Source organism: Perca fluviatilis, chromosome 5, assembly GCF_010015445.1.
Source record: "Perca fluviatilis chromosome 5, GENO_Pfluv_1.0, whole genome shotgun sequence".
NCBI lineage: Eukaryota > Metazoa > Chordata > Actinopteri > Perciformes > Percidae > Perca > Perca fluviatilis.
Window position 1 is genome coordinate 7,673,331 of NC_053116.1, and position 72,089 is coordinate 7,745,419.

At 42.3% G+C, this 72,089-nt stretch overlaps 2 protein-coding genes across 3 annotated transcripts in view; one reads left to right on the forward strand and one right to left on the reverse strand.

Annotated features, from left to right (window-relative positions):
- Positions 1–1,131: 1,131 nt before the first annotated feature.
- LOC120558669 (monocarboxylate transporter 1-like) lies at positions 1,132–33,930 on the reverse strand. Its single transcript, XM_039799778.1, has 5 exons — positions 33,762–33,930; positions 15,073–15,393; positions 3,976–4,119; positions 2,256–3,071; positions 1,132–1,470 (listed from the first exon to the last, which is right to left on the reverse strand). Exons 2-5 carry the CDS (start codon positions 15,287–15,289, stop codon positions 1,181–1,183), a joined length of 1,467 nt encoding a protein of 488 aa, XP_039655712.1. The 5' UTR covers positions 15,290–15,393; positions 33,762–33,930; the 3' UTR covers positions 1,132–1,180.
- Positions 33,931–57,484: 23,554 nt separating this feature from the next.
- The window catches only part of lima1a (LIM domain and actin binding 1a), a 34,137-nt gene continuing 19,532 nt past the window's right edge, over positions 57,485–72,089 (forward strand). The window contains exons 1-4 of one of the 2 annotated variants that reach the window (XM_039800369.1): positions 57,485–57,732; positions 59,798–59,985; positions 62,129–62,174; positions 70,323–70,766. In XM_039800369.1, coding sequence (XP_039656303.1) covers positions 59,861–59,985; positions 62,129–62,174; positions 70,323–70,766 — 615 coding nt within the window. In that variant the 5' untranslated portion in view covers positions 57,485–57,732; positions 59,798–59,860. Of the gene's footprint in view, positions 57,733–59,476; positions 59,570–59,797; positions 59,986–62,128; positions 62,175–70,322; positions 70,767–72,089 lie in introns of those variants that run through there. The other variant, XM_039800370.1, reaches the window with a different exon arrangement.

Consider the following 72,089-nt stretch of genomic DNA (forward strand, 5'->3'; position numbering starts at 1 on the left):
CTTGTTGATAGAACCGTAATCTACAATGTGTTATTTGCTTTAAAAAAAATAAAAAATAACAACGTATCGGGTACTGCAACTCCTCTCGTCCTATTTTGGCACCACATACACACCCAGGAACACACTCCCAGCCTCTTTTTCTCCTCAAAAAAACAGGGTGTGGTGTCCTTTAATACCGTGAGTGCTGGTTACACAGCATGTGGGGTGTGCAACTGTGTGAACATTTTGTTCAAATGGGTCTATCAATACAACAACGCAGGATGAGCTGCTCATGTTGGGAGGGTGTATGGCACGAAATTACACACACAGTGCACACAACACATTTATGTACAAGCACGCTATAAACTCACAAACACAAAGCATTGTGACCCTCTGGACCCCTCAAAAGATTCCTACATTAGTTTTCAACTTCCTTACTTGCCTATATAGCTTTGTATTTTTTTAAACCATTTGTGTGCCTTATATCCTCCACTAAGGGTTACAAAATGGTACTGCTCCCTGTGGTGGTGAACCCAAATAAAAAATTGTGCATGAATCTACATAGAAACCTGGAAATGCCACACTCTGAACTAATGTGAACAAATAGATTTACTGCATCTTGAGTAATCTGAATGGGGTCCTTTCAATTCACGTCCAGCCCTTGAGTGAATGCAATGCAAGTATGTGAGGAGAGGGGAGAATGTACAGTATTCTTCCAAGTACTGCAACAAAAATATCTACCGTTTGACTCGGAGTCTCAGTTTTGACTAAAACCAGAGTCAAGGTTCGTGTGTTTTCGCGCGGGGGTGTGGTTCTGAAATTTTGACGGCAGCTCGAGACCCTGAGAGTAAAGTCCTTCTGTCCGTTGTGCGTCTCCCTGGTGTTTGGATGAGATATTATAGAAGTGGTGTTTTTGCTCCGGGGGAGGACTTGAGTTCACCAAAGGCACGACAAATACCAACAACCAGAGGTCTCGACGCGGTGAAAAGCTGCGGTGACGAGCATTACCAACAGCTAAGCTTCACGTCACAGCTGCTGGTCTCAGTTTTTTTTTTTATGACAAAAGGACATTTCTATGGCTTCGGGCGTTGTGTACGAAGGTTTTATCGCTCTATAAAAACGACGGCGTGTGGCCGCTGCGACTCTCGTGTGGGTTTCTGTGAAGGGGGTGTGCGCCACGCTTTTTTTTTTTTGACGTTTTCTACACCGTGTCCTCGTCCATCTTGGCGACGTCGTCCAGCGTGACGGCGGCCTTCGCGTCGTTCTCCTCCTTCCCCGCGTCGGATTTCGACGGCGAGGGAGGCGCCAACATGGCGGCGCGCTCTTCCTTGGCCTCCTCCTTTTCCATCTTCTCCTCGGCTTTCTTCTCTCGCGCCAGCAGGCGGTAGTTGATGCCCATTCCTACGAAGAGCATCACGCCCGCGACCATGAGGATGATGCCAGAGGAGATGTAGGTGTAGTCATAGTTGCCGTAGTAGTTATAGAAACTACCTGGGGAGGGGGACAGAAGACAGAGAGACCAATCAGATTTGTTGACCATTTCGACCATTGTCTTTATAGGACAGTCTGATGAACATAAAACTAGGAATGCACCTTTCGGACTTTTACTCTCCTGATTGTCAATACCCTTTTCCCCAAATTTGAAACCTGTTCAATTCTCTCGCTGTACAAAACTCACCATTCCTCTGCAAGTACACATGAGGCTGCAACAAAGCGTTCATTTCATCAGCTAATCGGCTGATTTTTCTCAATGAAATGTCAAGAAGTAGGCTCTCTTTTGTATGAACATCCAAAATAAAACCAAGAGACAAGTTGACAACAGAGAACATTTGATATTTTTGCTTTAAAAAAAAAAAAGACAAGAAAAAAAAAGTTGTAATGTAATTATCAAAAATAGTAAGATGGATCAATAACTTAGCAGCTCTAACTGTTCACCTAACTTCTTAGAGATATTTTGCTGATATAAATCCACTCTGTGTCATTTTAGTGTTTTTTCCCCCCACCTTTATTTATTCAGCGGGAGTATACCGATGCTGACTAATGCTCGTTTTTTTCCAGAACGCCCTGATGAGTTACACATTCACACCATTACAGTGAGCAGTTTGGGGGGGGGGGAGGCTCAGTGGTGGTGCTGCTTTTTCACTTTCCTCAACGACTGACTGGATTGAACCGACAGACCTTCCGGTCACAAGGTTGCTTCTCTAACTTTAAGAGCGACCTTTCACCCCTCCCCCCAAAAAACAACCCCTTCACGCGATGCATGCTGGATGTCTCACCTGTTAGCGGTGGGCCCAACAGCACCGGCCCACACTCCACTATGGTGACCAGACCCACGGCCGAGGAGAACCTCTGAGCCCCCACCAGGTCCATCAGCGTCTCAAACAAGACCGCACTCAGCCAGCCAAAAGCGAAACCAAAGAAGATGGCGTACACCACGAATCCAGTGTAGTCCACGGACATCGGCGCCAGCACGTGACACAGTCCGTTGTAGAGCACGGCAGTGGCGAAGAAGTACTGAATCCTGGGCCGGACCCATCTGGTGTTGGCCAGCATGCCCATGGAGGGCCGGGCAACCATGTCAACGAACGCCAGCACCGAGAGCAGGAACGCGGCCTTCTCTTTGCTGATGTCCTTACTCTTGGCATAATTGGAGAGGAAGACGAGCGGCGCAAAGAGGCCGAAGAACATGACGACGTTGCCCATCAGGTAGAGCAGGAAGCCGCGGTGTTTGAAGAGCGTCAGGTCGATGAAGGAGTTGATGGTCTGCAGGACGGTCCTCTTGGGCTGCGGCTGCACCGGATCCACCGCCTTGACCTCCCCCGCCTCCGAGTCGGGCTTGGCCGGCTGCGGCTTGGGTCCGATGGGGCGCATGAGGGAGCCGGCCACGCAGCAGTTGAACAGAAGTCCGCCCAGGATGAGGAAGCTGCCTCGCCAGCCAAACTGATCGTACATCCATGAGTTGAGAGGGGCCAGGGTGGACAGAAACACGGGGCTGCCCGCCATAGCGATGCCGTTGGCGATGGGCCGCCGCTTGTAGAAGTATTTACCGATCATAGTGAGGGCTGGATTCAAGTTGAATGCCAGTCCCAAACCTGGAGGAGAGAGAGGGAGGGAGGGAGGGTGGGAGAGGAAACCGAAAAGAAGGGGTACATTTTGGGGATTAATAAAGGAATTCTTCTGGTGAAGGAAAACCGGTGAAAATATTTGGTGAATAATAGTTTATACAGAATGCGATCAAATTTGCTGATTTCACAAAGTCTGCCACAATAGGATTTCAATTAAATTGACCTGCGATCAATATAATATGCCCATTTAACATCAGTTCCATTCCTATCAACTCACCAAAAACACCTAAAATAGGATTTCAAAATGTTCTTACTAAGCATTTCAATAAAATAAAATAAAAACTCCCACAATGAAATGCGGTAGTATCGACATCGTTCTTAACAGCCAAACCGACAGAAACCAAGGAGCGCTGTAATGTCAATAATCTTTATATTTCTACATAATTCAGATTTTGTCACTGCGACCTTAGGTGTAGTTATTTAAGCATTATCTGGCGATGCCGCTAAAGACGAAGTCAGCATCTCCAACGGCAAGGAGGCGGCTCTCAGAAGGGATGTTGAAAATAACAGCTCAAGTGTGTCCGAAAAGATACACACTACTGTTTAGTTACACAAAAGTATCTATACATGTTGAGTACGTAGGGCAAAATAATAAAAATAATTAATTAGGTGCATCTTAAAGACAATCGGTATCAATATTTTCACTTTGCATCAATGATATTAGATCATTGATCATTGAATTGCTATATCAATGTATCATTACCCTCCGAGTGAATAAAGATCTCTTTTTTGCAGGAGAAGACTTGTATGGACTCTGTGTTTAAATGGACAAGCAAAATGGTTTTAAATCCACATGTGGCCCAAACACAAGAGCTCACAGTAAGTTAACCAGTCATTTGACAATTCCCTCTACTCTGGGTAAATGACTGACCTCCCACTACACCAATGAAGAAGTACAGCTGCTCCACGGTGTTGCAGAAGGAGGCCGCGATGAGTCCCGACCCCGACAGACAGCCGCCGAGTAAGATGATTGGCCGACTGCCAAATTTGTTCACAAGGATGCTGCTGATTGGACCTGGAGAGAAAGAACTGATGTCATATAAAGCACAGATACATAATACTGAAATCAGATGAAAGCAGTGTTGTAGTGTTGAATCTTAACAAGGATTAATCACCAACTAGTTGTAACATTTGAAGACATCCCCTTGGGCTTTAAGAGACTGTAAATGTCATTTGATTGGCCAAACAATTTATCTGCAGGTTAATGAATAAAGAAAACAAATGTTTCTTGCAGCCCGATGCACATGTACAGGTTATATGCAGATAAAAATAGTGACAGAGACATTGTAGTGCGAGACAGATATTACGTCGGCTCACCATTTCAACTTTTCACCGACAGGTGGTGCTATGGTGGCAAAAATGAAAGAGGGACAATGACTGATTGTGTAACAGCGCTGGTTGCATGAATGTTTCATGGAAGAAGAAGGGAGAGAAGGAAGAATAAAAAGGGGGAGGTAGAGGGAGCCAGGCAGTGCAAGGACACACAGAGTGAAAGTTAATGGAGAGGATTTAAAATGTAAGGAAAGAGAGAGGAGGAGCGAAGAAGAAAAAGAGGAGGAAAGAAGAGAGAAGAAGAGCCAGGAAGACTTTTAGACTTTTGATGTTCTTTAATGGAACATCTCCCGTGAAAACACCAGTACAGGGGATAACTGGACCAAACAGTTACACATTTTAACCACCTCATCCAGCCGTCTAGACTCACACCTTCACTCGCATGTTAAGAGAGAAGAAGAGCAAAGAAGAGAACAAGAGGAAAGCAGAAGAGAAGAGAGAAGAAAAGAGACGAGAAGAGAAAATAAGGAGAGGAGAAAAGAATTAGAGGATAAGAAAAAAGGAGAACAGGAGAGAAGAAAAAAAAAAAAAAAAAGAGATGGGAAGAAGAAAGGGGAGTGGAGGCGTTCCACTATGAATGGGACTCCCATGCCTATAGAGCAACACTGGATGCTGGACGTGAATACAACAGCAGCTCTGTGTGCAGCTACACTGCATGACGACAGGGCTGAACTACAACCACTGCATTTTGGGAAATCCTCTCAATTGACTTTTATTTTTGCAAAGAGTTGATAAGATGATAAGAATTTTGAACTGAGATCTCATCCAAGATCGGGGGTACAGTTAGCCTGGCTCCTTCCAAAAAGGACAAAAATAGGAAAACAAATTAACACAAATTCCATACCAACATGCCATTTAGTAGGCTAAAACAATATGTGAGATGTTTTAGTATTTACGAAACCTTAAGAAACAAATAGTACGTGAATTGCATACTATTTCCGGTAAAATAGGACAGTATGCAATCACTGGACTCAGAAAGCAAGGAGCTCTGTAATATCAATAACTTTCATTTACTGTACATTTCTACATATTTTTAATTGTGATTTTGTCACTGCGACCGTAGGCGTAGTTATTTAAGCATTATCTGGCGATGCTGCTAAAGCCGAGGTCAGCGAGGGTTACCATGGTTACGAGTCTCCAACGGCAAGGACGAGGCCCTCAGGAAGGGACGTTGAAAATAACAGCTCAAGTGTGTCTGAAAAGATACACACTACTGTTTATTTACACAAAAGTATGTATACATGTTGAGTACGTAGTGTGGACTATGTGATTTCGGACGCAACCTATATGCTGTTTGTTTGTGTCAGAGATACTCCGATGAATTGATTATTAAAAATAGTTGGCGATTCATTAAATGGATTAAATCGATCAATCTATGCGGCTCTAAAATAAAAGTTAAAAAATGAAAAGTTGAAAAGAAATGATCTCTGAAGATCCACTCTCTTTCTAGAATCACTACTGCTGTGGTGTCAGCTGGCATCCATTTCCTCAGAGCCAACCCACCCAAACACACACACACACACACACACACACACACACACACACACACACACACACACACACACACACACACACACACACACACACACACACACACACACACACACACACACACACACACACACACACACACACCTTTGCCCCTGAAACTCGGCAGCTGACAATGTGCTCGGCGGCAGCTCTGGATGCACGGGCATTCACTCACTCATGCGCTCGCTAAATCCCTCCCCAGTTTCTGGGTCGTGTCCGTCAGTGAGGGTCTGACTAGCTCGCACAAAGGCCGTCTTGGCGGGTTGCCGTGTTCGGGAGTGGTGGGTTTCCGTGTTGCAGACAGGGAGGAGATAAAAAATAAAAAAAAGAGGCAAGCACAGAGGCACACACACACACACTCTACCAGAACACCCATGGGACACCCAGGACTAGAGCATGAATTGGAGCTTGTTGGAAGCTCCGCGGGTGAACAAAAGTGAACCTGTACAAGGACAGGGATGAATCTGCAGCCACTCAACGCTCACACACACAAACTAAATCGGTAGTGACAGTCTTTGTTGCCGTCTGGCAAAACACAAAGAGGGCAGTGAGTAGTGTTCTCAGAGATATTATATAAACAATTTGTTCTCCCCCGCCTCCCTCCATCATTTGCTCTCGTTCTCTATGTGAAAAGAAAAGAACACCGAGTGAAGAAAAGAAAGACTTGTCCTCAGCTACACTCTGACACAGCATCCACAGGTGAGGAAGAAAACGCGTGTCCACACTGAACCCAGCGGTGACGACATAGTCCTAAATCTAATTTAGGGATAGACCGATTATATGGATTGAGGAGACTTCACAGATACTGACTCAGAGGTCTTCAGACTAGATACAGCCTTATTCAGATCTATAAACCTACACGCTCGAGGGGGAGAGACAGTCATATATACACAGATCATGCAAAGACCACCTTTCTCTCTGAACAATAAGTTAAAAAGGTCCCATGGCATGAAAATTTCACTTTATGGAGGTTTTTTAACATTAATATGCGTTCCCCCAGCCTGCCTATGGTCCCCCATGGCTAGAAATGGTGATAGGTGTAAACCGAGCCCTGGGTATCCTGCTCTGCCTTTGAGAAAATGAAAGCTCAGATGGGCCGATCTGGAATCTTCTCCTTATGAGGTCATAAGGAGCAAGGTTACCTCCCCTTTCTCTGCTTTGCCCGCCGAGAGAATTTGGCCCACCCATGAGCGCGAGACGACATGGCTTTCAAACGAGCAAAGTGCCCCCCCTCTCCTCCTCAATAGCTACAGACACAGAAATGGCACATCCTAAGGAAAGCTCATTGTGGGACTGGCTCTAGTGGCTGTAATTCTGCACCAAGGCTGAATTTCTGGAAAAGAGACTTCAGATACAGTATTAGGGGACCACTAAGGTCTATATAAAAGAGACTTCAGATACAGTATTAGGGGACCACTAAGGCCTATATAAAAGAGACTTCAGATACAGTATTAGGGGACCACTAAGGCCTATATAAAAGAGACTTCAGATACAGTATTAGGGGACCACTAAGGTCTATATAAAAGAGACTTCAGATACAGTATTAGGGGGCCACTAAGGTCTATATAAAAGCATCCAAAGAGCAGCATGCCATGGGACCTTTAACGGACCCCTTTATACTGTTTGGACTCACATCTGGAGAACCACATGTCAATCACATAATCCTAACACTTGGGGTCCCCCAGTTAGGTGGTCTCTGCTGTCGGGTAGGCCCCCTCCAAAAAGGTCACAGGTGAAGATTACATAAGTTGTTATTCAGCTCTTCTTCACACAAAACATAGTAATTACACTTTGAGAACATTAGTTCTCATGGCCTCCTGATCCTGTCATGGTGTCATACCCAGATGTTTCCTCTAACTCTCACCACACAGGGCCCCCCCATCAACAGTCAGGCACGTGGGGTTTACACACACACATAATAACCCTATGTAATATATTGTATAAGATGTGTCTGAAAGCATGCAGACTTAATATTCAACCTATCAATTCCTAAATCTTAGTTTTGACTTAAAAAATTTCATTTTCACTGTTAACACATATCGGTTCCAAATATCGGCCTTGAAAAAAAAACATTATCGCTCGATCTCTAGTCTATTTTTTTAGCTTTTGCTTCTTACTGTGCAAAGGGTTGTTGATTTTATCCTATATGACAATGTACTTGTCTTTCATTTAGCCAGCCATTCGTTACAGAGCAAATGTCAGTCCGACCACAAACACAACAGAATAGAAGAGAAGAGGGACAGGAGAAACAGCTGACTGGAGCCGCCCCAACAGTTAAATGTCTCACGTTACACACAGCACACATCATCCCTCCATCCGGACAGAAGCATGCTTAATCCCTTTCTTTCAGAGTTGGATAAGACCATGGATACCATTGTCACGCGAAGCTGGAGCCAGAAGATGGTTAGCTTAGCATAAAGACTGAAAACAGGGGGAAACAGCTAGCCCGTTCTATCCGAAGGTTAAAAAAGAAGAAGAAAAAAATAAAAAATAAAAGGATGGATTGGAGGATAAAACCATCGAAATACAAATGTGTTCACAAGTAAGCTTTAGTGTTGCTGGTAGTTGTATTTTTTTTCTTTTTAAATCTTTGGACAGAGATAGGCTAACCGTTTCCCCCCCGTTTCCAGTATTTATGCTAAGCTAAGCTGTAACTGGTTCCAGTCTAATATTCACCATACAGACATCAGAAAGCAAATGAGGGCATTTCCTAAAATGTCAAAACTATTCATTCTTCTCTACTTTGGCCCGGATGTTCTCTGGATGTGTGAATGCTACACTTGGCTTTTGTCTAAGTACACTCAGTGGCCACTTCATTAGGAACACCTGCACAACGTAATGCAATCCAATACAACAGCTCGGCTACAAATTCTACCTTTACAAAAGTTTATAAATGTTACGTTTGTGTTGACATCGTCTTAAATGTGTAAAATTAGGTGTGGTGTTGTTCTGGACTACATTATATTAGGTGGCAGTGTTGCCACAGTTACTTTGAAAAAGTAACTTAGTTACTTTACAGATTACTTGAGTTTAAAAGTAACAAAGTTAGATTACAAGTTACTTTATTAGTAACATTCAGCAACTGCCGACAACACCCCCACAGCCTCAACATAAAAATGACAACCGGTTTACTGTGAGGCAGCTCGGCATTGCCAGTAGTCGGGATCTGGTTTATTACGGCACGGAAGAGAGCGAGTCAACCGTGTTTAAGGGCAGCATTTCCCTACAACATACTGCCCGACCAACTTCTTCAACTCTCCCCCACTTACTGGTTTTGCACCGAAGTCCAGCTTTTGCTGTTTGGGGGACCTCCTGCTCTCTGCTTCGCACCACCTGCTGGGACTTGCTCTGTAAGTTTGACTGCAGTGCTGCGACTCCAAATGTTTCTTCAAATTTGACGTAGTGTTTTTGTAGCTAGATAGCACTTTGTCGGCACCAGCACAGAGTGAACAACCAACCTTAATACTGCCGTCTTTAGCTGACACAAACTCTAAATAGTGACTGGATTTCCAGCTAGAAAACGCGCATCTCTCTCCTCCCTCCATTGTTGTTTACGTTTGTGTCGCTGCGTGGTACACGTGACCTGTCCTCATGCTGAAAACGTGACCTGTCCTCATGCTGAAAACGTGACCTGTCCTCATGCTGAAAACGTGACCTGTCCTCATGCTGAAAACGTGACCGGTCCTCATGCTGAAAACGTGACCGGTCCTCATGCTGAAAACGTGACCGGTCCTCATGCTGAAAACGTGACCGGTCCTCATGCTGAAAACGTGACCTGTCCTCATGTTGACGTGACCTGTCCTCATGCTGAAGACGTGACCTGTCCTCATGCTGAAGACGTGACCTGTCCTCATGCTGAAGACGTGACCTGTCCTCATGCTGAAGACGTGACCTGTCCTCATGCTGAAGACGTGACCTGTCCTCATGCTGAAAACGTGACCTGTCCTCATGCTGAAAACGTGACTTGTCACATACGTGACTGCACTCCCCGAGACGCAAGAAGTAAGCTAAAATATATATTTTTACTAAGGAAGATGATAAAAATAGTAACGCACAGTGACTTGGTTAAGTAACTTTAATCTGATTACTGGTTTGGAAATAGTAACGCGTTAGATTACTCGTTACTGGCATCACCGTTGAGGGGTTTAAAGTGCCCATATTATGAAAAAAATCACTTTTTCTGGTATTTGGGGTGTTATTTTGTGTCTCTGGTGCTTCCACACACATACAAACTTTGAAAAAAATCCATCCATGCTGTTTTGAGTGAGATACGGTTTTTGAATGTGTCCTGCTTTCAGTCTCCTGGTGAGCTGTTCAAAATCGGCTCGGACTGTGACATCACAATCCGAAATGAGCTGGCTAACTGCAACAGTTAGCTCGTAGCGTTAGCATTAGCATGCTAACACTAATGCTAACACTAGCATGGTACCTCGTTCTCAATAGCAAAGCACTGCTACAACACACACAAGTTCACCATAATCTACAAAAGAACTACTTACATGCGTGCCCTCATTTAGAAGTCTCCCAGCTAATCCTGCCTTGTAACTGACCAAAGTTGGAGAAACAACAAAGTCTTTTACTTCTATGGAGCTAGCTAGCTGACATGATCTACATCTGAGCTACTGAGCATGTGCGAGTGCAATCAAAGATAGTACAGAAGAAGAAGAAGAAGAAAAGAGGTCTCACTCTGTAGCTAAAACAGAAACCAGGTGAAAAGAGGATCTACAGCAGTGAGAGAGAGCTGTGCAGTACAACAAAAATATGGTGTTTTTTGAAAATTAAACCATGTAAACCTATTCTGGTACAACCTTAAAATACAATTATGAACCTGAAAATGAGTATAATATGGGCGCTTTAATGTTTTGTCCTTATTTTTATACACAAAGAGGAGATAATATTAGGAAGACCTCTCAATACAATGCCGTCTAGTACAACACCATAGTTGTGCTTAATTGCATTAGATTGTACAGGTGTACATTAAAGTGGCTCCTGAGTGTTTCCTATGTGTCTGTTGTACTCCTGGGAAGCCAACTTTGACAATCATTTCACGTGTTTTCATTCATTTGCTGAAAATCTGCTTAAATCTAAACTCCCCCTCCCATGCCTAATCATATCAATATCCTGTAATCCCTAGCGCTTATTGCATTAAAACGAGCGGATGTGCACCCATGCACAAATTCACACACGCAAACACACACACACGCTGACGCTCTCCTTCAGGCTATCCTCTTCATTTGTTCTGTTCTTTTCCATACTGCTTATTAAATCCCCAGTTCTGCTGAATGTGATTTTTTATTTTATATATATTTTTTAAATATATTTGGTCATTTCAGCTACAATAGAGTCAAAAGACACAGAGTAGGGCTCGTCAGCGGTCCACGTTTGTGGTTTTAGGATCTCCTTTTTGTTGTTTGCCAGCGTTAAAAATGTTTTTTTTAAAAGAAAGCGCACAAGTTCAGGGAAATCTCCAACTGTTGGCGTTTTTCCATTACATGGTACCGGCTCGATTCGACTCAAAAAAAGTCCCTGGTACCGGCTAACAGGTACTTTTTTTAGTATCGCCTCCGTTGAGGTTCCAAGCGAGCTGAGGCGATACCAAAAGGTGACGTGAAAACCTGCAGACTGATTGGTCGGCGAGAATCGTCACTAATCACTGCGTCATCATTGCTAGCGACAGACGGGGGTGTCCTGAAAAAACCCGCCATTTTTAAATAGTTTAGCCAGCGGCGTTTTTTTTGCTGCCGCCAGCTTCTTTTGAAACTAAATTTGTCTTCTGGCTGTGGCAACGGCCCCATGCCGAGAGTCAAAAACAACACACCTTCGACGTTCTGTGTGTGTGTGTCGCACTAGGTCACGGCAGTTTCCTGCGGCGTCGCTATGACGACCAGCCACGCTCGCCTCAGGCATGAGGCGGTACGAAATCTGCAATGGAAAATGGACGGGGCACCGCGACCGAGCCGAGTAGAGCTGGGTAGGCGCCATATATGACCATTTAGACAAAGAGGTCCACTTTCTAGATTAACTGCTGGACCACCTGTCAATTTTTTTTCCAGAGTTAGCTCAAAGCATTTATATTTTATATGTTTTGTATCTTTTCATTTCGTTTCATTTCTTTGACCATAAAACTATTTCATGGCATTGTGGTTTGTACGCATCTGTGAAGCACCTTGTGAACTCTGGCTTTGAAAAGGGGTTTACAAAAACTATCAAATAAGTCACCCATTGCGATTACATAAGCCAGTGTTCTTTCCTTCCAAATGGAATAATTAGTCCTTTCGACAGTTCCCACAAAAATATTTACATTAGGCCTGAATACAACAATAACAAACAGCTTCCTGTTAATAAGCCATCACAATTTGTGTATATATAAAAAAAATACTCCTCCTAGAATTTTTTTTAAAAGAGACTAAAGTCAGTCAGGCTCTTGGCATCATTACTAGGCTTTTGTACTGAAGCAACAGTTTGATCACTTTCAAGGAGCCTTGAGTTATTCTTCCCAAACTACCGCAGTACATACTGCTAATTCAGATATTTCCCCTGAGTAACACACTCCAGTTAAAAAAGGCGGTTAGGGTCACTGTGATTGTACATGGCAAAAAGAAATAATTTGCAGATATTAAAAACTCTTCAAAAGACAATGAAATCTTACTGGAGTGAGCTAGTTTATTGTGAAGTGGAATGTCATAGTTGAGCTCTTAATGTGATTATTAGTTAAATAAAATATAATCACAAATAGCCCTCAATTGGCAGTTCCCACTGTCGGGAGTTGGTCTACTTTGGTTAAACACAAAGAACACAGATACAACTGAAGTCATGTTACCGAGCGCTATACAGCGTTTCCTCTATGTTGATTTTGTAGTGGCGGCCCACCATGGCAAAAATTTCTACCGCCATGGTATCAGAAATGGGGCCGTACACAAATTGCCTTTTAAATTCTCCTGCCGACATAATGCACCCCCCACATTGCAATTTAACAACCAGTACAACTATTCAGAGGTTATTGGGCCCGTCCAGTTTAACTCCACATACTGTTGTGTTGATGTAGTTTATTGTCAAAACGTTTGCTTTCTTCCGAGTCGACTATTAAACCAACCGCTCCACCAAAAACGTCACCGCGGGGGGTCCGTTCTAAGTGTAGGTTGTTCGGACAGACCTGCCCCCACTGCTACAAAAAAAAAAAAGAAGAAAATCCTAAAAAGGAAAAACACTGGCTATAACCTATAATAAGACATGAACTGCACTCCAAAACGTGCAAAATGGTAAAGTCAAAGTACATGTAGCTGAAATTTGAAATAAGTACAGTACTTGAGTAAACATTCCACCACTGAAATGAATAAATAGACTGAAAACCACATATGTGTGTATCCTGTTTACAGTGTGGTTTGTTAAAAGAGGTGACTATGTATCGGCAGCTGAACATGATGCAACTCTTTTGCTTTGTTGCAGTTGGTTTCCTGCCTTAAGAAGGGGAGACCGAATCAGACTCTCAGATCCTCCTCTTCCTTTGCGCTGAGCATTTTTAACTGGTTCACACAGTTAGTCAGCTGTCAGGCAGCCCCAATAAATTAACACGCATGTCTTTTTCGTTGGAGTGTGTACGTGCACTTCCTCATGTCTAACCAGTGGCGACATCAGGACGTCATTAACTGGTGAGCTGGCTGAATTTTGAAACAGGGGAGGAGAATTTGAAAGAATTGGAAAACTACTTCAACATCTGGCTCTTTTTGTGCAATTTCACTCCTCCCCTCTGTGTCACCTCAGCAGTTTCCTCTCCTGAATGCCGAATTCTACTGTTGTACAGTTTAGAAAGTTCCCTCCTCCTCCTCCCCCCCCCACACTGCACACCCTACATGTAAGACACCATCATCAAAGAGTGCATTTGAACTGAATGAGGAGGGAACTTGCTTTGTGTCTTGAGACAGAAAGAGAGACATCTGATATGAAACTGGATCTGAGTATTGAGAGCCTTAAGAGCCTCAGTAGGGGGGCCTGGAGCTCTCTAGGGACACCTCTTTGGTCCTGACTGAGCGCTGTGGAGAGGTCTCGCAATGCGAGACTATCTTTGTTTGCCATCACTCCAGAGTATCCATTTCTCACATTGTCTCAGGCTCTCCCTTCAGCAGTAAGTGTAACTCAAGTTACTGAATAAGAGGTGAGAGAGTGAGTGAGTGAGTGAGTGAGTGAGTGACTTTATCACCTTATGTTTAAATTGGTGTTCAGGTTGTGCCAGTTATTGTTAAATTTCCTTTTATTTATGTTGTCTGCTTTGACAACATAAGCAATGTCTTGTCATGCCAATAAAGCTCTTTAAATTAAGAGAGAGAGAGAGAGAGAGAGAGAGAGAGAGAGAGAGAGAGAGAGAGAGAGAGAGAGAGAGAGAGTTTGTGTTGCTCCAGTGAAGGGTAAACAATAAAAATGCAGCGCCTCAGCCTGCAGAGTGTGTAATCCGGTGTATCAAATTCCCTTCTTTTGTTGTTATGTATAATACATTCTCTTTTTTTTTTTTTTTAAATTGTAAACTGCAGCTGCTTCAAAGCTGTACGGTCTGGCGATGCTATGTCCCATCTACTGGCAGTGCTTTAGATTTGATTTGAAAGAAGACATTCCTCGGCGTCGATGACCTCGGGGTTTCAGGACACGCACACCCATTCATTAGGAGAAAACATGCCACCGTGTGTGCCGTCTATTATTCGCCACATTGGAAATGGAGCAGAAAAACTCGACACTGTGCCAGTCAGGGTTTTTGGAGCACATCCAATGGGCACAACACCACACCTATATGAATCAATGAACAAGTTATGGGTGGTGATTCAGGCTAGTGTGGATGTACGGCTGATTTAAGACTTGAAAAGGAACAACCCATGTCTGCTGTGTGTAACGTTAGACTATTTTCGACGAATGAGGGTTCAGACAACTTATTTGAAATATAAATATTTCCATGCGCGTCTAAATCGCAAGGGTTTTTTGAACTGTACGAACAATAAAACATGTCCCCTATCAAATTAGGCAAATCTGTTTCGTTGTGTGTTAAATACCAATAAAAAGAACTTAAAAAAAAAAAAAAGTTGTTTTCTCTAATATGGAACACTTTCAAGTGCACACTCACCTCCAGCATACATGACAGCCAGCATGATGGAGGAGATCCAGGACACCTGACTGGGCGTGGCATCGAAGATGACCTCGATCTCTTTGAAGAACACCGTGATGGATTTGGGGAAGGCGTAGGAGAAGCCGATGGAGATGAAGGCCCCCACTACAACCGCCCAGCCCCAGCCACCTTCAGGAGGAGTGTACCCCACGGGCCCACCCACTGCTGGAGGCATGTCTGCTCACAAGGAGAAGAAGAAGAAGAAGACGAGTAGAGGACAGCTGGGCCCAGAGGAGAAGAAAAGGCCGTACCAGGTGCACTGAGGTCAGGACTTCAAACCTGTGGGAGAAACAGAGCAGAGAGCTGGTAAAATAAAAACATACTCCATTTTCTGCTCCTTCTGCAAGATTAAATATGTAGGAAAAGAGAAACACACACACCCACACACAGAAATATGAGGAGAAATGAAAGAAAATATGTTGGGAGTTTGATAGTTTCTTGAACTGCAACACCAAGTGCTGTTATGGTGAGAAAGAGCATCTGTGGCGGGGCCGCATGCCAACATGCCAGCAGTAGACAAACGGTAGGCATATTTAGAAGATTAGCCCATGACAACTTGGTTTTCATGGTCTACTGCCCCGCCCCCCCCCTCCCCAAAGTGGAAAAAGCCCATCACAATTTCCTATACTCCAAAGTTACATCATCAAATGTCCTGCTTTGTCAAACAAGCAACAAATCCTCCACATTTAGAAGCTGGAACTAGAGAATGGTTGGTCATTTTCTTGAAAATTACAATGAATCAGTTGTTCAAACAGTGGCCGATTCATTTTCTGTAGATCGACTAATCGTCAGTAGACCACTAAGGCTCTAACCATTTCCCTTCTAAAATAAAAAAGGTGCAATTCTGGAAGTGCCCAAGGTAACAAAATACCTGCTAGCGTCGACTGACCAAGGGGGGGGGCCTGATGAGGCAGTTCTTTCGTTGTAGAGATAAATAAAAAATAAGGAATTTAGCAAATAAGATCATGCTACTCTGAAGAAATAGTCTTGGATTTTGATTTGAGCAGTGCATTCTATGGCAGAACTCACCAAAAATGATTATTAGAGCGCAAACGGCATGTAAAAAAAAGCCCATGATGACTAATAACTACTAACCGAAGACTGTCAGCTGAACCTCATCTCACAGCCTGCAGTTCCAACCAGCTGGTAACCAAACTGTTGTATGTGTGCTGAACTAACTGCAGCATTTGATTAAGCACTTTGGTGATATGCATACACAATTGCCAAAACCAGCTGGATATCCCTGGGCTTCTTCAATGTACGTGTCCATCTAAATGTTCTCTCCTCTCCCCCCCCCCCATTTTAGGGAGCACATAACCAAGCTATTTATGGTCGGCACTCACATCAACTCTGCTAACTGTTTGGGCTGCTAACGGTTTCTGGCCGTTTACCTCAAATGGACTCTAGGATACAACTCCACAAGCCCCATAAAAGACTTCCTACCAAATATGTATAGTGATCCTGTATTTGAAAGAAAAAAGCAGAGCAATGCTGCCATTGTAGGGGAAGATATAAAAAGGAAAAATAAAAACGGCGTTGATTACATAACTGTACAACCCAAAGTACCGAGAGGGGATTCACTGCCCTTGGAATAACTAATGAACAGCCAGGCGTCTTGCTCTTCTACATGTTATATGGTCTGGATCATGCTGTAAACAACCATGCTCAGCCAATCATTACACAGCCAGCCTGTTCTAGTACAGTAACTGGTTAACTCAGCTCTGGGTGCATCCAGACAGCTGATGCTCATCACATGAACTTATACTTGACTTTCTGCTCCCTATTTTATGTCTGTTTCCTCACCACAAAGAAAGTTTGCAACTAATTACAAGGACTGACATGTATGCTACATATGTGAATGTTTGCATGAAGCAAATATACATAGCATATACAACAGTTTAAACTTGACTTTAGCGCCTCTAACTGTTGAGTAAATTTGTCTCCAGGTAGAGAAAACTGGTCAATAGGGGTGTAAGAAAAAAAAAAAGAAGAAAAAAAAAAACGATAGACTTGAGTATCACAATATTTTATTTCACAATACTATCGATTTTCAAATTTTTAATTTTTTTTAAACGTTAAAAAATATTCATGTAAGACAGTGGTTCACGTTTATGTTGTGTTTAAACCCCCTACCGCTAGATGGCTATGCTGAGACGCACCACTAGTGTCCTTGCCCAACAGTGCCTAGCAGTGTCCATTTACATATAATGGACCAACAGATCCTGTGTCTCTGGACGGAGACCAGTGAAGGATATTAGAAGCACTTTTCCAGTGAGCGCTGAGCGTTACTGAGCAGCCTCCAACTGAGCTTGACGACGTAGATGTGACGTGAGCAACGTGTCTGAAAGTTGGAAGACTTCTGGTAGCTGTGCCAAGAGAAATCTCAATCATTCCCAATCTTACAGAGACGGAGAGCGTAGGTATATGTAAGGAGATAACATGGGCACAGGCTAATTATTGATCACTAACATGCTAGTTAACATTAGTAATGAAACTTAAACAGTTAATGTGAGTCAAAACTGCCTGCGAGCTTCTCCTGTACAGTAATTTCTCTACTATGCGACAGTAAGTCGCGTGGTTATGACCCAATCGTTAGCCTATTTTTACAAAAGCGTCTGCTACGGAGCCATAACGTGAGGTACAAGGTAATGGAGCCTTTTATACATTGTCGTGTTTCTTTAGAAATAAACAATGGACAAATAGAGTCTTTAAACGCTTCAGATGTAAAGTTATTCGCTGTCAAAGTGACGTCAAAATTGAATGAATCCAAATGCTAACGGGAGGGGATGGCTTGTTAGCATCAAAATGGCGCCATAGGAGCTACGCGTTCCGAGGAGAAGCTTACCCCCTTGGCATATAAAAATTTGATTTTCTGTGTACTAAATTGTTTACCTAAAGTAAACTTCTTTGACTTTTATGAAAATCATGTCTTTTTTTAAATATTAGTTTTTCTAAGATTTATACTTTAAAAAAAATCCCAATATATCGCACAGTATCGGAATATATTGCAATATATTTAATCGTGACCCGTGTATAGAGATACGCATCGTATCGCCAGAGTCTTGCCAATACACAACCCTACTGGTCAAACACAGTCAGTGTGTTTAGGCTAGGTTCGGTTTTTGAAAACGGAAATAATGCGCCGGCGCTGCGAGTCGTAGTCGTTGCTATGACACCATGCAACAAAAAACAGCAATGCCCGAATCAGCGGGCCATCGGCAGCACGGAGCCGGCAGTCCATCGGTTTTACTCCCCGCCGTGGAAGCAGCGGACATCGCCGATGGCTAAACTGAACGTCCATGTCAACGTTGCGTCTTGGCAAAAAAGTGGAGGGGCCCGAGCTGCCCCCGCTGGGACCGCTGGCTAACGTTACCGTTAGTTAGCGCGCTAATTCCACCCGACACTGGTTAACGCTCCTTAAATAATTAGGCGAACAAGTTGTTGGGCGGGAACACTGTGCATTCCTACGCTGTGACAAGAATGTGTAAATGAAACTAATTGAGAGGCCGATCGGTGTAAGGTTGATATAGGTCAACCAGAACAGAAAGCCAGTTTGTGCGTTGGCAGAGCGCCACCGTCATTCTTCCCCGTTCATGTATACGGGGACAACCGGCATAACCAGGTTGTTTACTAACCGGTGAGTTTCTTTCAGCCTGCACATGGCCTGTATGGTTCAGTTCCCAGGACTCTGGCAACAGCTCCTGTTTAAAACCGTAGGCAGCCGATTACAACAAAAAGGATCCGACTGTGTGCTACCTGCCCGGCACCAAATGACGGAAGGTTAGGAATTCAGAACTGGAGTAGACCATGGGAAATTCATTGAGAGACACGCTTGTTGATTCCACTTACACACCCAAACACACCAAAGAACCTGCATGTTGGTTTGGGTAAGTGTGTGAGTTACCACATATGTGATTGAACTCCACTTCAAGACTGCAGGAGCTGAAGAGGAAGACTGTTTAAGTAGAGATACAGGCCTGTTGATCGGCACTCCGTGGACTGCCAACATGTGGCGCACTTCGTCTTATGAGCTTAGCAGATGGGTTACATTACTACACACAAACAGATCTGTGCCACGATTCCTGAAAAGGAAGCCACCGTATATTGGCCAACACCATCCAGTTTTTACTTGCATTAAATCATTTAACCTAATGACAGTATATAGCTAGAGGCAAACTCTTCTGGACACACACTAATCCAAAAACACAGTACCTGACAGAAACGATCTGACGAGAAAACGCAAAAGTGGCATTGCGTTATCACTTTTTATTCCGCGTTTAGAGGGAATCTGCGTGCATATGGTGACGCAAAAGGTGTGTGAAATTCAATGTAGTATGCACGCCAGGCGGCTAGGTGATAGCGTGACGCACTGCCACACACCACCACCAAGTCCCGCGCACCTGCGTAGGAACCTTCCTTCTACTTCTCTCCCCAGTAGCGCGAAACCAAAACATGGCGAAGCAAACAACAAAAGCTGACAATTGTTGTCTGGACGGAAAAGGAGGTGGCACAACCGGGGCGTGGACTGGGAGTCCTGCCAGTCAAACTATATAGACATATGGACAGCAGTATCCTGTACCTGGAGGGACGTCCTATCCACACGAGAAAGACGGCATCTGTAAAAGTCCGATATCATCAAAAGCTGAAAGCCATCCGGACCAAGTATAGGCAGGCTGTGGATACCCAACGGCGGAGTGGCCACGGGCGAGTAATCACTCTATATGTTGATTTATGTTATGAAATACGGGGTGGGTCGCCGGCCACCACAACAATAGAAGCTGCGGACTTTTGCATTTTTACCCTTTAGATGGGAACGAGACGGTGGAGGTTTAACTTTTTTGCGTTTTTAAGCCCCAAAAACGCCGGCGCCGTCTAAACGAAAGGCACATCTGATAAAATATTTTTACGTTTTCACCTGTGAGCGTTCTAATGTAAACAGGGCCTGAAACTCACAGCGAAATACTGCATGAATTGTGAAAGGTTCATCATGACCACAAGAACTGTGATGCAATATTGGAAAGATTGATGCAGACTTGAAATATTGGATGACCTTCATAGCTCCCGCTGCCTTAAAAAAAGCTGAGAGCATACTCAGAAGATCCATCTCACCCCGGACACTCTCGGTTTGAACTACTGCCCTCAGGCAGATGTTGTGGGACATTTAAAGCGCGAACAAACAGACTGAAAAACAGGTTTTATCCGAGCTCCATAATTAAACTTAATGCCATTTAAACAGGAATCATGCAGCGAATGTCTTGTTTGTGTGGTATGCCTGTGTTTTTGTATTTTAACTTTCCTTTTTAACCCATTTTTATAGTGACTTTAGAGACTTTCATGTATATACATACAGATATTTATTTTCCTGCTTTGCACTTTTTACTGATGTTTTGCACTGGGAGGACTGCATTCAGTTTCATTGTTCATGTACAATGACATATAGACTATTCTAAGATGCAATTCACCAGAATTAGAAGCTTCAACCCAGAGAAACAACAGACGTTACTATCAACTTAGGACGGAGTTATCTGAATTTAGCAAATAGCAACAAAAAAAAAAATACTCCCAACTACAGATTTCACAAAAGCTTTTAATGATGAAATGTAGAAGGTCTTCTGGGGCGAGATAATTAGCATTTTTAAATTAGTCTTTTCATATAGGATTAGTTCTTTTATTACAGAGATGAATTATCGCTGTACATTGCACATATTTATAATGTAAACTGAGCTTTTGCACATTCCTTGGTCACAAAAAAGCCCAGATATACATGTATTGTTTATTTTTTCATATTTTTAATGTCAACCCTCCGACTTTATATCTCCGTTTCTGGACTTGTGCAGTACTTGCTTTTCATACATTTATTTTTATTATTATAGTTTATTGCACCAAAATACCCAGAGAAATTCCTTGTATGTTAAAATCTACTTGGCAATAACTCAATAACTCTGATTTATTTATTTCATGTACCCAATAGACAAAGACTCCTGACTATAGTCAACAAATGACGCGAGTAGCACACCTAAGACCAACAAAACAGTCAAACGGATGACGTCAGAAACCAAACAAACAGTCGGAATGCGCACACCACAAGCATACAGGCAGTTCCACTTCCTCAAATCTGTTGGTGTCTGTGTACACGCACAGTCACATCAGCAACCAAACAGACCGACTGTCTTCAGTGTATAATGTAACAACAGTGTGTGTAAGAAATGTAATTTCCCCTTGGGGGATCATTGAAAGTATGCATTCTTCTTCACACGTGCACTGCAAACCTAAAATTAGCTAGACATTACCCGGCAGAGATGGATGTGAGAAAGCAAAATGTCCAAATCGGTTAGACCGGACATCAAACGGTTTTCACCCCGCCAGCTCCCTAGTACAGAGTCCGTGTCATCTCCGATTGAGCCCAAAGTGTGAGAATTCACAGCAAGCGAGTGGGCGTGTTGATGACGTTTCTATCATGCGGCTGGCGCAAAACCGGAAGAAAACAAACATCCGTGGGTGAAGAAGAAGAAGAAGAAGTCACACAAAGAACCCAAAGAATCGGGAACTTCTGTCGGTAAGTGAATGAGAGCCAAACAACTCCAAAAAACCCACACCACCATCAACAGAAATCAATGCAGGCCATCTGTGTGAGGTGTGTGTATGGTTATGTGTATTTATTCAGCAGAACATGTTACTGTTAATGGTTAGTAAGTCAGGAGATTTTAAGTCACTCAACCCTGAGCCCAGTCACGAAGCTTCAATTTATCCAAACAGACATAACATCATTCTCTGTTCCTCTATAGACACTACAGAAGCAGTTGGCCAACCTTGAAATCGTGCAAGGAGGCAATTAAAGCCAACTAAATGCCACGCTACTAAGTCATCCAGGGGCCAGAATGTATAACTGGCAAAGGCTTGCCTGCACCTCTCACGTTGCTCACAGGAGGGGTTTGCCCAATAGCTCTTCCTTCAGTGACGTTACTGACACGCAGCTACACAGTATGCCTACTCTCACACGCTGGTGCAAACTAGGGATCGTCCCATACTGGTTTTTCAAGGGAAATACCGATTATTAGTAGTTAATGAAACCCATAGATATTTGGAACTGATCTGCATATACAGTGAAAATCATGTCAAAATTAAGATTTTGGAAAGTTCCAAAAATCTAACAAAAAAAAAAAAACAACGTATTTAATAAATTTGAATCTTTCAGCAAAATACCCAGTAACAGAGAGTCAGATAGTGTTGTGGGCGGGACATTAAGTCAGACTCGGTGGGGAGTCAAACCGAAGCAGAGGGACAGACGCAGAGGTGTAGCCGAGCCGAAGTAGACCACTTTTTAATTCATTAACTTTATCGGTTAGCAGGCAAATAATACGCAGATACAGATAATCTACCAAAAAAAAAAAAAAAAAAAGGCCCGATAATCGGTCTATCCCTAGTGCAAACACTCGCTTATCTCTCCAGGTGCCACTGGAGCTCTGCTTGACTAAACCTTGGATTTGTTCCACTGGAGCTACACTTTAAGGAGGTGGGGGGGGGGGGGCGTGACGTGCACATTGGTGCTAACCAAAGCAGCAGTATGCTAAGCATCCGTTACATAACGTCCTGTAACCTTTGCTGCAGCACGGCCTTCCTGCACGGACCAGGACCCGTGAGGACTACAGGAGTAGGACCGCCGCAGCCAGTCCTCCTTTAGCTCTGACGTGGAGCACTCGGGACCAGACTGCATTCACTCGCATACAAAACACACTTTTCTCAAGGGAGTTACCTCCAATGTTATGAATAGTATAGACCCAACAATGAACCGAGAAAATAATCAGCAGATGACAACTTGCAACTCGGACGAACATAAAATAGAAAAGAGGTTCGTCTTTGTGAACTGAAGAACATTCAAAACAAATAATCTGTGTCTCACACACACACACACACACACACACACACACACACACACACACACACACACACACACACACACACACACACACACACACACACACACACACACACACACACACACACACACACACACACACACACACACACACACACACACACACACGTTTAATAAATGGAGAAGCTGGATGACGCTACAATATTCAAGTTCCTCTCTCCGTTAGGTCTCACAAGCAATGTGCCCACTGTGCCTAAAGAAGCGACGTCACTGCTGATCTCAGCGGTCTGGTCACGCACAGTCATGCAACCTCTTTTTTAGGTCACACAAGGAAATGGGGCAAACACAAGCACACCCATACAGGCGTTGATGTATGCATGTGTGTATTCCGTATGGTGTGAATTTTATTAGCGCTGGTGTACCAGAATGTGTGCCAGGAAAGATCAGGAAGACAAAAACTGTGTCGGTCAGTCTTTCATCACTCCAGTTATGATGCTGAAATAAAGCTTTAATTAAAATGGTTTCTCAATGAGAGACTTTGAGCCAAACCCCAAGTCTGGACTTGGCAGGATTATAATGTGTCCCTGTATTATTCTTGACAAACTGGTGCTGAAATCTAAGGTCTTATAAAAGCTTATATAAAAAAGGCTGTCATGTGACCTGCCAGTTGAACTGATGTCAATCAGAATTTTAAAGACTATGCGTCATATAACCCTTTCACTGTCTACACTTCAGTGTAACCTAATAACCCATTATTAGGACACATTTAGAATTATAAATCCAACTTAAAGAGCAACTTTATACCCGCAACACCATGACTATTGGCACTCTCAACCCTCTCACAGCTCAGATTGTTGCTCCGGGGTCCCTCTTTATTATCCCCCCGGCAGTCGTCCAAAAAACTCATAACAGCGTAGTCACAGGCATCTCTTGATTTAACTGCTACTCTGGCTGGTAACGCCGACCATGGTGTATTTTTGTATTGGCTGACATGCGAAGCAGGGACAGTGAGTTCAGTCCACCTGAGGGTTCATTGCAATGCGAGCTTAGCAAGGCTCTAGCAGACGCAGCAGATGTCCCGGAGAGGGACAGAATAAGGCATGTGGGCGAGCACAAGGGAGGTTGTAGTAGCATTTCTACTAATGCTACTCTGAGAGCTGCGTGCTCTCAATGTAATTTCATATTTCCTATTACAACTCCAAACTCTCCACAAAGCTGAAAGTTGACTTCTCTAGGCTATATTTATATGTTGTGTGGGATGGATGTGTGTGTGTGTGTGGGGGGGCAACGTGCTAAAACAGTCAATTAATGAATCAATTCGTTGAGTGAATCATTTTTAGAGTTATACCTTGATTTAAAAAGTAACACGCCGACTTATTGGGACTTTAGCTCATTCACCGTAACCCCCAGAGTTAGACAAGTCCATCCATACCCTTCTCATCTCTGTGCGTGCTGTAACTCTGTCTGACGCCCCCAGTGCTAGCTAAGCCTAGCACAGATCCTGGAGGTAACCGGTTCCAACTAGCCTACTGCTCCCAATAAGTGACAAAATAACACCATTTATCTATTTACATGTAGTGATTTGTATAGTCACAGCGTTGACAAATAACAAGGTCACTATGCTTTTACTATCTAGTAATTGCTGACTATTACTCCAACTCTGAGCCAATTCTCTGCTCCTCACCACGGGGCTTCAGGTGCTGCGAGCAAATCACTCCGCCCAAGTAGCAGAAGTAGCAGTGCTTTGCCTTTCTGAGAATATAGTTCCCAGTTTATATACGGTTAGAAGACTGCTGTGTCTCATGTGACCTTGTTATATTTGTACATGCTGTGACTATACAAATCACAGCGCGTAAACAGGAACATGTTGGTGTTATTTTGTCACTTATTGGGAGCAGTAGGCTAGTTGGAACCGATTACCTCCAGGATCTGTGCTAGGCTAGGCTAGCGCTGGGGGCGTCAGACAGAGTTACAACACGCACGGAGATGAGAAGGGTATGTATGGACTTGTCTAACTCTGGGGGATACTGTGAATAAGCTAAAGTCCCAATAAGTCGGCGTGTTCCTGCAACCTTGTCGTCGGGGACTTAACTCAGGACCAGGAGTTGCCTACGAACCTAGTAGAAAGGTCATCCAGAGTCCAGGCTGACATGGAAAAACCAGCCCTCTCAATAACTCATGGGACAGGGGGAATAGGGAGGGGAGGTAGGTCATAACCAGATATATTTATCCATGCTGCACAGTGAAGCCAAATTTAGCAGCATTAAAAAAAACGGGACAGGATAGACTTATGCTTCCAAGGAAATTTTAAAAAAAGACAATGGGACATTCAACAAGGTAAGAACATCCAGTTAGTACAGTCCGTGATCCTAAATGTAATTGAAGATCCCCACTAAACAGCGATTGTCCAATCATAGCTCAGCAAACGTAACTAGGCCTGTCAAGCTTTGAATTAAATCGACATGCTGGAGAGGTGTGCACGGGGCTCTGGTAGTAAGAAAGATGCCGTGTTTAAAAGAGTTTCAACTGTCGATTGACTTAACCTCCTCAAAACCAAAAATCACAAGAGCAACACTATAAGCAATGGTTTAAATACAGTTTGTTTGCTAGAATGTAAGCTGCAAATTTTAGCGGGTATTTATATACAGTCCCTCCAGAAAAACGTGATTATGCGATCGCATAATTCAATGCATAATCAGCCAAAGTCCGCATATTTATGCAGGGGCCGCATTTTTTTCAAATACGCCGCACTTTCGCCGCATAAATTGCCGATTTCCACGCAAAATATGCGGGGCTTGCACGATTTCATAATCCCCCAGTGTTTCCTCTATGTTGATTGGCAAGTGGCAGTCCGCCACGGTTATATTTCTCCCGCCACGGTATCAGAAATATATATACAAAAAGCCGTCTATCAGCAGTGATTGTAAAGAGCGCGTCGACGGAGAATAGCGCGCAGCTTCTGCGTGAGAGTGGGCACGCGTGCCACTCGGAGAAAAGGGAGACAGAAAAAAGAGACAGGCTGTCCGGAGGACCCGGTTGAGATGGCATGTGTGCATTCTTTACAACTGTAAGTCGTATAACTTATGTTGTCAGTTCATTTAAGCCTGTATTAGTCTATAGTTCTTGCACATTTTGCTAGCTAAATTGCACGTGGCTGTTGATTCTTGATATCATATCATGGCATAGTAGGCTAAACCGTGATTATTTCATACATTCATGAAACATATTGGGGGGAAATTCATTCAACATAATTCACAGCCAAACAACAATTGAAAGTATGTTATTTGAACATTTATAACCTAACCTAACCTGGCAGGCACTGCCTCCGATTTGGTGTCTGCTGCGGTGCGCAGCGCTGCTCGGACCGTGCGCCGCTGCCTTTTTTCTCCTCCATAAACTCCGCTCTCAGCTCCTCTGCCAGTCGCTGCATGAACTTCCTCCAGGACATTTTACAGCTGGTGCACTCCTTGGAGAGGATGCGTGCAATGATTCCAGCCAGTTGTAGCATGTATAAAGTTATACGAACACGTAGACAGCTACCGTCTACGTGTACCGCGCCTTTCACAGAGCGAGCGCCCGGTGCTTTTCTTCTGATTCAGAACCGAGTCCATCCATGCCGTAGCCTACGTTACCGACTCTGGCTTCGGTGATGCCCACACTTGTTACTCGAGATCGCTAGTTACGTTTCTCTGACAGAGACTATGATTATTACTAAACAACCAAGATGCATCTTCAACCACGCAAAAGATTAAAAACAAAACCGCGAAAATCCGAGCGGTCAATATGACAGTATGGCCAAAATAGGTCAAAGTGATTGTATTTTCTTTGCCTTTTGTATAATGTACAGTATATAAAAACTATTTTAAATGAAAATACAGACTCTTTTAGGAAAAGTCAGGTACCAGCAGGATTGTATTTTTTTTATTTAGCAAAGTTATTACACATATAAATTTCAAAACGGTCAAAATGACCGTCCTGGCCATTCTAGTGTAACCCAGCCTTGGAGTTTTTTTTCCAAAAGCAAAGAAAAACCAAATGCACACTGCAAGGCTGCCAACTTTGCCACTGAGGCAAATATGCAATTAGTTTCATTGTGAATGGTTTTATACTATAGCCTAGGGCTGGGCGATATGGACCAAAAGTCATATCCAGATATATTTTGGCTGAATATCGATATACGATATATATCCCGATATTTTTTTCCGCGAAGTGAGAGCAAATGTTCAGTCAAAGCCCAAATCAAATATGACATGTCACAAGTAGTTTCATAGAAACAGTTGCAAAATCAAATAAATAATAAACCGGTTTCTTCACCTGGTTCATGATTAAATGCTCAGCTGTTCAAATAACAATAAAATGTAAACCTAAATACTGTATAACAGGAGTAACTTTTTTGAAATCAAAGCTCCATAGGCTATTTGTGATTCGTTCCAAAGGTCAATTAAGCTTTTGATATTAATATAATCTACTTTGTTCAAAATGTAATGCCTCATGCCTGTAAGCCTAGGTTATAGTCCCATTCTTCCACTTGATACTGCTTCCACTTAAGTAAACTAAAAGATGAACTATCGACTACAAAACAAAGAAACTAATTAATGTGTTAAGAATATTTATTATGATCGGTTCACAGATCTGAGTCCAAACGGAAGTTTAAACAGACTGAAATGTCCAGGCTCATTCCTCCACTATTTATTTCTGTATGTATTTATGCGTTACATGTAATTTTAACGGGCACTGAGCTCCAGATCCTGCAGCCGCAGACGGTCGCTGCCCCGCTGTAGCTTCTTTCCGTCCGCCTGCCGCCGGCAAACTTAGTGGAACTTTCCGCCGATATCGACATACAGTTCGTCCTGGACTACGTGTAAGATCCTACCGATCACCACTCTGTCTTTGGCTGGTCCGATCTGGATCAGCGGGGACCGGCGCAGCAGCGAGGCGAAGCTGTGTTTTTGCCCGGGGGAAGAGAGCGGCTGCGGCCGCCACGGGGCTCTCTCCGCCTCGGCGCTACGCCGGAGCTCAGATTGCTGGTCGGGCGGCATACATAATCATAAAACACATTGTCACCTGTTAAATGTTATCCATTGCGGTTTGTTCTTTTCATTTCCTCTATTGAACATAATTAAGCAGTACAAAAGTCCGGCATCTTTATCGTTGATCTGAATGCTTCGGACCCCTGTTCCAAGATGGCGGCGGGTTTTGACGTATGTTTAGAACCTCACGGCGACATATCTATGGGAGCAAGGATCACATTTGAACTATATCGATATATGCGATATGGTCTAATTCCATATCTCATTTAAAAATATATCGATATATTTGTTTATATCGATATATCGCCCAGCCCTACTATAGCCTACTTTGGGTTTTGGTTTCCCTATGAAGAATTTCTTGTAAAATTCATTTTGTAGACCTACAGTTCAATCAAAACAAAATGAAAATATGCCTCATTGTGTGTGAACAGAGGTGAATAAATATATTAGTTTGTGTTGCAGCGAAGTGTCAGTTCTGTTTAATACGTAAAACATTTGCCGGGGGGGGGGGGGTCCAACAGATCTGCCCCCACTGCTAAAAAAGAAATCCTAGAGGAAACACTGTCCCTGCATTTTCGTTGCAAAAAAGTCACATATATATCTTAGCAGAAAGTTGAAAATATTGCGTTTACTTCACAAAAGAGCAGCCATTTTCCCCTGTTGCCATGGGAACGTTATGAAGTAACGTAATTACGCGACGTGAACATCATCGAAAAGCAGGATGTTGGGAGAATGAATAACTTTTTTTTCTCTTTTTCATCAAACCGCAGTTTTTGCAAGTTCCCGCAATTTCATCGCATAAAATTGCATAAATATCCTGCATATTCCATCGCATTTTTTAAGAAAACGTGCCGCTTAATCAAGGATTTTGGCCCGCAACAACCACAAAAAAAAATGGAATACAAGAACAATACTGTTTATTTAGCTTAATTGGCTAATGTTTGCTTAATTAGCTAGATATTTCTGATATAATATGCTAGTCACAGCCAACAAAAATCTAAATGGCCGTCGGCTAGAATTGAGAAGCCTTCTTTTGTTGACCTCAGAATTCAAGGAGCCATTATTTACTGAGAGTCGTACGTCTGCCACTGTAAACTGTATGTGCCGTGTGAGAACAGAAAGCTTGGCAGGTTTAGCAGCAGTAAACAACTTTGTAGACATTTTGAATATCAGAGGCAGACAGGACCCACATCAGTTGCACAGAGTTGTTTAAACTGGAAAAAGATGGGGGGGCGGAGGAATCTGATATTCACTTTTCAACCTGGACTTAAATGGGAAGCAGGCTTCCCCAGTAGGAGATTGGATTTATGTTGCCATCTCCCCTGATGTCCCACTGCTCTGTGCTGGAGCTCAGTTAGGGGTGTGTGTGTGTGTTTAGTGTGTGTGTGTGTGTGTGTGTGTGTTTAGTGTGTCTGTGTGGGTCCCAGCAAAGCAGGACAACTCCTAAAGGAGTTATCAATGAGGCCATTCATTCTGCAGAAACAAAACGCTCCCTTCACTAAAGTGTGTTGAAGGAATTACGGAGTTACCTGAAATCTCGTATTAAACAAGAACAAATGCTTTCAGCAGATGAAATGTTAGAACTTAAATTTTTTTTTTTTTTTTAAACATGGTTACGGTTTCTGGGACAATTGACAGACCTGACAATTATAGGGTTCAACTCAAGGACAAATGCTGTCACAACAATGATAAAAAAAAAAAAAAAGGCTGTCTGTTTCCTAAATCTACATACGTAGTGCACAAAAGACAGGATACTACAAGCCACTCTTACAAAACCCGTGATTATTGGGAAGGGAAGGAAGGAAGCAGGGGTGGAGTTAGTGAAATTTGACAGAGTCATCATGACTCTGTCAAATATCTTCATTCACGTAACTAAACAGTAAAACACACAAATTAATAAATATATTTAAAAAAAAAAGGCATAAGGGATTATTAGAGAACACGACACAAAACAAAACCAAAAAAATATATTACAAGAGTCAATAAAATGACGTTCCATCATATGTCCATTTACCAATAATATTACACATTTGTTAATTGAAAGAAATTAAAGAAAAAAAAAAAAAAAAAAAAAAAAAAAAAAAAAAAAAAAAAAAAAAAAAAAAAAAAAAAAAAAAAAAATATGTTTCATTAAAAAAAAAAAAAAAAAAAAAAAAAAAAAAAAAAAAAAAAAAAAAAAAAAAAAAAAAAAAAAAAAAAAAAAAAAAAAAAAAACAGAAAGGTAGGTTATTTATTTGTATTCAGGTTACTTGTATTTAGGTACTTCCGACATAGTATTACGTTTCATTTCGTACTTCAGCATGTACACTGGCCCCTCCCCCCAACAGACAAGAGGTGTGTTAATGCCGCATTCCATTTACCTCGGAACTCGTTTTTTAGGAGGTCAAAGTCGGAAACACGCCTCCTGACCTTGGATTTACGAGCTCAGAACTCGGACAACCTCGCAGTAGCCCGAGTTCAAAATCCAACATGGCATCATGACTTTGCGTAAATATATACGCCACTTTCATAAAGCCAAATGGCGTGTTATTTTACGCCATTTTCAGCTATCCATGTGTATGATACACGCTGGATACAGCTGATGTAAACAGACCCACCGCGGGCCTCACCACGCGTTCGCGGCGTTCCTGACGTACTATCGCGAGAACAACGTCACACGCCTGTTAAGAAAAAAAAAAATGGTTGAGTTTAGGAAAAGAACACAGGGAAAGGCTTTAGTAACAAAACAGTGACAAAAACACGGAAAATAACGACAAAAACACGCTTACGACAACAACAAATGGTTGGGTTTAGGAAAGAAACATTGGGTAAGGCTTATTCAAAACAAAAACTTAAAAAACAAAAACGGCAAAAAACGGACGAAAAATCGCCAAATCGCAACACGTGGGGCGCGAACCCGGCTCTCCCAGTTGAAAGTCCTGTGTTTTACCCATCCGCCACCCAACCTACCTCCTTACCCGATCCCCCGTTCCTTTATACCACTCGCTACGGCGGAAATCGACTCGCAATATAGGCCAATGGCGGCCAATTTGCGTTGATATACACGCAAAAATGCGTCTTGATAATACGCAAAAACGGAATACAAATTGGCGTGTCATACATACGCCAATTCATGAGATCAGTCTGCAAAATCCAACATGGCTGACCCCTATATCAACAGTTGTGAAAGCTGCAGTAACATAAAGTTATAAGCACTTCTGTCTTATTTGGGTCACTAAATCACACAGGCATGTCCAACTTCTGTCTGTGGACGTGCTGTTACGCTGTTTGCATGCACAAAAAAAACGGCGTAATGCGTTATCATCAGCTGGTACTGCTAACAATAGCTAACCGGGCTAGTGTTAATGAAAACCCGACTTTTTAAATAGAACGCATTCAACTCAGGTATGACGTCATTCCCAGTTCCGGCTTCCGAGTTCTGAGGTAAATAGAATGCGGCATGAGTCTATAATGCAAGTAAAAAAATAAATAAACAACTACAGTTTGAGGGCTCATTCCTTTTCCCCAAATCTAAATAAAAATGGTGAAATGTAGCAGCGATAAGAGGCAGGGATGTTTACTGTACGGGACTTTCACACCGCTTCAAAAACGACCGAGAAGTCTGACCACCGGTTACATGACCGGCCACTGAAGGGTGACAACTGGTTGCGTTTCTCCAAAAGTTGAATCGGAACGTTCTGCCAGAGGCCCCCCTGCCCCAGCCTAAATTAATTAACCCCCATTCCAAATGAATGGGAAGACTAGAACTTTTGCCGACAACTGCCTGAGTGGATCTGAACGCAGCCTTACTCATTATCACTCTACTTTCGCACACACACGCATACAGTAAGAGGAAACACCGGCACACCACCGACATGTCTCCACTCATTTGTTGTCCCTTAAACAAAGCCTCAGGCCTGATCAACGTTCATTAGCTCGATAGTCTGCAGAATCTCTTATCTCGAAAAGCTAGAAACCACCTCTACTCACTCACTGATAGATAGATTTTTATTGATCCCAAAAAATGGGAAATAACGGTGTTGATGCATCCCCATTTCAGCCCAATACATTTAGGATATGGTTACCATGCCAACAATCACTCACAACAGTAGCAAACAAGGAAAGCGTCGAGTCAGCACTGGTGAATAGACAATTATGTGTCAGGATGCTTTTCAGCTTTTCCTGGCACATAATAGCAGTGAAGATTATGCAAATCAAGATTGCACAATGTGGGCGTATTGTCCACCTACAGTCGAGATTGGGTGCCAACCAATATCCTGAGTAGGTAAGCACAAGGAAAACCACAACTGGATAGGTCAATATTGAAGCAGCAGCATTAGTAACCTGGTGAGCAGATTGCCTGAGAGCAGAAACTTTTAAAACCCCTACTCTATTACGTAATACACTTAGATCTGCCAAATATAAAAACATTTTTAAAATGTCTAAAAACTGCCAACACATTGATTTAACTACTCTGCCATCTACAAGTGATGTTAGAAGAAATAACTAGCTGTACGCCCTCCAGAGAAGTCAGAGATCAGAGGACTGGCGCTGGTACATTCATGCACTCACCAAATCTAACTTTGGAAAGCAGGGTGGATGTTTCCATGAATCCAGCTCCTGTGCTTTCTCTACAGATCACCCTGCTGCTACACAAATGGAACAGGACAGCAATCACTCACTTTCAGAGAATAACCCTCGGTTAATAGACAACAAGCAGCTCTGGCTGTTTTTTTCGGGGGGGGGGTACAATGGGGGACTGCACGGGAGGCAGCGCATGTGGCTGTTTTGTGATCTTTCCACTGAACTAGGACCATTGTTGAGGGAAGTTGACATTGATCGTCGCTGTAATATCTCCCTTACAACGTAACCTTTGAATGAAGTCACATTCGACCAGACATATGTAGCCTAGTTAGGTTAAACCTCCCCTGTATTTGATCACGCTGAATCCTTTACAATGAATGAATGAATCTTGACCTATTTGCATTAACTCCCACCTGGGTGTCAGAGGAGGATTCTCACCCCCCTGGCTGATAGCTATCGTCTTGAGGACAAAAGCCATGTGAAAGAAACTACCCTGGGGGAGGAGGGGGTGCAAAGCAAGAGAGAACAGCTTAGCATCGGTGTGCATACTACAAACCAACCTTTGTCTTGTGTACCACGCTCTGAACATTAAAAGTCTGACAATACTGCAAGAGATTTTTGACTCCTTCCTCGTTATCAAAGAGGGCTTAAAAAATTGCCACGGCACCCTCAAAAGAGCCAGCATGTGAAAAAATAAAAATAAATCACTCAGCTTTGTGCGAATAGAAAACACACCAGGCAGCTGCGGTCAAACGCACTGCAAGTGGAAGTCAAAGTCCAAGATCACCTCTCCTCTGGGTCGGATGCGGACAGTTCAGACTCGCTGACTTCACTTATGGATGTAAAAATAGCGCCAGCATCACGCCACGGTGAATGGGACTAACGTTACGTCGGTCGGTGGAAAACTGCCCTATAAAGCCGGCGGGGTTTATTTTAAAGCATGTGCGCCCCTGTCGTAATGAGACCAAATGAGAACGACAGCGGAAGCAGAGATAAGACGATACACTGGCGAAGCTAATGGAGGCGTGAGCTAGCTAATTTACAACTTACAAGCGATGTACTCAGCACACGTTGAGATGTTAAGTCAACAGAAGAAAAAAAATAGGTTATTTTTTTTTCTTTCCCAACAGCAGTATCTTTGTCTCGACGGTTAGTCCACCACACACTCGTTCACTCACCGGGGTTGTAGTCGGTAGTTCGGCTGTGTCCGGTAGAGGCTCAGTTCGGCTGTGAGTGAGTGTCTCCCGTGGTGTCCTTGCTTGACAATGGCTACACGCTGATCCAGCAGCAGCTCGGGGTAGGGTAGGGTACCAACCGCAGACTGAAGCAACTTCTGGGATGGTGATGATGATGATGACACTACAACCAGCGCGCATGCGTATGAGAGCGTGAGCGGCAGTAGAGGAATGATTAAACGCACGTGCGTGTAGATGGTGGAGAGGGACGCCGGTTTAGCGATATATATATATATTGTATGACTTTCATTCAAACGTTTTTTGTGCAAAACATTTCGTACTTATGTCTACAGTAAGCGCAATACAAAATTGACATAAAAGTAGCCTATGATTCACGACAGAAATATGCATAAGGAGGGAAAGAAAAAAATAAAAGTAAAAAAAATAACATGACGTTAAATATAAACAGGTATGATATTGAAGAGTGGCATAAAGTAATAGTTTTGCTTATTTTTTTACAAACTTACATTTTCATTCAGCTTACTAAAGTAAAAGTACAAACGTGTTAGCATCAACCTATACTTAGAGTACCAAAAGTACTAATTATGTAGAAAAGCCCATTTCAGAATCATATCATATTAATGTGTATTTAACTTTAATGTTAGAGCTGATAAAGGAGGTGGGGCTAAATCTAACTACTTTATACAGTATAGCCTACTGCTGGATGGCATTATGCATAATAATAATAATAATAACAATATAATTAGTTGATTTATATTTAATACAAATAATATTAATTTAGCAAAGTAACTAAAGCTTTCAAATAAATGTTGTAGAGTAAAAAGTACAATATTTTCCTCTAAAATGTAGTGGAGTAGTACAAAGTAGCATGAAATGGAAATGCTCAAGTGAAGTACAAGTTGTACTTAAGCACAGCACTTGGGCAAATGTACTTAGTTACGTGTCACCACTGAGTGAAAGTACAAAAGTATTATCAGGAAAATGTGCTTAAAAGGGTTGCAAGGTAAGTACTCAATGTAGAGACATATGAGTTCATATGATTTAACATACTAATATGGATATATATAGGCTATTATTGTGCCACCTCTCTGGCACAGACATTGTGTTGGGAAACTTTGTAAGCGTCAGAAGCCAGTATTTCTCTGCAGGTCCATTTCATTTCATTTCATTGCATCTATATCGTTTGATGTGTCAACACACCCGCATGCATGTCAACATTGTTAAAAAATATTGTGTTGAAATCCTTCCCCTTCATTTGTGCAAGCGGGAAGATCCCTTGCACAAATGCCGGGCGTGGTGCAGAAAGAGACACATTTAAAACAAATAAAAAATTACTTGCAATTTCAATACAGCTGTAGAAAGAGAATTAAGTGACGCCCGCTCTCTGGCCCTTTTCACCACTGACATCTGTTAAGGTAATCACCGCTAAAGATATCCTGTGTAGGTATAGTGTAATGTTTCCTCATTTTCAAAAGAATACACACTCAAGCCACTCTCAAGCTAAAGCACAGTACATTGAATTAACATTCCTCATCCTCCGCTAAAAAAGAAACCACATGCTCTTAAAGGCCCAGACACACTGAGTTGGTCAAAAAGTGCCTCGGAACACACCGAAGCGATGAGGCGTAAAACGTCTCCATAACAGCAGGCGGCGCTAATCTGTATTGTCCCCCAAAAATGAAAACCGGCAGCTGATTGGACGAACGCGTCACTTGGGTCTGGCATTGACATATATAAACTGGACCACCAGATCCCGTTGCTCTGGACGGAGACCAGTGAAGGATATTAGAAGCACTTTTCCGGTGAGCGCTGAGCGTTACTGAGCAGCCTCCAACTGAGGGAGAAGACGTAGATGTGACGTGAGCAACCTGCTGAAAGTTGGAAGTCTTCTGGTAGCTGTGCCAAGAGAAATCTCAATCATTCCCAATCTTACAGAGACGGAGAGCGTAGGTATATGTAAGGAGATAACATAGACACAGGCTAATTATTGATCACTAACATGCTAGTTAACATTAGTAATTAAACCTAAACAGCTAATGTAAGTCCAAACTGCCTGCGAGCTTCTCCTGTACTATACGGTAATTCCTCTATTATGCGACAGTAAGTCGCGTGGTTATGACCCAATCGTTAGCTTATTTTTACAGAAACGTCTACTACGGAGCCATAACGTGAGGTACAAGGTAATGGAGCCTTTTATACATTGTTGTGTTTCTTTAGAAATAAACAATGGACAAATAGAGTCTTTAAACGCTTCAGATGTAAAGTTATTCTCTGTCAAAGTGACGTCAAAATGAATGGGAGTCCATGGAATTCTAACGGGAGGTGATGGCTTGGCCAGGAGCTACGCGTTCCGAGGAGAAGCTTACCCCCTTGGGGTCTGGTTTCTCCGGAAATTCAAAGCCAGACTGTCGTGGCGGCTCGTTCAGAAAACGATCTCATATTGTACTAAGATAGTTCACCGAAACGTGTTTCTGAAAACATTTGAAGCGAGAAATAGGCCGTGCAGTTGCTGAATCTGTCTTCATTTCAGATCTTGACAAAAGTCAGTTCAAAAGATTTTCATCAGATTTTGAGAGACTCAAAATTGTTTCCGGGTTAGCACTCTACCAATCAGATGGGTCATTTGAGTCCGACTGCCGGCAGTGCCCGCCCCGCCAATTATACATGTCAAATCGGCCAAAATGAAGGCCGAAGGCCCCTCGGACGGAAGATGGCACGGACCACACCGAACAGACTTGAGTCACCGACCTCGCCAGACCGTCCGACGGCAGATTATCGGCTCGGTGTGTCTCGGGCTTTAAACCCGTAACAGTAAATGCAATCAGACCTTCCGCTGCAAGACCTCGGATAATCTCAAAAAAAAGATGACCTCTTTGCTCTGCACTTGGGAAGTCTGCAATGGCTCCACCTCTTTAATGTGCTTTTGTTTGATTACTGCAACCATCACCAATCTTCTGTCAAATTGTTTCCAGCTGACAGCATGTGAGGATGCTTTTGGCACAGCAATGTGACAGTCCCTAATTGGAATATTCAGTCTGTTTCTGCTAATGAGGAGGAGGATGAAGAAAGAGGCTGGCAGCACTGGCAGAGCTTGGGCGAGTGGAACGTCTGTCTGTGAGGATTTTTAAACGGCCCACACATCCCATATCAGGACCCAACTACTGAGATTTCCATCATATAGCTCCAGTGGTGGAGGAAGCATTCTGATCCTTTACTTAAGAACTAATAGCACACTGTAAAAATACCTAAGTCCTGCATGTTTGTCTTGTCCAACCAGCAGTCCAAACCTCAACATTAGTACACATACATTGAAATAATTAAAATAATTAAAAGGAAAAGCAGCAAATCTTCACATTTGAGAAGCTGGAACCATTCAATGTTTTAACATGACAAACTATCGAAATAGCTGCCAATTCATTTTCTCTGTTCTGTTAATCGAATAATTAATCAGCTGTACTTGTATAAACTGTTGGGTAGTTTAATTCATAATAAAGCATACTTTATATAAGCTCTTTTCAGAAGTAAATAGTAAGCAAAACTGCAGGAAAATACATGTATAAAGAGGCATTAAAAGAAAAGACTTAAGTACAAGTAACTCAAAATTGGTTGAGGTGCGCCCAGATAGCTCAGTTGGTTAGAGCGGGCGCCCATATATAGAGGGTTTACTCCGGTCCTCGATGCAGCGGGCCCGGGTTCGACTCCGACTCCGACTCCCATTCCCCCCTCTCTCTCCCCTTTCATGTCTTCAGCTGTCCTGTCAAATAAAGGCCTAAAATGCCCAAAAAATAATCTATCAAAAAAATATATATATATATTGTAATTGTACTTGGTTACATTCCACCACTGTTAAGCTCTGAAGGGCTCCTGTTGGACTCTCTCCCACCAGGCGTCCGATTTCTCCCAAATATTTATCTGGCCTCAAAGGCTGCAACAAGCAGGTCGTCTCTTTGCCTAATGGGTGTCTCTGTCTGTTCTCAGGGCTCACTGACAATAAACAGTTCAAGGGAGATGGAGGACACACACTCCTGTTATGTTGATTTATCCCAGGGGGGGGGGACAAAGACATGAGGGGGTGCATAAAAGAGAAAAAAGTAAGGGTGAGGGGGATGGGGGATGGGAACATTTTCAGGAACAACTGAGAATGAGAACCAGCTTTTGTTTCGGGTGTTAGGGATGCATGCTGTGAGCGAAAACAGTGTTCCTGCTTCTCTCCAGTAGAGGATCTCAGTTTTATCACCCTGATAAACACAACCCCCCGTTTGCATTTTTATCATAGCCAGACAAACTTTGAGACCATAAAAAACCTGCCAATGGGCAGAGTCCACTGTGTCACGGCACACTTGTTCTTATTAAAGAACAGACACACACAAATAAGATCCCTCTCTCACTGCATGTTGTTCCTGTCTTTATCATTTTACTGATGTATGTCTGCTTTCTTTGAAGGTCTCTTTTATCTTATCTTCCAGTGTGTGTGTGTGTGTGTGTGTGTGTGTGTGTGTGTGTGTGTGTGTGTGTGTGTGTGTGTCTGGTCCACACCCAGTACAGATGCAGTGTATTTGTTCAATTACTGAAAGTGACAGTTCACCCCAAAATCAAAGATACTTATTTTCCCTATTACCTGCGGTGCTATTCATCAGTCTAGATAGTTGTGGTGTGAGTTGCCCAGTGTTGGAGATACCGGCCTGTCCTGTAGAGATGTACGGCTGCCTCTCTTGTTCTGTAATGGAACTAGATGGCACTCGGCTTGTGGTGCTCAAAGTCCCAAAAAATACCTTTGAAAAACTCAACGGCAATGTCTGTAACTAGTTTCTTAGGAACTGTTTTTCTTTCTTTGCGAAACCGTATCACCGCGCAGAAGGAAGCATACTTATGGACGAGACTGACACAGAATGCACATCTTTGGGGCTGCTGACTGTTAAAGTGTATTTTGTATGTGTGTATATAGTATGCTCGCATTCTCAAAGTGACGATGCAACATGCTGATGTTTAGCAGGTGTAATGTTAACCATTCTCACCGACCCTTACTTTTGCAGTCAATGGCCTGGGTTCATTTTGTAGGCGTTGGGTCATCAACCACAGAATTGGACAAAGAGTATTTTTACAGAGCAGTGTTGCTACTTTTTTACTAAATTAAAAGATATGAGTACTTCCTCCACCACTGAATGACTGTGGAAGTTAAAGCTACCCTATGGACTACTTGCAGAGTGTGCATGCAATAGGAATAGATTTAAAATTCGGAGCTATTCCTTTAAAGTTGGACAAAACGCGCTCTAAGGGTTTAGACTTTATCATTTCACCATTTCACCTAGAAAAATCACAAGTACACAAATATCAACACAAAACTAAGTGTACTGTTTGGTTGCGTCTGTACAAATTGAGCAATCTTCTCTGAATGGATCCAACAAGTTGTGACGTCCACGCTGCGATAGATTAGGGAAAAAAATAGTTTTTTTAGGTCACGTTGTCTGGAAGCTGGTTAAACTCCCAGTATTGAGCTGTTTATCTACTGTTGAACTTGTTGGCTTCCCTCACCTTTGTCCTACAGGTCATCTCCGTCCTTGTAACTTTTGTCCCATTTAACTTTTGCCCACATTTTCTCCATCCGTCACTGTCCACCTTCTACCCTCGACCTGATTGTAATCACTCTCCTTCAGCCCCTTAGATATAAAATAGCTTTTCAGAATAAAGACTATAGAGCTTTATCTGTCTGGGGTCGAGGCCTGCATCACTCACATAAGCCACATAACCACCATGTGCTTTCTGCAGCTATAATATTCGCCGTCATAAAGTACTTTTCTTGTCACTCAACAGATGACTTGAAAAGGAGTATTGAGACGCTATCCTTAGAATGAGGCAATACCTGCCCTCTGCTCTTGCAGTGTTTAATTTGACTCGGTCTTATTTAACCTTCCTGTTGTCCTCGGGTCAAACTTGACCCGTTTACAAAAACTTTCTGTATCAGAACAATGACAAAAGAACGTTGAAAAAAGTGACCAATGTTGGAAAAAGCCACAAAAACACAGGGGAAAAAATCAACAAAAACATGTTTGTTTTTTTAAATGCTGAAAGAAGTGACCAAACAAATCGGAAAAAGTGACAAAAAAACCCATCAAAAACATTGCCAAAAGTGACAAAAACGTGTAAAACAAAAAGTGAATAAATACATTGGAAAAAGCACCCAAAAACGTGTTAAAAAATTGACAAAAAAATAATAAAAACAAATGCTCCAAAAAGTGACCAAAAAATTTGAAAGAATGTGACAACTTTTTGGGAATAAAATCAACAAAATGTCGAGAAAAGTGTAGAAAAAGAACAATAAACTATTGAAATTTCGACCAAAGAAAAACACAAAGTTGCATTGTCGACGGGAAGACAACACAAGGGTTAAGAAAGAAAGGATAAAAAAAACAAAAAAACATTGGACGTCCTGATGTTAACAGGGTCCCCGCACATTTGGTCAAAACTTTTCCATGACCAAGGACCCATCATAAAATTCCAATAACCGTTTTACAACGTACAACACACACATAGTGTTACTGTATAGTACACTTTACTCGTTAATGATTGTATGAAAACCTTTTTTTGAAAATGAAGCCATGTACGAGATAGCGAACAAGACGTTGTCACGCATCGACTCATATTAGACGTTAACGTCAACAGCTACAGAAAATAATACGTGGAAGATTACTCATAACAACATTCCATGACTTTCCCTGAATTTTGCTGGATTTTCCGAATGCCATTGTTACGTCTCGTCAAGTACGTTAGTTTAGTCACTCGTGTCTAGTCTCGTTGTTCACTTCTTGTTTTATTTTGTATTCACCTTTTCCCCCTTGTTTCAGACCCTGACTTCCTCCCTTTGTGTGAATTTCCCGCCATTGTGATTGTCTACCCTGATTGGTTTAACCTGTTTTCCCCTACCTCGTGTAGAAATGGTCCTCGTCTCCCTTTGGCTTGTGCCGGTTAGTCTTGTTCAGTCTGAGTCACGGTTCTCGTCCAACAGTCCAGCCAGGTTTCCATGACATCAGGTTTTGTTTGTAATTTTGTGATCCTCCAAGTGATCGGTTTTTCTGAGCTTAACCCTTGTGTTGTCTTCCACCTAATTTTTTTAAATTTAAACCTTATATATATATTTTTTTCAATGTTTGATGTTTTTGCGACACTTTTGTTGTTTTTCTCGACGCTTTTGTCACTTTTTCCGATGTTTTAGTCACTTTTTTTCTGCACTCTCTTTTTTTTTAAGCCTTTTCTGACCTTTTTGTCACTTTTTGTCAACGTTCTTTTAGCAATTTCTTTTTTCAAATGCTATAAAATTGACTAAAACACCCAAATTCAATGAAAGTAGTGAGCTGGTAATTTACAACAGGAGGGTTAAGAGGGAGGAGAACTTCCTCAACACATAAAGGAACACTTCGTCTTTCAGTTTATCAATTTCAAAATCACCAAATGTGGAGAAACATGGGTTTCACTGGACAGGAAGTCTGTCATCTGAAAAGTAACTGAAGCTGTTAGATAAAGTTAGTGGAGTAAAATGTACAATATTACCTCTGAAATATAGTTAGTTATAAGTATAAAGTAGTATAAAATGGAAGTACTCAAGTAAAGTACAAGTAAATTTGTCCTTGAGTACAATACTGTACAGTACTATACTGTATGCTCTCGACCATCTGATTGTGACCTTCAGCAGGAAACAGGCGGTCATCAGGATCAAACCCGTTATTGCCATATTAATCACTGAACAGCACGTCCAAGTCTCTCCATTCATGCGTCGCCGTTCCAGATAAATGTCGTTTCGCTCATGTGTCAAACACAGACTGTAAAAATAAAGTGTCCCACTCACACAGCAGCTCAGAGCTGAGGCCCAGCAGAGAGAGATCCTATCTCCCACCCCCCCTCTTTAACACTCAGCACATAGACAGTATATATGAATGGACCAACAGATCCCTTTGCTCTGGACGTAGACCAGTGAAGGATATTAGAAGCACTTTTCCGGTGAGCGCTGAGCATTACTGAGCAGCCTCCAACTGAGCTTGACGACATAGATGTGACGTGAGCAACCTGTCTGAAAGTTGGAAGTCTTCTTGTAGCTGTGCCAACAGAAATCTCAATCATTCCCAATCTTACAGAGACGGAGAGTGTAGGTATATGGAAGGAGATAACATGGGCACAGGCTAATTATTGATCACTAAAATGCTAGTTAACATTAGTAATGAAACTTAAACAGCTCATGTAAGTCAAAACTGAACTCTCCTGTATTATACGGTAATTCCTCTACTATGCGACAGTAAGTCTCGTGGTTATGACCCAATCGTTAGCCTATTTTTACAAAAGCGTCTGCTACGGAGTCATAACGTGAGATACAAGGTAATGGAGCCTTTTATACATTGTTGTGTTTCTTTAGAAATAAACAATGGACAAATAGAGTCTTTAAACGCTTCAGATGTAAAGTTATTTGCTGTCAAAGTGACTCAAAATGAATGGCAGTCAATGGAATGCTAACGGCGAGTGATGGCTTGTTAGCATCAAAATGGCTCCATGGGAGGTACATTTTGTGGAGGCTGGCTTACCCCCTTGAAAAGTACTGAAAAGTATGTAGCTTTCAGACAAATGTATCGGAGTAAAAGTACAATGGTTGCCTATTAAATGTATAGTTTATTAGAAGAATGAAGTAGCATAAAATGGAAATACTCAAGTAAAAGTACCCTGAATGCCCATATTATGAAAAAAATCCCTTTTTCTGGGATTTGGGGTGTTATTTTGTGTCTCGGGTGCTTCCACACGCATACAAACTTGGAAAAAAAAACATCCATGCGGTTTTGAGTGAGATACGGTTTCTGAATGTAACCTGCCTTCAGTCTCTGGGTGAGCTGTTCAAAATCTGCACGGCTTTCTACGTCAGGAGCCGAGACGAGGTGGCGAACCGCTAGCATGCTAGCGCTAGCATGCTAGCGGATCGCCTCGTCTCAGAATCAGAAATACTTTAATAATCCCAGGTGGAAATTATTTTTGTTACAACTCCAGATATACAAACAACATATATTATCCAGACTTTAACATATATATTAAAAACAAATACACAGTAATAATATATAAAAGATCAAATGTACAGTGTTAAAGTGCAATAAAAAAGAGAAATGATTGTCAGTGTTTGAGAGATTACAGAGATGGGGTATTCGACTCTCCAAGGGAGGCGTTGTAAAGTTTAATGACCACAGGTAGGAACGATTTCCTGTGGCGCTCTGTGGTGCATCTGGGTAAGAGGAGTCTTCTGCTGAAGGTGCTCCTCTGCTGGGCCAGTGTGTCGTAGAGAGGGTGGGAGACATTATCCAAGATGGACTGAAGCCTGGACAGCATCCTCCTCTCAGACACGTTCGTCAGTGTGTCCAGCTCCTCCCCCACGACATCACCAGCCCTCCTGATCAGTTTGTTCAGTCTGTTGGTGTCTTCATCCCACTGTCCCAGCATGTGACAGCGAAGAAGATAGCACTGGCCACAACAGACTGATAGAACATCCTCAGCATCGTCCGACAGATGTTAAAGGACCTCAGCCTCCTGAGGCCCTTTTTGTAGACAGCCTCGGCGTTTCTAGTCCAGTCCATCTTATTATTTAAGTACACCCCCAGATACTTGTACTCCTCAACAGTGTCCACAGGGACCCCCTGGATGGAAACAGGGGTCCCAGATGATTTCGCCCTCCTCAGATCCACTACGAGCTCCTTCGTTTTTGTCACGTTGAGCTGCAGATGGTTCAGCTCACTCCAAGTGACAAAGTTGTCCACAACAGTCCTGTATTCATTCTCATCACCCTTTTCTATGCAGCCAACTATTGCTGAGTCATCAGAAAACTTCTTAAGGTGGCAGAGTGCAATAGTGGAAGTCTGAGGTGAAGAGGGTGAAGAGGAAGGGAGAGAGGACAGTCCCTGTTGCTGACCACCCTGTCAGACACACAGTTCTTTAGGCGTACGTACTGTGGTCTGCCCGTCAGGTAATTAACAATCCAGGACACGATGGGGGCCTCCACCTGCATCGCAGTCATCTTCTCACCCAGTAGAGCCGGACGGATGGTGTTGAAAGCATTGGAGAAGCCACAGAACATGACTCTCACAGTGCTCGCAGGCTTGTCCAGATGAGTGTAGACTCTGTTCAGCAGGTAGGTGATGCTGTCCTCAACTCCCAGGCTGGGCTGGTAGGCGAACTGTAGTGGATCAGTGAAGGGCCTGACCATAGGCCTTAGCTGCTCCAGGACGAGTCTCTCGAAGGTCTTCATGATGTGAGACGTCAGAGCCATCGGTCTGTAGTCCTGAGTGCCGCTGGGACGCGGCGTTTTTGGCACAGGAACGAGGCAGGATTTCTTCCACAGCACGGGGACCCTCTGTAGGTGCAGGCTCAGGCTGAAGACTAGACTTAGGGGACGTCCACACGGAAACGTTTTTTTGTGCAAACGCACATGTTTTGCATCGTTTGGGCCGACCGTCCAGACGAATCCTGCAAACGCACTGCCTGAAAACGCACTTTTTTGAAACCTGGTCTCAGGGTGAAAAAATCCGAAAACGGCTCTACACCCTCTCCCACGGCCGCTGATGCACACAACTGCGGTGAAGCTAAGCGAGCATGTCCCATCTCCATGGTCAAACCAGCTCACTTCATCTAAATACTGTGTCTCTGCTCCCTGACCCTTCCCTCTGGATTCTACACAAGATATATTGCTAACGTTATGTAGCCAACGTTAAACATCGCTAAAGTAGCTGACCGCTCCAGCAGCGAAGTAACGTTAACGTTAGCTGCTATGGCTATCTGTTTATCAAGTGGAAGTAGATAACTTATCAACTAGCTAGCTAATCTGTCTGCTTATCAACTCCCTGAACGGATTATAGTAACTTTTACCACGGCTTATTGTAGAAAGGCTACTGCAAGAAAAACGTATAGATTATTAAAAAGACATCATTCATGGATCATCGATGTTCGTTTGACTGCCGATGTTAGAGCTAGCGAACGTTAGCGCGCTAACGTTAGCTCGCTGCTAGCGCGCTGCAATCATGCAAAATAAAAAGCAATCCAACAGCACATTATACAACGTAAACAAAGACACATTTTCTTGCGGCAGCCTTTATAAAATGAGCAGTGAAAGTTATTATAGTCCACGGATGTATTAAGAGAAAATGATAATCTAGCTAGTCATGTTATGATGGGAAGTGGAAGTGACTATGCTCTTCTTCTCCGTTTTTTGGTGAATTTCTGTAGCAGAAACAGCGCCGCCTATAGGCCTGGCATATGAAGTAGCGTATTGAGTCATTTACAAGTGGATTCGTTTGGACGCAACTATTCTTGAAACGAATCCAGGGAAGACGGGTAAAAAAAGATCGTTTTGGTATGTGTGGACGGGGCCTTAGTACTCCACACAGCTGGGGGGCACAGGCTTTAAGCACCCTAGGAAATACACCGTCTGGGCCAGCAGCTTTTTCCGGAGTGGAGTCTTGTCAGCTGTCTTCTCACCAGGTCAGGCGTGAAGGACACTGTAGAGGTGACTGTGGGGGGAGGGGTGAGGTCCTCAGGTTGTAGAGGACATGGTGTAGAGCAGGGGGGAGTGGTGGAGTAGGAGGGTGTGAGTTGAGGTGGTGAGGTGCAGACAAAAGGTCTGCAAGGAGGAGGAGTAGGAGGAGGTAAAGTGGCAGTTTTTTTTGGGCAGCCAGCAGCAGAGACTTGTGGGGGATGGGCCGCAGTATCAAACCTATTGAAAAATAGGTTCAGATCATTGGCCCATGCTACCTCGTTCTCAATGGCAAAACACTGCTACAACACACACTAGTTCACCATAATCTACAAAAGAACTACTTACATGTCCCTGTTCTGCAGGTATTCCACGCAAAGTTGGAAGTGCGCCCTCGTTTAGAAGAAGTCTTCCGGCTAATCCTGCCTTGTACAGGCAGAAGTTACTGTATGTACACACTGCCACCGACTTGAGCTGCAAAGAAGCTCTGGCCGCCCTGTCAAGGACGCTTGTCAAAAAGTTCGGGGAAGCTGTTTGACGCTTTGGCCGCTCTGACATGGCAGCGTTCGATGTTCGATCATGTTCAACACATGATTGAAGACAAAGCACAAGCAGCCACTGCACGGCCAATACACTGACACCAGAAACCTTTTATAAATTACATATATAAGGACCGAATTTGTATTGTTTGTTGGTCGCAGCGGTGTCTGTTAGCAGTTAGCTTGCTCGTTAGCCGCTGAACCGCAGCAGAATGCAGGCAGAGCGAGCAGCCGCCAGCTGTTGATTCGTGCAGGACTTCACCGTGAGCGGACTGTTTAGAGACCATGTGACGGCAGGTAACGTTTACTGGTCCCTATACGCAAACAACGTCATATCATAAATGATATGGGAACCCAGCAACGGCGATTATGAGCTTTTCCTCCATTTTCACAGAACTAATGTTTTGGTAGGAACAAAAGTTTACATTGTATGTTTCTCCGGAATCAGCCAGCGCGAAGGACGTCTATATTGCGATTGGTTGCTGGCGTTTGCCGCTGCTTGCCGATGAACCGCGTCATAGCTCATTACCATAAAGTTGACCAAAGTTCAACTTTCTGATTGACGCTCTGGACGCTCAAAACGCCCAAAACGCGACGCCAACAGATTTAACGCTCCTTGCAGCTGAGAGAAGCTTCCATTGAAAATGAATGACTTCCGGTATCTTTAGAAGCTCAAGTCAGCAGCGGTGTGTACGTACAGTTAGAGAAACAGCCTTTCTTTTACTGTCTATGGAAACAGCTAGCTAGCTGATTATGATCCTTACCTAGCTACTGCGCATGTGCCAACAAAGATGATACAGAAGTGAGATGTCTCACTCTGTAGCTGAAACAGAGACCTGAACACACAGGGTGAAAAGAGGAACTGCAGCAATGTGCAGTACAACCAAAATATGGTGTTTTTTGAAAATTAAACCATGTAAAGCTATTCTGGGACAATCTCAAAATACAAGTATGAACCTGAAAATGAGCATAATATGGGCACTTTAAGTAAATGTAGTTAGTAGCATTCTACCAGGGCTTTAAACAAACACGTTTAGCATATAGAGACAGGGAAAGAAGAGAGAGAGAGTGGGTCAGAGAGGTCTATTTGGTCTAAAAACCTCCCCGAGCTCTTTCTGGACTCTGTTCATTCAGCCATGAAAACACACTGTCATCACTGCACCATACAAAGCAGTGAACTTAACAGAACAACACAATTACCACTGCATTCCTGTTTTTATTGGTTTCATGTGTTTTGTATCTGCCATATCATAAAAAAAATAAAAAAGAGTAGATAATAATGGAAATGCAGCAGCTGTTATTTATCTTTATCTAGATCTGAGGTGTAATCTGATAAAGAATATCTGACCTTTATTTAACCAGTAAAGACCTGTAGTGGAATGTGTAAGAGCAGTACACGTGTGCAGGAAAAAGGAAGAGTGGCAGAGAATGCTGAGTGTTAAAGAGGGGGGGGGGGGATAGAGAGGATCTCTCTCTCTGCTGGGCCTCAGCTCTGAGCTGCTGTGTGAGTGGGCCACTTGGGTCTATGTTTCACACGTGAGCGAAACGACATTTATCTGGAATGGCGACGCATGAATGGAGAGACTTGGACGTGTTGTTCAATGATTAATATGGCAATAACGGGTTTGATCCTGATGACCGCCTGTTTCCTGCTGAAGGTCACAATCAGATGGTCGAGAGCATACAGTATACTTAAGTAGAAATCGGAGGTACTTGTGCTTTACTTGAGTAGTTCCATTTTATGCTACTTTACACTTCTACTCCACTACATTTTATGTTGTACTTTTTACTCCACTACATTTATCTGACAGCTTACTTTCAGATTTTTTTCATACCACTCGTGTCCAGTGAAACCCATGTTTCTCCACATTTGGTGATTTTTAAATTGATAAACTGAAAGACGAAGTGTTCCTTTATGTGTTGAGAAAGTTCTCCTCCCTCTTAAGCTAAATAAAGCCTCCTGGATCAGCTGGAAAATGCATCGTCACAAAGCTAAAAAACAGGGCTGTTTTTCTGACACCATGAAGAGTTTTAAAACTTTTTTAGAGATACGTGGTTCTCACACATGATGATCATATAGAATATGATGCATGGCTGTAGATTAAACTACCCAACAGTATATAAAAGGAGTTCAAATGAGCACAACCTGAAACATCTACAGCAGTAAAATACAACATACACATGAATGCAGCAGGAATATTAATCCAGAAACATCAGATAGGGAACACATTCACTGCACAATCAGTACTTTTACTTTTCATGCTTTAAGTACATTTTGCTGATACTACTTACTACTTAAAGTTTTGAATGCAGGACTTTTACTTAGTGGAAGTATTTTCACAGTGTGGTATTAAGCATCTGAATACTTCTTTCACCACTGTATCTGATGAAGGTTAAGAGCATCAGCAACAGTAAAATAAATCAAATTGTAATCCAAACCAGATGAGAAGAGATTTAGCCAGGCCACAGTTATTCACAAAAATGGTACACTTAACCGAGCCCGGACTGCTCCAGATCAAACCATGGGACAGACTGTCTTCCTATTGTTTTACTCTTTAACTTCACTGACATTTGCGGAGCATGTTTCCTGCACCCTAAAGACAAAGACCCCTAAACTCCAAATTAAAGCCATGTGCAAATTCCACCCATGTTTTTCTCCCCCTCCAATCACAGCAGAGGTGGAGCTGCAACGTCCTACCGTGCCCTCCAGCCCCCTTGTCGTCAGTGTGAAAAACGACTCTGCTATTTCTTTGTCGGGCCTTTTCCCACACGGGAACATCATGTGCTTCTGCATGTAGGTTGCCTATACTCGCACAACCGTTTTGCTCTTTCATTTCAAAGTCCCCAACTGTGCATGCACCATATACATTTACATGACAGTCTACATATGCATTTTACACATTCTGACACAGACGTGCTCACGCATTCTTACCCAAACACACGTAATGTATAACAGAGTTCAGAAATGGGTCAGTGACGTACAAAATCACACTCAATATTAACTTGCTCACAAACACACTATAATGTTGCTTTTAGATGACTATGCCATATTTCAAAGGCCAGACAGGAAGATGGAGTTTGCAAAACTATAAATAAACTTCCAGAATACTTTTTGTTGTTGTTGTACGGTACAGAATCTTTTAACAGAGAAAACGGCTTTTAACAGCCATCTCAATATTTTAGAGTTGAAAATTAAAAAAAATACATATGTTGATGTTTTCCTTTTTTAACATAAACCCATGAAATAAACAACCACTCTTGATAAGGATCCTTTGAGTTTGGTAAGCACAGAAGTGTGACAGAGAGATGTACAGAGTGGGACATTGTGCTGTTGAATAATAAACTCATCGGTGCTCTCTGGTGGACAAAATATGTCCACCACTAATACTAGTAACTTTGTCGAACATATCTTTACTGCAACTTCTCGTTAGTTATCAGCTGACATGTCCAGCGCTGTGGAGACACGTCTGGCAACGCGGGACTAGTGATAAGCTAATATTTGGCTCAGTATTGATCGGTCTAATTGTCTAATTGTTCCTTTATGAACTACCTCTGTAAAGTCTGTAACCACTGCTCTGAGGGTGTGCTTCCCTTCACACATGCAGAAAGACATCTGAGGCTTGTTTAACACCCGTCCCGCCACATGGCTGACCTTCCTTTAGGGCGTTTTACCTCCAACCGTCCCCGACTCGTCTTTCCTCTCTGTGCTTGCATGTCCTTCTCTGCAGTAAGACAAAAATAACATGAAAACTTCAGACTCTCCTTGTTCATAGCAAGAGCTATAAAGTTACATATAAAACAACCTGTGTATCGATCTATATGCACTCACATACCCATACATATTCATACTACAGTTAGGGCTGCTTGATTATGGAAAAAAATATAATCACGATTATTTCGGTCAATATTGAAATCACGATAATTTAACACGATTACTCGTTGAGTTCTGGAAAGATGTTGCAATTACTGAACTTTAAAAAACAGTGGAAAAAGTTACATAAATCAACATTTCCTATTTAAACTTTATTTTTTCATTCAGAACACAAGAGAAAATAAGAGTTTACTTGCAAAACGTAATAAGCTAAATAATTGTTTTTCTCGATTATTCTGTTTTTGTGATCGTTGGGAGCCGAAATCATAATCGCGATTAAATTTAGATTAATTGCACAGCCCTAATAAACAGTCTATACTCTATATATCTTATCTATAGTGTACACATTATTCATATCATTCCTCCAGCTGTTTATTGTATATGTTTACTATGCCCTGACTTGTACTTATACTTTCACTATGTATTTTGCCTACCGCAACACATGTTCAAATATAGTCTATAATTCACATACTGTTTATTCTACAATCTATATTTCTTCTATACATATTACTGTTTATTCTGTATGTACGTTACTTTTTGTGCTTCTGCTTGGATGCTAAACTGCATTTCATTGTCTCAGTACTTGTACAATGGCAACAAAGTTTAATCTAAAGCCATTATACATTTTATTATATAGATGCATGCATTTTGAGACAATGACATCTCTCTATCTATAGTCTTTTTTCTGACTCTAGCATGTTTTTCCTTTTATTTTACCTTCCTATAAAGTTGGGGGACTCACAAGAGACTGATTAAATTAGAGAACGGTGCAAATCAAAGCAGCAGAATCCAAGATTTCCTGTCTTTCAGTCTAAAGTATGTGTCAAACTGGACATTATGTGAAACATTGGTGGAATGCCCCTTAAAAAAAGAGGAAAATTGATTGATCATCATGTCTCCAGAGCTTATATAAGGTTATTATATTTCTGAAAATGTTTCCTGCACTGTCTCATATCTGCTTCTGAGTAAATGTTAACCCAAGCAGACAAAGAGACTAAATATAGTGGTGAAGAGTGGACCTCACTTACACAAGTATGTAGGTAGGTTGCCAGGTATGTGAAATGACATAGAGTACAAGCCATTTATCGTCTGATCTGAAAATATCCTGAGCTAGGGGAAGATTTATAGCTATAAGTGTAGCATGTGATATATACATACATATATATATATATATATATATATATATATATATATATATATATATATATAGATAGATAGATAGATTCATGCAGTCAGTCTTATAGTTGCTGTTATCTGCCATCTAGTGGCACAACAGGAACACTACAGAATTTGCTCCTAGCCTATAAACTTTAATTATGTTGCAACAATGCTACCAAAGTATAATTTTGTATTTGCTGGCTCAAAGAATTACTGTCAACTGGTAACTTAATATGCTAATGTAGTAATATTTGATGTCACTGTTAACTTATGTCAACTAAATTATGAACATTTCTGTAAAATCTCAAATTGGTTAGGTGGATACTTTTATTTTGAAAGGTAGGCTACTACTCATAGACTGTAAATATTCATCTATATTCTACTACTACACAAACTACTACACTACAGGCAGGGTGGAAGTAATGAAGTACATTTACTCAAGTACTGTACCTAAGTACAATTTTGAGGTACCATTTGTGCTTGACTTGACTATTTCCATTTTAAAGAGTTTATAGGGTTTAAAATCAAACCAGTAGGTGCAATCTTTTATGTAGAACGAGTACTTTTGATACTTTAGGTACACTTAACAGTTTCGTCGTTCACCATTGGTATGCCTATTTCAATGTACACTCTTTACTTACTACTTTACTATTCATGTGCGTGTATATTTATGACCTTTTTGTTTTGTTTTGATCTGCTTTATGTATATGTTAATAATGTAACGTTATAACGTTATAGCTAACGTTTGTATTTTTTAGGGAGAAACAATTCACGTCACTTTGCACAGATGCAAAACCAGAAAATTACACAATAGCTAGCTATGTTTGCCCACTTTTAGGCGTTGGCCTGCTGCTTCATGTTTGGTAATCCTCTCAGAAAAATGCTGGAGATCCTTGAAGCCTGTTCTTGTGGTAGGAGGAAGGAGAAAGGCGTCCTCTGACAAGCTAGCTAGCAGTTAGCCATTTTGTGCAGGAGAACCTCCCCACATTTAATGTAATTAATATTTACGAGAGGTTTGGTTTATGACAACAACCCACGGCTGGTGGACACCGAGGTGTTTAATCTCATTTTTTTCTGTCAAAGGCAGAGTTAAGAATGTGTGCTGTAGAATATAATCCACATGTTCACGCTGACCAGTTGGCTAGCTAAGTATCTTCTTTAAAAGAAATTCTAACTGCTGCTGACTGACAACGACACGAATACTTAGCAAACAGCCAATCAAATTTCAGCTGGCCAGTGGCTTTGGGCATCACTGAGCACTTGACCAATCAAATTCCAGCTGGCCAGCAGTGGTAGCTGTGGCATTACTGAGCACTTGACACTTTGAGCTTGGCCCGTAGCGGCCGTTAAAACAACATTTTAAAACTATTACAGCCACCGACTTACCTTAACGTGTATAATAATAATAGATAGCAGTTTCTATGTCGAGAATTAATCCAGAATTAGATTTATTTCTCCCCCCCCCTGCTGCCAGCAGGTGGCGCCTTAACATGGTAAGTATTCTGTTTGTTTTCTAAATTAGCCTACTTGTCGATACGTGTGTTGTTCTTGTACATTTTCTGCTGCTTTGACACTTTAATATGCCTACTACTGCTTTGGATAAAATAAAGTGCATAGACAGTATATAAAGTGTTATCTTACGCAACTGTGAAATCCCGCCAATACACCCGCACCTTTGACCTCAGGAGTCAGGACACAGTTTTGTTCAGGTATTAACGCGCTAACCGACAACCACCTGGCGGAGGGATACAGTTGGACTCTTTATTAATCGCTAATGATGTGTTAATTGCTGTATCGCAGTGCGTCCTGTTTGAAGTGAGTGCCTGACAAACTAACTGTCGAAGCTCAGGTGAGTAGCCTATGAGCCGTATGATGAAATACAACTCGGGCAGAAATGAAGTAATCGTGTAACAAACGTGCGTTAACATGAGTTATCATAATTCAGCGCTTTTCCTGTCGAGACAAGATGGTGAGTCAGCGTTCACCTGAGCTGTACCTGTCTCACAGTCTGGGAGGACAACCTGTCTCCTTTTTGCTCACACCTGTAACAATCAACTAAAGCCAACTAAACTTTACTTAAGTACAGTTGTGAGGTGCTTTATACTTCTACTCCACTACATTTTAGAAGCCAACGTTTCACTTTTTACTCCACTACATTTATTTGATAACTTTAGTTACTTTTCAGATTCAAATTATTGATACAAAATATAAATCGACTAAAAAAAATTATGATATATTATTATGGATGAAATGCCCGGATGTACACATTTAATGAATCTATATTTATAATCCAACAATATCATATAGCCAATATGACTGAAATGGACATTATATGCATAATGAGTACTTTTACTTGTGGTGCTACTCTGGTGCTATTGATGCTAATACTTTTGAATGCAAATACTTGTAACAGATTATTTTTACACTGTAGCATGACGACTTTTACTGACGTAAAAGATCTACTTCTTCCACCACTTAGCCTCAGCTGTGCCTTGTATTTAGTGCTACTTTGCATGTGTCTGACATCTCTCCAGCTCATTGTCGCAGCTTTATGATATCATAAAAACAAAAGTGACTTTATGTGTTGGCCATTGTGCTTAAAGTTTCCTTATACAAACACACTGCAACGCACATTAACACTTTCTTACAAACACGATAAAACCTTCAGATGTAGGTTAACAAAGACTGTTACTCACTCTCTGGCCATATAAATACACATTTTGGACCCAAGCTTTTATCAATCAAGTGGTTTGGATTTCTTTGCGATGAGCATTATAACCTCACAGAGTGTCTGCGTGAGGTGTACTCCAGTGATGTAATGTTATAAAGTTGGGGAACTTGCCAGATTGAGAAATAACTGTCATAATCAAAGCGGCAGAGGCGGAGAAGTCTTAAATATCGGTACCTCCCTGACTCCCCAAAAAAATTCCCCAAACTGTAGATATTACAACATGAACTTCGTGAGTGTTACAAAAGTCGTGATTGTCTTGTGATTCTCTTGTTGTTGAATTTTAACCAATAATGCACCAACTAAAACAATAACTGATGCAACACGGGGCAGTTTAATGAGTATAATTATAATAATAATAATAATAATAATCAGAACAAACAAAGCAGACAGATTACTATAATATTTAAATTTGTGTGGAAAGACATCAGTAGTCTCCGTCTTTTTGCTTGTTTTTGACCTGTCAGCAGATAATCTGAACATTAAAAGGGGTTGAACAGACGACTGTGAACATAACCGAGGACTCATCCTTTCTCTCTCCTAATGACACTGTGAGTCACGACACAGACGCTGATTACACCGATGACTTCATATCTGGTGATGAGTGTCCCTGCTGCATGCACTGTGGCATCTGTTTAGCTCATTGTCTATAGCCTATAACATGTAACTGGGTCATATGGGATAATGAAGGCAATGGACTTGATGTATTGTGTGTCACATGCACTCTGTAATAGGTGGGATGTAGCTGAGTAAATGTACACAAGTGCTGTACTTGAGTACAAGGCATTTGTAGGTAAACTTCAAAATATCTGAACTATCCCTTTAAGTGCGGATGTTTAAAAGAGAAAGAAAAGTTCAGTTCAAAGGATACCTATTACATACCGTTTTCAGTTTCATACTTATATTTTGTGTTTCTGCTAGACATGTTTACATGCTTTAATGTTCAAAGGCTTCTATAAAGGCTTCTAAACCAAATACTACACAACATGTTCCGGCAGGAATGGGACTCGAAATTGGTAAATAAAAAACATCTGCAACCAAGATTACAGCTATCACTGGCGTCAGCATGTAGCTACATGTGACAGGGTATGTAACGTAAACACTGCAGTAGTAGAGCAGATGACCATATATGGAAAACCGGCTCGGTATGACATCACACGGAGCCAATAGTAGTATGGTAGTAGTTTTTTTTAAACCGGAGCTTTCAGAAAAGTGAGAAATCTGAGATTGTGGCTCAGAGGAATTTCTTTTCAATGCGTTTACTTCACTATTTGACGCCGTGGCCGTGTTTAACATGGACATCCGACATTCTAACATTATAGATATGACAGGAAATACAGAAAAGCATAATAGTTCTCTACGTCTGAGTCCTCACTTTACCCATCCACAACTCCCAGCCATAAATACCGTTGGTGAAAAGGGAGACTAACTTTCACTTTTACCTTGAAATTCTCAGGAATCCTGAGTGCAGTTGGGATTTTCCAAAGTGAGATGAGGCCAGCCCCTCTTCCCAGCCATCATGTGTTTGGGATTAGACTGACTTTGTTAACGTGACGCTGATGGAGCTGAAAGTCTTTAGGGCCACCACAGAGCTATGGTGGTAAAAGGGATAATAGAAGAAGAATTTATTTAAGATGATGAATGGCAACTGTGTATAGAACTGTTAGTTGATTATTAGCTTACAGAAAATCCTCTGCAACTATTTGATAATTAATTGAATTGAGTTTTTTTTTCTTCTTTTCAATCAAAAATACTAATTGGTTTTGGATGGTTTTGGGGTCTCATACAGAATATGAGACTTTCGCTGCAAGTTAGCTAATGTTAGCTTGCTACTTCCACCCACCCAACATGCCTTCATGTTACACAGAAAATTAGCCAAACAAAGTTGTCACCGTGGCGATAGCAATGCGCTTTCCTATGTCAAGTCCACACCCCCACCCTCCACCTTGCTTTTCTTTCTCTCCCCTTTTCCTCAATAGCTACAGACACAGAAATGGCTCATCCTAAGGAAAGCTCATTTGGGACTGGCTCTATTGGCTGTAATTCTGCACCAAGGCTGAATTTCGGGAAAGAGACTTTAGATCCAGTATTAGGGGACCACTAAGGTCTATATAAAAGAGACTTCAGATACAGTATTAGGGGACCACTAAGGCCTATATAAAAGAGACTTCAGATACAGTATTAGGGGACCACTAAGGTCTATATAAAAGACACTTTAGATCCAGTATTAGAGGACCACTAAGGCCTATATAAAAGAGACTTCAGATACAGTATTAGGGGACCACTAAGGTCTATATAAAAGAGACTTTAGATCCAGTATTAGAGGACCACTAAGGCCTATATAAAAGAGACTTCAGATACAGTATTAGGGGACCACTAAGGTCTATATAAAAGAGACTTCAGATACAGTATTAGGGGACCACTAAGGCCTATATAAAAGAGACTTCGGATACAGTATTAGGGGACCACTAAGAAAAAATATTGGGGCTTATATTAAAAGAGACTTCAGATACAGTATTAGGGGACCACTAAGGCCTATATAAAAGAGACTTCAGATACAGTATTAGGGGACCACTAAGGTCTATATAAAAGAGACTTCAGATACAGTATTAGGGGACCACTAAGGTCTATATAAAAGAGACTTCAGATACAGTATTAGGGGAACACTAAGGTCATATAAAAAAGAGACTTCAGATACAGTATTAGGGACCACTAAGGTCTATATAAAAGAGACTTCAGATACAGTATTAGGGGACCACTAAGGTCTATATAAAAGAGACTTCAGATACAGTATTAGGGGACCACTAAGGTCTATATAAAAGAGACTTCAGATACAGTATTAGGGGACCACTAAGGCCTATATAAAAGAGACTTCAGATACAGTATTAGGGGACCACTAAGGTCTATATAAAAGAGACTTCAGATACAGTATTAGGGGACCACTAAGGTCTATATAAAAGAGACTTCAGATACAGTATTAGGGGACCACTAAGGTCTATATATAAAAGAGACTTCAGATACAGTATTAGGGGACCACTAAGGCCTATATAAAAGAGACTTCAGATACAGTATTAGGGGACCACTAAGGCCTATATAAAAGAGACTTCAGATACAGTATTAGGGGACCACTAAGGTCTATATAAAAGAGACTTCAGATACAGTATTAGGGGACCACTAAGGTCTATATAAAAGCATCCAAAGAGCACCATGTCAAATGTTAAAGACCTAAAAATACGCAAACATATCTAGGGTTGGGTACCGAAACCCAGTTCCACTATGGAACCGGTTCCTATGCAACCGGTAGGAATCGGACCGGATTAGAACGCAAATTCCGGTTCCTCATTTCGACTGAAATATTTTACCTCTGTTGATGCGAAACGGACGTAAAAATATCACCCTTTCTCTTTAGCCTACCGTTAGCTAGCTACCGTAAATGTAGGCTACTTTTAAAATGCCATATTTTCCCTCTGGGCTCACCAAAACGGACGTAAAAGCATATTACGGCTACCACATCTATAAAAGAGCCTTTCTTTGATGTCATTTTTCAGTTTTTCAAGAATTGGTTCAGGAATCGGAATTGTTTTAAAAGTACCGGTTCGGCATCGGAATTGTAAAAATCCAAACGATACCCAACCCTAAACATATCCTTTTAATCTCATTTTGACGCAGGTTAGATGGTTATTTTTTTATACACAAAACACAAACTTTTTAAGCAGCATCTAATTTCCTCTTTCTTTCAGTGTATTCATCCAGGATTGGGAATGAGTCACATCCTCCGAAGTCCTGACCTCGTGAGAAAGTAGGCAGTCATCTGTAGTTCAGTCAACTTCCAGGAATCCAGTGTGGGATTCCCCCCCCTCCCCCTCTCAGCACTCCCCCCCCATCTGCCATGTTGGCTGGCTGCTTGCCTCACACAGCTCCAGGCGGCTCTGTCTGTGCTCACACTGGACCCTGCTGATTGGACGAGTGGGGAGAGCTCGTACCTGCCAGGTGGAGGTGAATGCCGCATAATTTTCTGAGTTAAATGGGAGTGGTGGGAGCTCCTCCTACTTCCCTGTCTACTCAAAAGCACCGGTGGCAGCAGCTGAGGAGACAAAAAGAGAAGGAAATGCACAAGTAGCAGACTACTGAACACACATCAGGGAGAAAAACTGCCGTGATAGTCACAGGTAGGCGGTTTTAAAATGTGCATTCTCTTCTTCTTCTGTCTTCTAAAAATGTCAGATTAAGCTCTTTTTTTTTTTTAACCGTGTGTTTCTTTGAAGTTTGAAATCAAACATTCATGAGTTTGTTTAATCTTTAAAATTAGAAATCAGGCTTCCAAGGCACCCTGTCGTCTTCTTTTAACCCTCAGGGTAAATAGTTGGTGATACTGTGGCCCTTTTTGTTACCTTTGACACTTTGCATGAGTCTGTATCAGTTTTACATGCTGCTTTGTTTTGTAATCTAAACCTTGTGACAGAGGAGACTGTAGTCCTCTCAGTCACTCAAATCCTCCTTCATTTGTATATGACCTGGTAGGAGAGTATTTGTGATTCTGAGTGTGGCGATGATGGGAGTGTGAGATGACTGCAGTGTACGGACATTTAGACGTAGCAGAAACGTTTAGTCAAATAATCCAGTTAGTCGATTGGTAGCAGGAAATGGATAAATAGACAACAGTTTTTTGAGAATCGATTTGTTTTTTTTAAAGCCATTTATGTAGCTGAAAAACCAAACAATGGCTGTTTCCAGGCTTTCAAATGTGAGGATTCTGACATTTTGAACCAAATCCATTTGGGGTTTTGGACTTTTGGTCTGACATAACAAGACATTTAAGCCCAACATTATTCTCTTAATTTCAAAAAAATAAAATTAAATCAACCGGTTAATCGATAACAAAAATAGTTGCAGCTCCGATCATCTGAATGATCAGATGGGAAACGTGTGTGTGTGTGTGTGTGTGTGTGTGTGTGTGTGTGTGTGTGTGTGTGTGTGGTGGGGTGTGTGTGTGTGTGTGTGTGTGTGTGTGTGTGTGTGTGTGTGTGTGTGTGTGTGTGTGTGTGTGTGTGTGTGTGTGTGTGTGTGTGTGTGTGTGTGTGTGTGTGTGTGTGTGTGTGTGTGTGTGTGTGTGTGTGTGTGTGTGTGTTGAGTAATCAAACATTTGATGGGTTTTGGCTCCTTGCGCTAGATCATTTGCTGATCTCTTGTCTTTTTTTAATTTTTTTTAATTGTAGAAAATGTTCTGTCTTTTGGTTTGGACCTGGTTATTTAGACAAGAAGAGAAACCTTGAACACACGTTTTCACTGTTTTCTGATTGTTTTTAGTAGACCAAAAGAGGAATCGATTTATCAAGAATGGAGCCTTTTTTAATGCAGTTAAAAATGTTGCCTTTATTAGTTAAATAAATGCTTAATCTTAAACAGTCCCAGTGGTGGAGGAATACCTAACCCAAAGGAAACCGTGTCGGTGAAACTTAACGTGCCATAACATCCCACAATAGTCCACCTGCTGGGTTGACGCCGAGACCCCGGCGGCTCTGCCGTCACCAACCCACTCCTCCACCTCCCCATTGTTTAGTTCATCCCGAGCGTGTATAACTCCCAGATGACAGTTATTTATGGGGAGCTAACAGTGCTGCTAACTGTGAGTCTGCTTGGCCTCGAGGCTGTGGAGTTGCAGAAGCAAGTAGAGCCGTTTTCGTGTGTGTGTATACGAGAGGGGTTGCAGGCGTATCGGTTGTCTTTTGGTAGTTGCCCTCCAGGCTCTTATTTTTATTTTATTTTTTTTTTTTGAGCAGAGTCACACAGGGAACAGATGGTCAATGGCAGTGTGACGCGCTCCTATTGACTTTCCGACTCAGACACAGAGGGCCGGCCCATGCTGCAGTGACACTGACACACAGTCAAATGTGGAGTCTGGCAAAAATATATTGATTTCTGGGTGAGGTTTTGTACTAAATAGGCCTGAACTGGCACGTGTGATTTGATCTTCTCTGACTTTAACTACGTGTGTGAAGAAAAGGGGTAAGTGACATTTATCTAGCAGTGTGAGAAGTGAAGGGATATCTAAATTTAAATGTACAGAAAGGGTGTTTCTTACAGCTTAACCTCTCCCAGTTTTAGAGCTGCAAAACTGCTGAGGAGAAGGAAGTGAAATCAAAGAGTTAACCACCAGTAGGTGTTTTTTTTTTTATTTGCCTTTTTGTTGTCATTTGGCTCAACATGCTTCTTCTTTTTCTGTGTCCTCCTCAGAGTTACGACGCGTGTTCCTGGCAAGCCGACAAGACCAATTGATCGCTCAGACGTGCAGCAAAGATGGCCTCCGCCGCTCCGTTCAGCCGCAGACAGTGGGCGTCCCAGTCACTGAGGGTCACCGCCAAGGAGATGTCCATTGTCTCTGCGCGGGGTAAAAACAACGCCATCGCAGAGCGCTTTTCCAAGTAAGTCCAACCTTGGCTCACTCTGCCTCTCGGGCTTCGACCACGAGTTTAATTAATAATTCACCAGCAGCCACTCCGCATATAAGGCTCTTTTCTTTTTTTCTTCTTCTGTCACCTCAGAAATGAGGTCATGGGTCTTCCTCACAAAACTTTCTCACCACTCAGCCGTTTCGAGTTTCCTCTTTTGTGAAATGATCAGACCATCAGCCACAACCAGTTACTCCAGTTGTGTTGTTTTCTGGTTCCCACACTTTACTGCGTTAAACCGAAGGTGAATTCGTCCAGGGCTTTCCCTCTTTCACCTGTTAAACGTATCCCGTTACTCATTTGTGAATTGAGAAGGTGGTTGCATGGTAGGTGGTTTCCTCTCTGCACTTCCTCCGTCTGACCACTAGGGGTTAGTACTTCTCTGTTTTAAGGGCAATAAACAGTTGGAGGATTTTTTTTTTTCTTCCTCCGTGTGAATAAGAAATGGGCCAGTTTTTGTTTCAGATGATCACATTTGATATGGAACAACATCAGGACTTTTGTCACTGATCCACATCTGTAAAATGCATAATTTTGCAACATACTAACACATTCTCAAAATGTACTTTTTTTTAATTTATTTTTTTTATTGTTTTTTTGTTTAAATAAGACTTTTAAACTAGGGGTCAACCCATACTGGTTTCTCAAGGCCGATGCCAATTATTAGTAGTTAATGAAACCCATATTTGGAACTGATAGGCATTTACAGTAGAAATTTAAAAAAATCTAAGTCAAAATTAAGATTTTGGAATGTTACAAATTCCACAACTTTTTTTTATTTTTTAAAGAATTTTTGGGGGGTGTTTTTTCACTTTTTAAATAGTGACAGTGGATAGACAGGAAAGTGGGGAGTGAGATGGGGGGATGACACGCAGCAAAGGGCCGCAAGTCGGATTCGAACCCGGGCCGCTGCAAAGGACTCAGCCTACATGGGGCGCACGCTCTACTGGGTGAGCTAGAGGGTCCCCGAGAAAAGTTTGTTTAAAGTCTTTAAGCAAGTATTTAATAAATTGGAAACCTACTACCCAGTAACGGAGAGTCAGATAGTGTTTTGGGCGGGACATGAAGTCAGACTCAGTGGTGAGTCAAACTGAAGCAGAGGGACAGACGCAGAGCTGGAGCCGAGCCAAAGTAGACCACTTTTTAGATTCATTAACTTTGTCGGTTATCAGGCAAATAATACGCAGATACAGATGATCTACAAACCGCCAAAAAACGGCCCGATAATCTGTCTATCACTAATTTAAACGAGTGTGATGATATGGAGGTCACACCATGACTGTTTGGATAGGAAAGATAACACGCATGCTTTTACTAGAAATTAGTAAAATACAAATTTTTTTATTTATTTTTTCCTCTTCTGGTCTCTTGAAAATTCTCCAGTTAAACAATATGAGAAAACTTGGTACGTCCTCGATTGCGAGCGGAGGAAGCGAGGAAGAGCCACGAGGAGAGAGGAGTCGAGGCAACAGGCGTTGACCAAATTAAGGCATCCGTGCTCCAGAGCCGTCATTTTACGCCAATAAAATGACGTGCGGCACCGCTGCATCCGTCCCCTGTTTTGTTATTGTCTCTGTCACATGAGCATAACGGCGTTCATGACAACTTTCATATTTGCTTAAATGCAATTCACAACGTGGCATGATGTGATAAGAATGTACGGATGTCATGCAGAATCTTTTTTCACTGGTGCCGAAAAAAAACTTCTGGAAAGAAAAACACCAATGCATCACCGCTGCTCGAGATGCATTTTAGGAATTATGACTCCTTTTTAAGATGGCGCTCTGAGATCGATTTCCGGGTCACAGGCAGCTGGACGGAGGAGATGAGGAGGCACAAAATAAGAGAAATGACAAGAGCTATATATCTGTCTTTTTAGTTTAGAAGCAGAGGTGAAACCAAACATTGAATCCTCTTGTCCCTTCCTGTGCTGCGTCCTGTGTGACTTAACGTAGGTCGAAGATTTTCCATTTGTAACACATGAAATCATTTGTTTTTGGAGAGGAGCATAGTCCTTTTCATGTTAGTTTCCTGGCTGTGTACAGCAGGATAGTGTAGGCCCAGCAGTTTGTGATGATGGGCGGTCTGACCAGAAATGTTTTCCTATTCACCTCAGGTACCAGATGGCAGCAGAGGAGGGAAATGCAGAGAAGAAGAAAGCGGTAGGTAACTTTTTATTCACTATGAAATATGTCCGTTCACTCCTTCACAGGGGTGGAAGAAGTATTGAAATGCTACACCACTCTACTATAAGTTAAAGTCCTGCATTCAAAATTAAATCTGTAGGGGTGTAACGCAGTGGTGGGACAAGTATTCAGATCCTTTACTTAAGTAAAAGTACTAATACCACACTGTAAAAATACGCTGTGACAAGTAAAAGTCCTGCATGCAAAATGGTACTTAAAGGACAATTCCGGCGCAAAATGAACCTAGGCATATTTTCAGTTGTGATTGAACTGTATTTTTTGAGGAACTATAGGGCACCTAACATCTACAGGTCCCGCGGAGACGTTTTTAGTTTAATAGTCGACTCGGAAGAAAGAGAACGTTTTGACCATAAACTACATCAACACAACAGTATGTGGAGTTAAACTGGACGGGCCCAATAACCTCTGAATAGTTGTGCTTGTTGTTAAACTGCAATGTGAGCAGCAGCAAACTTTTTTTTTTTTTTTTGTACAGCCCTATTTCTGATCCTGGTGGTGGCAGAAATTTTGCCATGGTGGGCCGCCACTACGAAATCAACATAGAGGAAACCCTGTCTGTATTTGTATTTTGATTTATTTAAACAGGGACAACGTACAATATACATTAACCTTAGACAGGAGAGATGCATTATACCAGGTTGTAGCACATGTGCTAGTTTCCACCTGTAGTCCCTGTACACTTACAAAGTTCTCAATGCTTGGGTTTACATGTATGGACCCTCATTATGCTACCGTTTAAGTGTGGCACTATTTTGAGCCTTGTTAGTGGTGTAGAAATGGTAATTTACCAAGTGCCCCAAACGCTAGCATTAGCAGCTAATCACCAGTTTTGCGGTAGCTTGTTTAAAGCTAGAGACTGATTTGATTCGCATGAAAACATATCCCGAGAACGGTCGACACATAGGTTATTAACCCCTAGGTTCATTTTGCGCCGGAATTGTCCTTTTTAAGTAAAAGTATGTAAGTGTCATCAGGAAAATGTACTTAAAGTATTAAAAGTACTCGGTGCAGAAAAATCCTCCCACTTTAGAAAGTGGAAAGGATCCAACCCGTTGTGTGTTTAATGGTCTAATCATTTCAGTTGGACTTGTAGGCCCTTATATTGTCAGCTAGTTTAATTTATAATAAAAACACGTGATTTTATAAACCACGTGTTTTGTGTGCAAAAATCTTAATGTGTAAAGTAACTAAAGCGGTCATATGAATAGTAGAAAGTGGCATGAAAAGACTCCAGTGAAGTGCTAGTACCTCAACATTTGTACTTAAGTACAGGACTTGAGTAAATGTACTTAGTTTCCTTCCAACACTGGAATTTTACTGTGCAAATTGTAATTGCTGATTTTACATGCTGGTTAATAGATCTGATTGAGGAGGACTTAATTTAAGCTACTTTTATAAACTGTTGTGTAGTTCAAAGACCCTGCACACCCATGGGTATTAACTTTTGGTTTTTTACCTGATGTAGGACTGTGTGGGCACGCACAGACAGGCGCTCTCCTGTTATTGTTTTGCAAGACAAGCTACAACTTAATCCTTATGAGCGCATGGAGTTTTATAATCCCAGCATAGTCCACCCTGAGAATGTCTGTCTGATCAGGGCCTGTAGTTTTATTATAACGAATCGTATTGTACAAGTTCTTCATGTGTCTTGTATGTCAAATCAAAGTAGCTGGTAACTATAGCTTTCAGATAAATGTAGTGCAGTATGTCCCTCCTAAATTGTGAAGTCGAAAGTAGCTTAAAATGGAAAAGTGAACAGTTCTTGAAAAGATCTACTCGTTTACTTTCTAGGGCTGCACAATATATCTTTTTTTTTTTTTTTTTTTAATCAACCGACTCAATAAAAGCATTGCGAAAGGCTGCAAAATATCGCGAAAGACACTCCGAGATTTGTGGTAGATGAAAGAAAATGGCAGAAAATAAAGTTAAATCGTTATTGCCACATTCAACATTATCGCATATTGCTTATTTTCCTCCCATCGTGCAGCCTTACTTTCACCACTGCCTCTCTGCTAGAAATGTCTTTATTTATCCTAAGGTGAGACATGTGGTGTTCAGCATCTCCACACACAGCAGCAGCAGCAGCAGCAAACGTAGGTGAGCCGTGTTAGCGTCTGCTGTCATGCAGCGGTGGTAACGAGACGCCCCCGTCCCACCTGATCTGTGTGGGAAGGCTTGTTAGACGCTGTCACTGTGGGGATCGAGCACAGCAGGGAGGGTGTGCAGGGTCGGAGCGCTTCTTTGCAAGCTCCGGTCGGCATGTTGCTTTTACTTTAGCACAGCCACACCTTGTCCCCCTTTTTGGTCATTGGTATGAATTTGATTAAAGGAAATCAACAAGCTTCACTGTACATTCCTTCTTTTTTTTTTTTTTTAATAGATCTAATCTAGTTGGTAATTTTTTTACATGTATTCGTGTGAGCAAACTCCTCAAAAAATGGGAACTCCATAATGATAACTGGCTCTTTAACTAGAAAAAGATCTCTGACTAGGAGGCAGTTCACTGAGGAGTGATGGTTAAAGTCTGATTATGGAAAAATTATTGTTGTATGCAGCATCCTGATTGGTGGAAAATGCTTGCAGAAAGAGGCTGTTGTCAGGTAAACATGTCACTGTCAAAGAGGCTGAAGCGAAAAGTTGACGTGGAAAAGCCCAGCTTTAATGCTGAATGACTGATAAGCAGGCTATGCACTTGTCATGCATGCCTCATTTGCAATGAAATGATGTTGTTGCAAAATAATACAACCAGCATCATCATCATCATCATCATCATCATCACTCAAACATACCGATCGCGTCATTCACGTGCATATTAAGTAGCTCCAGATTGTCCGCTCCAGCGGAGAGTTTGGTTTGTTCAGCCAGCAGTGAGGTTAACAAGAATTTGTGAAAATTTCCAGATTCCCGGCAACCTAAAACAGTTAGACTAAAACCGATCGCTTTTGTTTTAGCTTGTTTGTAAAAATTCGCTATTTGCAGAGTAGAGCTGTGATTGCGTAAAACAGCGCGGTGGACTGAGCAGATTGAAATATAGATTTCTACATGTTTATGCCGGTCTACACAGGTGAGTGTATTGACTTTCTACTCCCGAAGGTTTAATTGTAGCCTATTTACAGAAAAGAGACCAGCGTGGGTTCATCTGCCCCAGCGTGCGTGTGCGTGTGCGTGTGCGTGTGCGTGTGCGTGTGCGCGTGTGTGTGTGTGTGTGTGTGTGAATAGAGATGTAAATACAGGGGGCTGGGTTTTTGCTCTAAATGATAAATAACAGAACACATTTTTTTCCTCTTTTTACATTTTTTGAATTCATGAATATTCTGCGGGCCAGACTAAAAGCTTTGGCGGTGAGCCGCCAGTTGACGTTGGCTGCTCTACAGCGACACTAGCGGCTGGCTGACCAAATTGCTCTTCCTGCAATGCAAACGGGGGTAAACACGGGGGATTTGAATGGGACTTATGTATCGATACTCGCGGCTTAAAAATCAATACGTTCTGGGGGAGGGAGGGAGAGAGGGAGAGAGACCTTGCTGTGATGCAGTGCACAATAATGGTGTCAATAGGTGACCGCAAAGGCCAATCCACATTACACCTCTTACGTTCCAAAAATGTAAGAATATTTCAAGAAGAATTTGCAATTATTAACAACTCTGGGATTAGATGCATTACATTTTCCTTTTTAAGATCTTGGGCCTGCGTTATCGGTGTTGTAATTAAGAACCGCTGTTGGACATGGTCATTTTTCAAAATCGTGTATTGCGATGCGTATATGGTGGCCTCTGTATCGTGAGGCAATACCCGGCCCTACTGTCCACTCTTAGTCTTGTTGTGTTGCTGGTTACTTTCCAGTTAATTTTAATGCCGCACATTATGCGGGAATTTTTCTTTTGTTTGTCTTTTGCTCTCACTGCTGTGACTTGATGAAATGGTTCTGTTAGGGCTGGGCGATATGGCTGAAAACTGTATCAAGATAGAAGTGTTTCATATCGGTCGATATCGATAATTATTGATATTTTTTTACCTATTTTTAAAATAAGGACCAGGAGAAAAATATATTAAATTTAAACATTTTTATTTTAAACTTAACCTTCCTCTGATTATAATCCCCTCAGTTATAAAAGCAGAAATGTCAACACAACCATGGAAGCACTCAAATAATTAAAATGTAAACATAAGTCTAAAATCACAGTGAAGAAACAATAAGTAAGAATTGCTTAATAAGGTGTAATAAAATGGTGTAAAGTGTTAAATATAAACATAGAGAAACCTGAAACCTGAGAAGAACTATTTTCTGCAGCTTTAGTGCTAGGTTGGTAACCTGGCTTCTGGACAGCGCTCAGCACGTCTGCCTCCGTTATTTCTTTGTAGCGTTTAGTAAGGCGCTGATGCAGAGTACCTCTCCATGGCGGTCTGCTGCTTGTAGCGTTTAGTAAGGTGCTGATGCAGAGTACCTCTCCATGGCGGTCTGCTGCTTGTAGCGTTTAGTAAGGCGCTGATGCAGAGTACCTCTCCATGGCGGTCTGCTGCTTGTAGCGTTTAGTAAGGCGCTGATGCAGAGTACCTCTCCATGGCGGTCTGCTGCTTGTAGCGTTTAGTAAGGCGCTGATGCAGAGTACCTCTCCATGGCGGTCTGCTGCTTGTAGCGTTTAGTAAGGCGCTGATGCAGAGTACCTCTCCATGGCGGTCTGCTGCTTGTAGCGTTTAGGTAAGCGCTGATGCAGAGTACCTCTCCATGGCGGTCTGCTGCTTGTAGCGTTTAGTAAAGGCGCTGATGCAGAGTACCTCTCCATGGCGTTCTGCTGCTTGTAGCGTTTAGTAAAGCGCTGATGCAGAGTACCTCTCCATGGCGGTCTGCTGCTTGTAGCGTTTAGTAAGGCGCTGATGCAGAGTACCTCTCCATGGCGGTCTGCTGCTTGTAGCGTTTAGTAAGGCGCTGATGCAGAGTACCTCTCCATGGCGGTCTGCTGCTTGTAGCGTTTAGTAAGGCGCTGATGCAGAGTACCTCTCCATGGTGGTCTGCTGCTTGTAGCGTTTAGTAAGGCGCTGATGCAGAGTACCTCTCCATGGCGGTCTGCTGCTTGTAGCGTTTAGTAAGGCGCTGATGCAGAGTACCTCTCCATGGCGGTCTGCTGCTTGTAGCGTTTAGTAAGGCGCTGATGCAGAGTACCTCTCCATGGCGGTCTGCTACTTGTAGCGTTTAGTAAGGCGCTGATGCAGAGTACCTCTCCATGGCGGTCTGCTGCTTGTAGCGTTTAGTAAGGCGCTGATGCAGAGTACCTCTCCATGGCGGTCTGCTGCTTGTAGCGTTTAGTAAGGCGCTGATGCAGAGTACCTCTCCATGGTGGTCTGCTGCTTGTAGCGTTTAGTAAGGCGCTGATGGAGAGTACCTCTCCATGGCGGTCTGCTGCTTGTAGCGTTTAGTAAGGCGCTGATGGAGAGTACCTCTCCATGGCGGTCTGCTGCTTGTAGCGTTTAGTAAGGCGCTGATGCAGAGTACCTCTCCATGGCGGTCTGCTGCTTGTGTGGTGTAGCAGCTGCAGATGTTGGACGTTGCTGGCAAATACGGTTGCTCCAAAGTGTGAGCGCGGCTAAGGTGGTGAAACAAGTTTGCGGTAGTGTTGGTGGGGACGACGGTCAGACTTATAAAATCCCCAAAACTGCCATACTGACTTTTCCTGTTTTATCAACAATTTCCTCGCTCGCTGCGGCACTCACTTTCCACTTATCGCTCCATGCCGCCGGTTCTGTTATTGTAGAATCCAACACGAGACAGCGATGTGGCGCAACCAAACTTGATACTGTTACATGATTGGCTGTTAGAGTGTCACTCCCTACGTTGCTAGGTTACCAGAGAGCGAGTGCCTTTGTTCATGCAACCAAACTTGCTTCGTAACTTCTGGTTTCTTCCGAAGAAGAAAAACAAGTTATCGAACGTTTTATCGAACGCATTTTCTATTGATATTGATTACGTGTCTATCGCGATACATATCGTTATCGTTTTATCGCCCAGCCCTAGGTTCTGTAGCATTTATTTTTTTGTCTTTCTGGCATCCATCATCCCCCTCAGTAGAAAAAGTAAAGCGAGTAGAGACAGGAAAGGTAGTCGAAGGTGTTGCTATGGAATGCGGCCCCTAAAGCAAACCTTGGATAGAGATAGGAGTCGGGACGGCTTATCAGAACGTTATTCTTCATCCATGTTTAGTCTCCATGCACTTCTTTGTGAAGGTTTTTTTGTATTTTTTTCTCTAGCACTTTTTTTTTGTTTTTTTTCCTCATTTCCTGGACTTATTTTCCCTCTTTCCCTCACTGACTCTGTTTCTGATTTTCTCTCCAACCCCGCCCCTCGCCCCCCTTCACTCCCTCACTGTTTCCTTCTCTCCTTCCTTCACTGTGTGCTGTAGGAGGTGGGGGGGTGGGGTGGGCTGGGCTGGTTACTTCATGCTGCTCTGATCACTTCTCAAGGCGCTCACATCTGGAACAGCTTGTAGCCAGCCAGCACACACACTCAACTCGCGCGTGCGCGCACACACTTTTTTAAAACTCTCAACGCCAACTGGACAGCCGGGTCTTCAGCGACTCTCTCAGGTTTTTACTTTCTACTTTTGGTTGTGTTTTTTTTTTTTTTCCCAGCTTTTTGTTCTGTATCCAGCATGATTCAGGTTCATAGACTTGCATGCTGAGCAGCTCTTTGTCTTGTGTGTGTGTGTGTGTGTGTGTGTGTGTGTGTGTGTGTGTGTGTGTGTGTGTGTGTGTGTGTGTGTGTGTGTGTGTGTGTGTGTGTGTGTGTGTGTGTGTGTGTGTGTGTGTGTGTGTGTGTGTGTGTGTGTGTGTGTGTGTGTGTGTGTATCCAACATTGATAGAATTCATTGACCAAACTGAAAGCAGATTCAGAGAGCAGCTAACATCCCCTCAGTGTGTCCGTCTTTAATAGAAATAGTGAGTCATCGTTGGTAAAGTGTTTGTGTTGCTGGCAGTTATCTTCTCTGCCTTCTCACTACTCATCGTAAGTCCTTTTTTTAATTTATTTTTTTATTTTTTAACAGGATTCCATACTGCACATCTGCACCAGAGGACTTTAGGCTACTGCTGTTAATCCATTAAGCTATTTAACTATTTCACTTTCAGTGAAACTGAACTGAGTCTATCTTTGGGTTTTGACTGTTAGTCAGACAAAACAAGCGGTTTGAAGACCTTACCTTGAGTTTCAGGGACGTTGTAATGGAAGTTTTTCACTTTTTCCAGCCATATTACAGACTGTTATGCGTAATTAATCTTTTGTTTTTTTGACACCGACACACGATAAGTTGCAGGCCTCTTTTTGTCTTCTAGATCTGCAACCTGTTGAGTTAGAGCTGAAATAATCAGTTGATTCACCAGTTTTTGTTTTTCGATCGACCGTAAACTAATTGGCAACTAGTTTTAAGAGTTGATGAGTCATTTTTTTCAATCAAAAAAATGCCAAACCTCGCATAGCTCCGGCTTCTCAAATGTGAAAATGTGATGATTTGCTTTGTCTTGTGATAGTTAACTATGTAAATATCTTTTGGACTGTTTTAATGGAGTTTCCAGGATATTTTATTGACAATCGATTGTACCGAGAAAATAATCAGCAGATTAATTCATAATGAAAATCATTGTTAGATTCACTAGAGCAACAAATGGGTGTTAATCTGCCACTGGAAACTGTCCCCAACAAAGGCACCATCGTTGAGTAACATTTCATTAAAAACTACAGTGACCAGCTGTTTTGAAAAAGTCTTTATTTGTGAGCCATTTTTAAAGATTTATATATATATATATATATATATATATATATATATATATATATATATATATATATATATATATATATATTTTTTTATTTTTTTTTTTGTAGGAACCATTGAGTTTAGAGCTGAGAGCCACAGACTAGGTGTGAAAGTATTGAGAGACGGGCTAACGCATTTTCTTTTCGTGAGTTTTGGTGACAATGCCATGGCAGTCTTATCTTTTGAACCAAGCCTTGGGGCGCAGGAATTGATTGCATTTTAGGTTTCAGACTGAAAAGGAGTGTCAACAACAGCTGAGTGCTTGTTTTTATTTTATTTATTTTTTCCTCTTTCTCTGCAGGTTGTAGAACCTCTTCCCTCCACACTGCGCAGCGGGAATCTGAGTGTTTTAAAGAAACGCTGGGAACAGCAGCAGCAGCCGTCCAGCCACAGAGCCCAACGTCAAGCCTGCAGCCCTGCCGACGCTCCGATCCACATCAGCCAACCCACAGGCCCCAATCCTAGACCCACATCGCAGATTGAGAACCAGCCAGACTCCCTGAAAACCACCACACTCTCACTAGACCAGCGTACTGAGCCGGAGACGCAGGTTCACGCCGAGACCGGCTCCAACCAGCTGCAGTCAGCTCGACCCCAGGATCTGAGCGACATGGAGGAGAAGCCCAGCAGAGATTCAGAGGGGCACGAGGGAGCAGCAGCTGAAGTACCGGACTCTGAGAGGCCAAGTGTTCCCCTCAACAGCCTCAAGATGATGTTTGAGAAGAGAGAGAACCTGACCGACGAGGTGAGTCTTTTATCTGACTGTCATGGTGACCAGCAGGTTATGGCGTTTGTCCTTATCTGAGTCAGAAGTTACGAGGTGTGAGGTGTAACCGTCTGAAGAGAGAACTTTCTTTTAGTTTCATCTTGAGGCGGATTTATGCTTCTTCGGAGACTCTACGCAGAGCTTTCGGTGTGGCCTACGCAAGTGGCCTGAAGTTTATACTTGTGCATTGGTGCCGAAGTCTCTTAAAGAGAATAGGTGTGAGTGTGTGTGTGTGTGTGTGCGGAGTGTGTGGAGTGTGTGGTAGAGAGAGTGAGAGTGACGGTGATTAGCGAGTACAGACTCGTCATAGTGAGAGAAACGGTGTCTCCCCTGTGATTTCTGACCGTGGTGGGAAATCTGTAGCAGGAAAAGTTAACTCTTCTTGATTTCATATTTATGGAGAAGTAGAACCTGGAAATGAGGGGGGGAGGGGGGAGAATGTGTCGCTACCAGGGCGGACCAATCGCAGTTGTTGCAGTCTGCGTCGCCGCGACGTTTAGTTACATTTCTTGTTAGGTGCAGGTCGGGCTACGGCGCGGGGTCGGTAACTCCACGTAACTACTGGACGTACTTGGCCACGGCGTCCATTTTAAGGCAGAAGCATAAATTGGCCTTCAGACAGAAAAATTATCATGATTGACTTTCTTTTTTTTTTTTTTTTTAACTTAATCTAAAACCAGCTTGTTCTCGAAGAGGTCAGATCCCTCCAGTGCTGTCATGCTGCTAGTCACATGGTGCAGCTTCACTTCACCATCCCTCCACAAGCAAACTCAGCTGACTCGCCGACATCCCCTCGGCAAGCATCAGTGACCGGAGCGTCATGCACCCCCGGGGCAGCTGACTGTTATTTGTGGAGCATAAAAGTCGAGGCATATAACATCCAGTCATGCCTTCGCTCGAGGCGTGTAAAATGTAAAGTGCTCCTACTCGAGGTGTGACATGTTAACAACGGCCATGCTGTGTTTCCTCAACACAAGAGCGTCCATTTACGACAGGAAGAGAATATTACAAGCCATTATGAGGCGTTTTGGTAAATGAACAACTTGCAAAACACTAAATACTTTTTTCTCTGCACTGTACTGTACATGATTGATCAGAAGAAAAATGGCACCACGGTGATTAAAATTGTCTGTGCACATAACACACATACCAAGGCCTGAAATACACAAACGGGACACATGCACTTGCAAGGGTACCTCTGCAAGGCGAACTCCCACAGACTGAGCTACTGCAGCCCCCAGCGAACAAGTTGTGATAAACCAGTTACATTATACCTGCTCAGCACCAAATGACAGACACCGT

Coding starts and splice junctions, on each gene's coding strand:
- LOC120558669 (XM_039799778.1), bottom strand. CDS start 15,289: ATGCCTCCAGCAGTGGGTGGGCCCGTGGGGTACACTCCTCCTGAAGGT. Junction 4,120..15,072: donor GGCTGTCATGTATGCTGGAG/GTGAGTGTGCAC, acceptor CTTTCTCTCCAG/GTCCAATCAGCAGCATCCTT. Junction 3,072..3,975: donor CTTCATTGGTGTAGTGGGAG/GTCAGTCATTTA, acceptor TCTCTCCTCCAG/GTTTGGGACTGGCATTCAAC.